Consider the following 72,089-nt stretch of genomic DNA (forward strand, 5'->3'; position numbering starts at 1 on the left):
TAAAATTTGGAAATAGTCATTTTTGGAAACAATATAAAAATCTGGAAAATTTGTTAAGTATGTTAAGTTGAGTTTTTGGTCAACTTTAAACAACCATAACTCCTAGCTAACGATGATTTAGGTGTGTTTCAAGATATCGTAGGAAATATCTTGAATTAAATTTTCCAAAGCCGCCAAGTTTGCACAATTCCAACTTTGTATGAGTGAGATATGCCCACTTGAAGTTGGGTTGTTCAAATAAGGAAAGTCTAAATCGGATTTGGAAGGGTATTTTGGTCTTTACTATACCCAATTTATTTAATTTGTTTTTGGTAATAACTTAGGGGTCTAAATTGAACATGGTTAATTTATGCTTTTGAAAATTAAGTTAGGGTTTTGAGATAAGAGAAAATAGGAGGAGAAAATAAGAGGAGCAAAGAAGAGGAGAAAAGAGGAGAATAAGCAAGTTTCGTCAAGATCATTCAAGTTTGATTGTGGATTTCGTCAAGGATTTGATCCTACAAGGTATGTTAGTCTTTCATAGTGTTGGGATCGTTCACCCACGCGCCAATCATGTTTATTTCGGCGAAATTCGTTCTAGAAAGTTGAAAGTTGATGAATCCTGAATGGTGTTCTTGAAATTGGCCTTCGCTCTTGAGTTAGGTTGAGATTGATGAGTTCCTTGAAGTTATAATGTTTCTTCCTTAAGTTTTATGAGTTAGATTCTTGTGTATACATACTGGGTATCTGAATATAAAGAGAATTTGAAAAAGAAAGCGAGTTTAGGCGAATTTGGGCTGGAAAATTGAAGAAGGAAAAAGTTGGGCAAATCCGGTGCCCCAGCCCACGTCGCGGACATGACCCCCTAGTTTCGCAAAATTCTTCCTCGCATCGCGGAGCGGTCATGGACCATTCTTCCTCAAAAATTATTCTCGCAACCAAAAATTTAAATACATCTCTGCATCACGGACTAGTTTCAAGACAGAGATTTCTTGATCTTTTCTCATGTTTAACTATCTAAAAACACTCCTAAACATCATGAGATCGTTCCTATCACAAATCTCAATCCTTGAATCCATAATTTAATTCAAGGAGAGTTAAGAGTCAAGTCAAGGAAAGTTAAGAGTGAAGTTAAGAGAAATTCATTGAGTCTTCCAAAAGTCTTTTACAAATGTTTTAACTTTATTTTAAGACTTGAGCTTTGAGTTGAGTAAAGAGTAAAGTTTGAAGTTCATTTCTTCAAAAGAGTATATCGGGACTATGTATTCCCAAAGAGTAAAATGTTTTCACATTTGAAGAAGAAAGGAAACCTTGATTTCCAAAAGAGCCTTTGAGCTAGTTTTCAGTTAAAGGGTAATTGTTTTCTCATTTGAGCAAGAAAGGGAACATCCATTCCAAGGGAGCTTTTAAGCTAAGTTTTGAGTAATTATCTCAAACAAAAAAAGAAGTTATGTTTTCTTTAAACATATGAGCTGAGTATTTTGGGAGTAGTATTGAGCACTAATATGGGGACGAGTTTGAGTTCTGATAACTCATATCTCCATAAACCATATAGCCTTCATGGGTTGAAATGATCGTACTTTTTAGATGATTTCTTAAGTGCTTTTTAGCATAGACTAGTGGATCCACTTAGTTAAGGGGTTCTATATAACGGCAAAGTATAGGATTGTTCTGGCAGCGTGAGCAAGACTATGTATCACCATTTAAACTCATAGTGGTGGTTGTCGATTAGAGAAACTCCCACATAAACTATATTAATTTATGATATGAGTAAAGTTGAGTTTGTTATTGCATTTTGTTCAACGAACCAAGTTGTTTTCTATTGTTTTAAATGCTTTCTATATATTGCATGTGTTTTATTACTTTATATTGAGTTAAGTTGTTCATGAGTTGAGTAAAGTCAAGGTAAGTGTTTCTTTCAGATTATTTTCAAGCTTATGTTATGTTTAGTATTCCCCTCTCATACTCGTACATTCAATGTACTGATACCATTTGTCCTGCATCATTTTATGATGCAGACACAGGTAACCAGAATCAGCATCCACCGTATCGTTGATCCAGTTGAGCACTCAAAGTCTGGTGGTGAGCCTCTTCGCTTTTCGAAGGACCCCTCTTATTGCTTTCAGTATTTTAGTTCATTAGGATACCGTGGGTCTTGTCCCGACATCCATCTCAGTTTGAGAGGCTTCATAGATAGACAATCAGTTAGTTCATTTGTCTTTACCTTGTTATTGGCTTATGTTCATATTTGAGTTTCCACTTTGGCTAAGTTAAATGTTTATTTATAAAAAATTATGTGTTTAGTTTGAGGCAGTTGAGTTATCTTGCATTTGAGTTCTTTTCTTAATGCTTAAAGTCTTCCACTGAATAAGTAAGCCATGACAAGGGATCGCTTGGGGCCAGCAATGGTTCTTGAGTGCCAGTCCCACCCAGGGTGTAGGCTCGGGGCGTGACACTTCTGATAAGATCTATTCCCTTTGGTCATCAACATTCNCAGATAACTCATATCTCCATAAACCATATAGCCTTCATGGGTTGAAATGATCATACTTTTTAGATGATTTCTTAAGTGCTTTTTAGCATAGACTAGTGGATCCACTTAGTTAAGGGGTTCTATATGACGGCAAAGTATAGGATTGTTCTGGCAGCCTGAGCAAGACTATATATCACCATTTAAACTCATAGTAGTGGTTGTCGATTAGAGAAACTCCCACATAAACTATATTGATTTATGATATGAGTAAAGTTGAGTTTGTTATTGCATTTTGTTCAACGAACCAAGTTGTTTTGTACTGTTTTAAAGGCTTTCTATATATTGCATGTGTTTTATTACTTTATATTGAGTTAAGTTGTTCATGAGTTGAGTAAAGTCAAGGTAAGTGTTTCTTTCAGATTATTTTCAAGCTTATGTTATGTTTAGTATTCCCCTCTCATACTCGTACATTCAATGGACTGATACAATTTGTCCTGCATCATTTTATGATGCAGACAAAGGTAACCAGAATCAGCATCCACCGCATCGTTGATCCAGTTGAGCACTCAAAGTCTGGTGGTGAGCCTCTTTGCTTTTTGAAGGACCCCTTTTATTGTTTTCAGTATTTTAGTTCATTAGGATATCGTGGGTCTTTTCCCGAAATCCATCTCAGTTTGAGAGGCTTCATAGATAGACAATCAGTTAGTTCATTTGTCTTTACCTTGTTATTGGCTTATGTTCATATTTGAGTTTCCACTTTGGCTAAGTTAAATGTTTATTTATAAAAAATTATGTGTTTAGTTTGAGGCAGTTGAGTTATCTTGCATTTGAGTTCTTTTCTTAATGCTTAAAGTCTTCCACTGAATAAGTAAGCCATGTCAAGGGATCGCTTGGGGCCAGCAATGGTTCTTGAGTGCCAGTCCCACCCAGGGTGTAGGCTCGGGGCGTGACACTTCTGATAAGATCTATTCCCTTTGGTCATCAACATTCAGAACACACAAACGACCTTGGTACCTTAGGACACCATCTCCCCATTGGGAGAAATCCTCAACGAACTTTTTAAGTACCGCTTCTTTCAATTCTATCAAAGTCGGATCAAGACATTGCTTTGCCTTAACATCGGCTACAAAATACGATACAGACCCATTATACACCATAACACCACCCTGGGTGGAATCCACTAGTCTAACTCCCAATCGGGCCAACCTATGAACATCTCGAACCAACTCTTTGCTCTCATCGTCAACATGTGCAACACTACCCATGGATAACCAACTAAGGGCATCCGCCACCATATTTGCTTTACTAGGGTGATAGAGAACACTCACATCATAATGTTTCAATAACTCAAGCCACTTCCTTTGGCGAAGATTTAGATCTTTTTGGGTAAATATATATTGCAAACTTTTGTGGTCGGTGAAAACATCCACATGCACACCATACAAATGATGCCTCCAAATCTTTAAGTCAAATACCACCGCTGTTAATTCAAGGTCGTTGGTAGGATAGTTCTTCTCATGAACCTTTAGTTGCCTTTAAGCATAGGCAATCACCTTACCATTTTGCATAAGAACATATCCGAATCCAACTCTAGAGGCGTCATAATATAATACAAAGCCATTCGTACCTTCCGGTAAGGCACCGGAGCGGAAATAAGTCTATCTTTCAACTCTTGGAAACTTTTCTCAGAAGCTTCAGACCATATAAACTTGGCATTCTTTTGAGTCAAAGTCGTCAATGGAGAAGTAATGTAGGAAAACCCCTCAACAAATCTTCTATAGTAACCGGCCAAATGCAAGAAGCTTCTATTGTGTAGCAACCCTTTTTAAAGAGACTTAACTTATACTTGCGACACTCAAAAGCGATTAATGAGGGCATACTGATTTTAATCTAGCAGAGGGATTAGATGCATAATGACCTCCAAAAAGTAATTTAAGCAAATAACCGACAAGCTTTTCATGTATATATAATATTCGTACAATCAAGGATGAAATAACAAGAATATTACAAGCTTTTGAGTACCGAAATCAGCCTGCTCATGCTTCACAGAAACATTCGAAAGTAATAGTAGATTTAGGATATTACAAGACTTGAGTTTACACACCCCAAAAAGAACAAAACATATAGCCATATTTATATTACAATTCATGGTGACATGATAAAATCAGCCCTTAAAATCCCATGTAAATATACAACACATAGAATATGTAAAAGTCCCAAGGTTTATACAAAATATAGATGTCTATATGCAAATGTTGTCTTCCTTAAGGCTCTGAAAACATCCATCTCTAATGGCTTGCTTCAGCATCATCTCGAACAACCCCTATGATAGAAACAACTATCACTACGCATATAGTTTAGTGGTGTAAGAACTATAGGTTTGGAGCCCTCAAATTCAGCAAGTTATCATTCTCAAGTAAAGAGCAGCATAATTGAACATAATAAATAAATCAAGTAAACAATATATAAAGAGTATCAAGTTTTATATTAAAAGATCCAAATGTCAAGAATGCTCATAGCACAGTTTTTGAAGAGATTCAACAACAAGGCTCGCCCAATATATACATCATGTCGTCACACCAAGCACAATCAAGTATCAAGAAGGGTCAAAACCCAATAATCAAGAGAACAAAGAACCATATTAAAAATGGCTTTCTAGTTCGTACTTAAAATGAACAACTTTCATTCTTAAGATGGACTAAAAATAAAGAGTCAAGAAGGACAAGGTCCCAACAAGAGTGTCAAGTGATCAAACAATCCATACAAGTGGGCGAGTTACACAAGCGTCTTTAATGTATTAAATAATACCAATACGACAATACTTGATATGTACTGAGCATGCGAGATAGAATAAAGCTGAACAACATACATAACTGAACAAAGCATATAACTGAGCAATGATATGAGATAAGCATGACACTATACTTAAAATACTGAACATGAAATGACTGAATGGAATGACGTGGTTTATAACATGCTGACACTGAAATCTGACTGTAACTGATAACATTGTCAATGCAATATATTCTGACTGTAAGGGATCTACTAATAATCGACATACCACCACATGAGCAAAATATGGAGTCCGATGTATACGCCTCATCGAGAGGACCCAATATACCTTAGCTTGCCAAAGGTATAAAGGCATGACTGGAGTGATCAATAAAATGTATTGCACACAAAGGGTACAAATAAACCTACTGGGCATGTAGTTCTGGGAATATTCGGGTACACAGAACCCTAGTCCACTCGGTATTACGCTACTCCCAATTGTTTTTGTAATTAACAATTTATGACTGATTTTCTATAATACTGGATAGATCAAAATACTGACATGCTAACTGAAAATGCAACATTAATGTACTAATAATGAAACATTCGAATCTAAGGCATGTATAACTGAAATAACTGGCCTAGCATATATAACTCATGATTTAAAAGAACTATATAGCTAGGGTTCTGAATTCATGAAGGAATCTACGAAAAATAATACTAAAATCATGATAATATGATTTCGATCATTCTAACAGCTAAAAACCCAATAATTTCTAAGATTCAAAAAACCCTAGGTCTAGATAATGGTAAGCGAATCAAAATTCTGACTAAAATCTAGGAACCTAATGGGTGAAAGTAACCCACTAGTGAAATCCCACATACTTGGTGACGAATTCCATGGAGAAATCTTTCCCTTTCAGGGCTGGAATTGATGAAAACTCGTTGCATTCTTGAACTAGGGCTGCTTATCTTTCCCTCTAATTTTCGCTTGATTTAGGTGAATAATTGATTAGGGTGAGTTGTAATTAGTTTAGTAGGCTAAAACTAACCAAAATCACGTAGTTTAGGGGTTAAACGACGTAGTTTAGGGGTCCAATGCATAAGAAAAATACCAAATGACCCCTGACTTAAGAGTCTGTTGGGGCTGACCACGGCTCCTCTAACGGGCCATCAAAGGAACCACGGACCGTGTGGCCGGTCGTGGACCTTGCTCCAGTAGTTGCTGATTTTGGGACTCCCTACTACAGTCCACTTCACGGACCATGTGAAGGATCACAGACCGTGAAGGTCCTCGTGGTCCTTCACCTGGGCTAAGGGCTACACTAGCTCGATGATGAGTCCTCAAATGCTTATTTTATCTCAATCTCTGATGAAAACCCTTAAATTTCAGGTATTTGAAGTTTGAAGGAAAGAATGGACAATACGTCGCAAAAAGGAACGAAAAGGCTGAAAAAATAGAAGAAATAAAGGCCTAAGGATCACCGAGTCCGCTTGGCGAGTCTCCGAAGTGTCTTACTTTGCCTTTTGTTCCAGTGTGGTGAGCCTTGAAGGAAATGATCAAGTGGGTGGAAAAAGGGAGCAGTCGGCGCATCGCTGAGAAGTTCCGTGAAGCAGTACCTTGTTGCCCAATGGCCCAGAGCACTACGATGCTGAAGGCTAGTGCAAGACGCGATGAATTACATGAAAGGGTGAATCACCGAGTTGATAGGCTATTCCGACTAACGACGCCGAATGATCCGCTGCAACACAAATCTATGAAAACTATAAATACTAGTTAGAGTTGTAGTTTTAAGAGTTGAACAATTATTATAATTTTCATATAGAATAGTACTTTTTCATATTTTTGCCCTAAGTTTGAAAGGATTTCAAGACTTGAAGTTCCAAAGGGTTTTATCTTCAAGATTTAGATTTGGATCTCTTGGATTCTTCAATTTTGGCATGTATCAAGACTTAAATTTTCATACCCAGTTGAATGCAAGCTCAATTTGGTATAAATTTCTATCTCTTATACATGCGTGGCTAAAAACCCCAATTCTTGGGGTGTGATTTAGCGAATATGGGTTAACATAATTGTTGGGTCTTGCTTGCTGATAGTCTATTCGTAGTTTATTTGTGATTTTATTTAGTGGTTGTGGACGAATTTAATGAATTTGTAGTTGCAAATACATGTTTATTTATGTGTTTTCGACTTGCTCGAGAGAGAGGTCGTAAAACTAAGACCACTAGATTGATGGCCAGTGTGAGTGGGTCGACATGAGGTTCAGCTTGAGAGAGTGAACCCTAGTCCCATGTCCACACACTCAGCTCAAGAGAGTGATTGGGTTAAGGCGTAGGCTGGTCTTTATGCGGCAAGTGGGTGTCCAAGAGAAATGCATTTGAAACGGGGTAAGTTTCTCGAGAGAGAGTTTATCCCCCTTAAAGCTTAGCCTAGTCACAATTATTCTATGAATCTTCTATCGAAAGCACATACCCAATAATCTAGCTTAACCTGTATTCCCGTCACATCACAAGGATCCCCTTTCATTACTTAGAAACCCTTGTTTATTTTGTTGTTTTTACTTACTAGTGACAAAACCCCATTGTTTATCTTACACTTTTGTGTCCCCCTTTAATTTACAATATTTTTAATCGTTAATGTCTTTAGCTACGACTAGTTAGAACTAAATTTTATTCGTCTATTAATTCTCAAAATCACTCTCTTGGGAACGATCCCAACCCTTGGCTGGGTTACTAAACTATTGTACGATCATAGAAACTTGCATCGGAAGTTGTGTCTTGATTACGCAAACGTCACTCGACTTCACGGAAGCCACCACGGCTCGTCATCAAGACCACAACCCGTGAGGGGCCCCGTGGTCTAATGTCTGTGCCCGATGGATTCTGTCTGACTTCCAAGAGTACCAGCACGGCGCGTGAGGTGGTCCACGGCCCGTGAAGGGCCATATGGTCCACCCGTCTGGAAGGTACTTGAGTCCACGGGCAGGTCAACGGACCGTGGACCCTATCACAGTCAGTCAACCCTACCGTGGTTCACTGATTCTGGTCATTTTCCACTGCATTTTTTAAGTCTGGGTTCCGAGGTGTTACAGTAAACTTACTCAAATTGATAAATAAATTCAACTAAATAATCTTTGCATTTCTTTGAGCTTCATGTTCACATTTATTATTTCTAATTAGTTGAACCATTGAAAATAGAACAAATATTCTGCCACTGAGGTTGAAAGATAGATGTCTTAATTAGTTTTATTTTAGTTAACATTTTATTTTATCGTTTGATTTTCCTGGGGGTTTTGAAGGAAAGAAGACCTCAAACTACTTTCTTTCTGCCACATTGCGTTGTCGTTTTGAAAATCCAGATTGAAGAAAATCAAGAATATATGCTACACGCCTGATACCTTAAAAGTTACGTCACCCACCTAGCTCAATTCTACTGCTACTACCCTCTCTACCTTCATTATTTAAACACTTCTACTGTAATTAACAAGCAACTCATTATTAATGTCTGTACGGGTATTTGTCAAGCATGGCATCACACAACAATAAAATAAAAACTGTGAAGAAGTAAATGATCGTCAACAACAGAGTCGACATGTGTTTTGTCAAACACGACACATAGCAGTAACTATGAAGTTTCAAATGGCTACCAACAACATAGTAGGCATATGTTAGCCAATTTCGAAGAACCAAATAACTGTGACATAGTATTTGGTTGCATTGCTATTTTGGCATATATAAATAGTATGCATGTATCCACGGGAGTCTGTGCACTCGTTAATGCGTGCATACCTACAACTCAAAAAAAATGCTTCTCCTAGGCAATACTTTTGACAATGTATGTGTGTATATTAACAGTATAACGACAAGATATTACTAATCAATAAATAAGTTTCCACAACTTCCAAATTTTCATTCAAACATATAATTTTATACAAAATACAAATAGATAAATATTGGGCCCGTGCACGCATGGGTACCCATCATCTAGTAACCAAATGAGTAGTTGATAATGTGCTACATGCCCTCTCTCTATTTATATTTTATCATTGAAAAATAGTTTCTCTCTTTTTCTTTATCCTTAAAATATTTCCTTTTCTTTACAATTCAAACATTTTTATCTCCTTCCTCTCCATTTAACTTTGGGATAAGGCACAAGCACTTGCCTAGACTAAGACCAAAATTTCAGAGATATATATTTACTAAACTAAGGTCCTATTACCTCCCCCCTCCCCGTGTTGGGTATTATTTTCCCTGAATTTCTTAGCATAAATAGGTTTTCCTTTTGGGAAAAGGTTTAGGAGTAACTAGTCATTTTCTTATAGAAAAAGGTTTATGACTCTGTAAATAGAGGTTTGTTCCTTCTAACTTAATCAACATTCACAATGTAGTCTTAGGGGCTTTGAGAGTTTAGGGGGAGAATTGGTGGGACACAAGATTGATACGTTATCACTTGTGTGAACCTCCCATGTATTCTAAGTGAATTGGTTGAGGTTATTTCTCTCTATATTTTGTACTCTCATATTTATATAGTGGATTGTTCAACTCCTTTGTGGACGTAGGTCGATTGACCAAATCACGTTAAATCTTTGTGTGTTTTGGTATATTTCTCGTTTGTCTTCTTACTCGTCGTCTTTCTTGGATTGCTTCTTTAGCTTCTGCATGACACCTAATTATTTCGGTCCTAACAAGTGGTACCAAATCCAGGTGAAATGGTTTGTTGATAGAACCAGGTTAAAAATGAGTGTTCATCTTGGCAGATGTAGTTCTAGCCGCAACTTTTTTTACACTAATGAAGTTTTTTGTTTGATAAATTGTTTCAGAGAGGGTCTCTGTGTCGAGACTTAGATTTGATGGAGGAGATTATGGAGAAGAGATGCAAGATGCTGAAGATTATGTGTAAAAGGTGAACAATTTTTTTTTGTCAGAACTTCAGGCCAAGGGGGAGATTTATTGGGTATTAATTGCCCTGAGTTTCTTACCATAAATAGGTTTTCCTTTTAGGAAAAGGTTTAGGAGTGGCTAGTCCCCTTTTTGTAGGAAAATGTTTAGGACTCTATAAACAGAAGCTTGTTCCTTCTAGCTTAATTAATCAGCATTCACAATGTAGTCATAGTGGCTTTGAGAGTTTTTGTTAGAGAAGAATTTGTAGGTCACAAATGATACGTTATTAGTTATGTGAACCTCCCATGTATTCTGAGTGAATTGGTTGAGTTATTTCTCTCTATATTTTGTATTCTCATATTTATAGTGGATTGCTCATCTTCTTTGTGGACGTAGGTCGATTGACCGAACCACGTTAAATCTGTGTCTTTTTTGGTATATTTCTCGTTTGTCTTCTTACTCGTGGTCTTTAAAGGTTTTCTTTGCCAGCCTCTACATTACATTTGCTTATTTTCGGTCATAACACCCCACTCGAACTCATTTTTAATAATTTTGGTACACCTTTTGGCTTACGTGGCACACTCTGTGACTCCACGTAGTTGAAGTTTGTGGGAAATGTTGAGTTTTTTTTGGGGGAGCGGGGGGTGGGGGGGGCGTAAATGGTAATAGGACCTTAGTTTATTAAGGTGTGTCTCTGCAATTTCAATCATAGTTTAGGAGGTACTTGTGCCTTATCTGTTTAATTTTTTAAAGTGTTTTTTTCGTTCTTTCACTACTCTTGGTGTGTAATAACCAAGAAAGAAGAAAGAAGGCATGTAACTTCTCAACGTAAAGATTTTTGGATCAAGAATTGAATTTGATATTTAGTAAATATATAAGTAAAAGTTCAACCTTTTTGGTGGTTGTTTTGGAGGAGTGGCTTAGTATAAATTGTGTTGAAGGAGGAAATGGCTTTTAATTGTGTAAGAGGAGGCTGGAGGTGGTGTCACTAGTTACAATGGTGAGGGTGGTGGTGGAGGGTGAGGTTGTGGTGAGGTGACGATACAGATAAAGAAAAAAAGGATAAGACAGAAGTACCATTCCAAACTAAATCTGATCTCAACAACATATCTAAACTTAACTAGACTCCTATTACCCCCTCCCCTCCTCCAAACTCGTTCATTATGTATTTTTGTGCTCTTGTTATACAACTAATGTTGACGTGGAGCCAAGACCCGATTTAATTAGTTTTGGTGATATACATGAGCAAATGCGCTGTCACATGTATAATACAAATATTTTTTTTTAAAAAAAAAACTTTTTATTTTCTTTGCATTGTATTAAAAATAAGTTAATATACACAATTTTTTTAAAGAAAGATTACCTTGTATTTAAATTTTTTCTCAAATACACAACTTTTAAAATTTTTATTTCCTTGTATTAAAGATTTTCTCTAACGTAACGTAATTATTTTTCTTCATATTTTATCTCCATTCATTCTATTGATTTTTTATTTGTCTATCCTTTTGATTTGATATTAAATTTAATTCCAAATGTCTTGTCTATAAAATAAGATAATTTCGAACAAATATAAAAAAAGTGAAGAAAATCAAATAAACATAATAAAATATTAAAACGTTAAAATGAAAGAACACTTTTTTTAAAAAAGAAATGCGCATAATTTTTTAAAAAAAAGTTAAAAGATAAGAAATTAATGGAAGAAAGAAAATAAAAAGTTTAGAGTGAGGGGGAAAGAAAATATGTTACAAAGAAGAAGAAATAAAAATAATTAAATATATAAAAATTTTGATGTTAATAATTATGTGTATTAACCAATTCTAAAATGTCCAATTAATAGAGGACATGTGTCCAATATTGATCAGATTTGTTTTTCCTTTTGCCTCTCACTTGCATTCAAGAGTGAGCACACTGTCTATGCCACATCAACACAAAAGGAGAAAAAAAATTCATATATATGTGTTTAGGGGGGCTAATGAGACCCTACTTAAGCTCATGTGTTGCTGAGATTTTGAATATAGTTAGAGGGACTACTTGCGCCTTATCCAAAATAAAAAATAAATACTTGATTAATCGAAAAGGATTAACAATTGTGGCTTTTCAGTCCCTTAAAAAGAGTGAAATTTACTCTACATGAGTACGTATTTTCAGTTTAGAGAAAAGACATAAAGTGACACCCGAATTTTCAAAAAGATTTTGGGTTTAGCAAGGTGTAAATGGGAAATAAGAAAAGAAAATGGAAAAGTGAGGGAACCAATTTTGGAGGGAAACTGAAAAGTCATTGCAAAGTGCAAATGATAAGTCATTTCTCCCATATTGGTAGAAGAAAGGAAATTGTTGTCCTTATATTAGAAAACACTTCCTTTAGTTCTTAAAGGATTAAGAAGGTGCCCCCTCGTGCCGTCGCCGTCGCTTGCTTGGCTTCGACTTCAGCTTCGGCTTTAGATTTGGATTTGGATTAGTTCTTAAAGTGTTAAGAAGAATGTGCCCCCTCACGCCATTGTCGTCACTCGCTCGGCTTTGGCTTCGGCTTCGGCTTCGGATTTGGATTTGGATTTGGATTTGACAAATGATGTGATTGATTGATAATATTTTTGGACAAAATTTATTTAATCAATCTTGTTAATTCAATTTGTTTCTCTTATATATTAATTTAGAATGTTAGTTAAATAACATAATTAATTTGGCGCAACGAAATTTATTTTAAATTCACGTGTATCGGTAAAAACGTTCTAAAGGGACATGTTCCTTTCGAAAAGTCGTTACTTTTCCAAAAAGACATAACGTTCTGGAAAAAACGGGTCTAAACAGATTTTTCTGAACAAACGCGTTCCTTGCTGAAAATGGCTACAAATAAGATATCTTTTTCGATTTTTCAAACACTGAAATTTTTTCCTCGCTACATGCATTTTCTTACATAAACAAAAATTGTTGATCGACTAAGTATGTGTGTGCTCTTGTTGTTGTTCTTATATTCACTGAAGTTATTGAAGTTTGAGGTACCGCTACTTCTCTAATAGGTTAATCTGTTTTATCTTGGGAGGAATTAATCAGCAACCTCTGGTACAGTGAGGGGTTTAAATTTCTTAAGGAAACACAGTGGTTTCTGTAGATTCGGATTAAAAGCATTATGACCATTACATGTTTTTTCTGTTTCTGTAATTTTGACTAGCCTAAATACAGGAGATAACAATCTTAAGAAATTTATTAGTTTTTGTATTTGAGGTTTCTGGAGATTAAAACCTCTATGGCTTTTTACTGTGTTTGACTTTTTAAAATTCATTCGATTAACAATTAAAAGAACATAAAAACTTTATCGTTAAATTAGATACAATCTGTGTAAGGATTTATTCTTTACTATTAGTATTTCACATACTAAAATTGTCTGCCATTTGTGATAGAAAAATGACCAATTCAATTCAAGTAAATGTTGGAACAGTAAGTGCTGCAACAATATCGGTTGCACACAATCGTTCTACTGCTGCCCTAGCACCGGCTGAGAATCTTGCAAAATTTTCTAGAGTCAACTTCAAGAGATGGCAACAAAAAATGTTCTTCTATCTGACTACGTTGAGTCTGCAGAGGTTCATTAATGAGAACGTTCCTATTATGTTGCATGAAACTCCGCCTAAAGAATGGTTCTTGGTAACAGAAGCATGGTCACATTCAAATTTTTTGTGGAAAAATTATATTCTGAGTGGCCTATAAGATGATCTGTACAATGTGTACAGTAATGTCAAAACTTCAAAAGAACTCTGGAATGCTTTAGAAAAGAAGTGCAAAACAGAGGATGCCAGAATGAAGAAGTTCATTGTGGCAAATTTTCTAGACTATAAGATGATAGACAGTAAGACTGTCGTCACCCAAGTTCAAGAATTGCAGGTCACTCAAGTGGCTACCATTATTGAGAAGTTACCTCCATTGTGGAAGTACTTCAAAAACTACTTGAAACATAAACGCAAGGAGATGACTATTGAAGATCTCATGGTAAGGCTGAGAATCGAAGAGGATAACAAGGCCACGGAAAAGAGGTCACGTGGTAATTCAACAATATCTGGAGTAAATATTGTTGAAAAAGATCCGACAAAATCAAAGAGAAGAAAGAAAGCATCTAGTCCAAAGAACAATCCTCCTAAGAAGAAATTCAATTGAAGCTGCGTCAATTGTGGCAAATGTGGTCATAGGGCTACTGAATGTCGGGGTCCCAAGAAGGACAAGAAGAAGGATCAAGCAAATGTGGTTGAATCCAAAAGAGAGATGGACGATCTTTGTGCAATGCTTTCAGAATGCAACTTGGTTGGAAATCCAAGAGAATGGTGGATAGATTCTGGTTCCTCATGCCATGTTTGTGCCAACAAAGAATTATTTTCATCATATACTCCAGCACCTACAGACGAGAAGTTGTTTATGGCAAACTTCGTTGTTGCAAAGGTGGAAGGAACTGGCAAAGTCTTCTTAAAGAGGANTGCCATTTGTGACAGAAAAATGACCAATTCAATTCAAGTAAAAGTTGGAACAGTAAGTGCTGCAACAACATCGGTTGCACACAATCGTTCTACTGCTTCCCTAGCACCGGCTGAGAATCTTGCAAAATTTTCTAGAGTCAACTTCAAGAGATGGCAACAAAAAATGTTCTTCTATCTGACTACGTTGAGTCTGCAGAGGTTCATTAATGAGAACGTTCCTGTTATGTTGCATGAAACTCCGCCTAAAGAATGGTTCTTGGTAACAGAAGCATGGTCACATTCAAATTTTTTATGGAAAAATTATATTCTGAGTGGCCTATAAGATGATTTGTACAATGTGTACAGTAATGTCAAAACTTCAAAAGAACTCTGGGATGCTTTAGAAAAGAAGTGCAAAACAGAGGATGCCGGAATGAAGAAGTTCATTGTGGAAAATTTTCTGGACTATAAGATGATAGACAGTAAGACTGTCGTCACCCAAGTTCAAGAATTGCAGGTCACTCAAGTGGCTACCATTATTGAGAAGTTACCTCCATTGTGGAAGTACTTCAAAAACTACTTGAAACATAAACGCAAGGAGATGACTATTGAAGATCTCATGGTAAGGCTGAGAATCGAAAAGGATAACAAGGCCACGGAAAAGAGGTCACGTGGTAATTCAACAATATTTGGAGTAAATATTGTTGAAAAAGATCCGACAAAATCAAAGAGAATAAAGAAAGCATCTAGTCCAAAGAGCAATCCTCCTAAGAAGAAATTCAATTGAAGCTGCTTCAATTGTGGCAAATGTGGTCATAGGGCTACTGAATGTCGGGGTCCCAAGAAGGACAAGAAGAAGGATCAAGCAAATGTGGTTGAATCCAAAAGAGAGATGGACGATCTTTGTGCAATGCTTTCAGAATGCAACTTGGTTGGAAATCCAAGAGAATGGTGGATAGATTCTGGTTCCTCATGCCATGTTTGTGCCAACAAAGAATTATTTTCATCATATACTCCAGCACCTACAGACGAGAAGTTGTTTATGGCAAACTTCGTTGTTGCAAAGGTGGAAGGAACTGGCAAAGTCTTCTTAAAGAGGATATCGGGCAAAGTGGTGACTTTTAACAGGGTCTCATATGTTTCGGAATTGCGAAAGAACTTAGTTTCTATACCAGTTCTGACTAAGAACGGATTCACATGTGTATTTGTTTCTGATAAAGTTGTAGTGAGTAAAAATGAAATTATGTAGGAAAAGGTTACCTAACTGAGAGCCTCTTTAAACTCAATGTAATTGCAGTTGATATGAATACAAATTCTGCTTCTTCTTACTTGCTTGAGTCTGCATGTTTATGGCATGAACGTTTGGGACACGTTAATAACAAAACCTTGCGAAAACTGATTAATTTAAATGTTTCACCTAAATTTGAGTGCAATAAATCAAAATGTGAAATTTATGTTGAATCTAAGTATGCTAAGCATCCTTATAAATTTGTTGACAGCAATTCATATCCGTTAGAATTGATTCACACTGACATTTGTAACATGAAGTCAACACCATCACATGGTGGGAAATAATATTTCATAACTTTTATTGACGATTGCACTAGATATTGTTATGTCTACTTGCTAAATGGTAAGGATGAAGCAATAGAAGCATTTAGGCAATATAAAACTGAAGTTGAAAATCAGTTGGATAGAAAGATCAAAATGATCGAAGTGATAGAGGTAGAGAATATGAATCTCCATTTGCAGAAATATGTTTTTAAAATGGAATATTCCATCAAACTACTGCTCCTTACTCTCCTCAATCTAATGGAATTGCGGAAAGGAAAAACCAAACTTTAAAGGAAATGATGAATTCCTTACTTATAAGTTCAGGTTTACCACCAAACTTGTGGGGGGAAGCTATCCTTACAACAAATTGAATACTCAATAGAGTGTCTCACACGAAGAAACATGTTATTTCATATGAGAAATGAAAAGGTAGAAAACTCAACTTGAAATATTTCAAAGTGTGGGGGTGTCTAGCCAAAGTCCAGGTTCCTATACTAAGAGGGTGAAAATAGGGCCTAAGACTGTGGATTGTGTATTCATTGGATACGCCACAAATAGTAAGGCATGTCGATTTTTGGTTCATAAGTCCGAATATCCGGATATTCATTATAATACGGTAATGGAATCAAATAATGCTAAATTTTTTGAACATATCTATCCATATAAAACTAGACTTGAGTAATCTAGTGGGGGGGTCTAAACAACCTCGAGAAGAACCAAAAGAGAATGAAACCAATGAAAAGAGTCCAAGGCACAATAAACATCAAACGACAGCTACTTCATTTTGATCTGATTTTGTAGCATTCCTTCTTGAAAGTGAGCCTCAAACATTCAAGCAAGCGATGTTGTCTAGAAACTCAACCTCTTGGAAGGAGGCTGTCAATAGTGAGATTAAATCAATCTTAAGCAATCAAACTTGGGAGTTGGTTAATCTTCCTCCAGGGAACAAACCCTTGGGTTCAAAATGGATCTTCTAAAAGAAGATGAATGATGATGGAACTATTGACAAATATAAAACAAGACTTGTTGTCAAAGACTTTAGATAGAAAGAAGGTCTTGATTATTTTGACACATACTCGCCAGTGACTAGGATTACATCAATTCGGATGTTAATTTCCCTAGCTGCAGTATACGGTCTTGAAATCCATAAAATGGATATGAAAACCACCTTCTTAAATAGAGAGGTGGAGGAAGAGATTTACATGGAATAGCCTGAGGGCTTGGTAGTTCCCGGTAAAGAAAAGAAAGTATGCAAACCTGTTAAGTCACTTTATGGACTAAAACAAGCACCGAAACAATTGCTTGCAAAGTTTGATCAAACCATGTTGTCAAATGGATTTAAGATCAATGAGTGTTTAAATATGTTTACATTAAAGACACTCAGAATCAGGAAGTCATTGTATGCCTACATGTGGATGACATGCTAATACTGAGCTAGGACATTGCTAATGTAAAAACTACTAAGTGTATGCTTGCTAGTAAGTTTGATACGAAAGATCTAGAAGTAGCCGATTTGATATTGGGAATAAAGATTCACAAAACTCCTAACGGTCTAGCATTGTCTCAATCTCATTATATTTAACAGGTAATTGAAAAGTTCAAGTATTTGAATTTCAAAAAGGCAAAGACCCCAATTGATGTGAACCTTAATCTTGCTATGATTAAAGGTGAAAGTCAGTCTCAATTGGATTATACCAGAGTATTGGAAAGTTTGATGTATGTCATGAATTGTACAAGACCAGACATAGCCTGTGCTATAATTAAACTGAGTCGATACACAAGTAATCCCAATCAAAATTATTGGTTGGCAATTAAGAGAGTTTTGGGGTACTTAGAAGACACTCAAAACTATGCTTTACATTACAACAAATATCCAACAATTCTTGAAGGATATAGTGATGCAAATTAGATTACTGGGACAATTGAAACGACATCCACGAGTGGATATGTTTTCACTATTGGTGGAGGAGCAATATCTTGGAAATCATCCAAATAAACACGTATAGCTCGCTCTACAATGGAGTCTGAATTCATCGCCTTAGACAAGGCAGGTGAAGAAGCTGAATGGCTCTGAAATTTCTTAGAAGATATTTCGTTTTGGCCCAAACCAATGGTCCTTATATGCATACACTCCGATAGTCAAGCTGCAATAGAAAGGGCTGGAAGTGTTATGTATAATGGGAAGTCTCGTCACATATGACGAAGACACAACTCTATTAGCCAACTACTATCTAGTGTAATTATCACAATTGACTATTTAAAGTCAAAAGATAATGTGTCGGATCCACTTACAAAAGGCCTAACTAGAGAAGGAGTTGAGAGATCATCGACGGGAATGGGACTATGGTCGAGAACAAGTCATCGTGGCGGTAAATCTACCTAGAAGACTGGAGATCCCAAGATTTAGGTTCAATGAGATAAAACAAAGTCATAGATGACGGTTCAACATAGTCAAAAAATATTTTTTTTCCATTCTCATTATGAGACATGTTTAGTAACCAGGATAAAGGCATAAGGACTTTTTAATGGTTTCTATGTGTGAAAGAGGGTATATCAAATAGTGTATCTATGAGATAACACATTTAAAAACCACCTATGTAAGTGTGAAGTGTAAGTCGCTTTAAGGAGAATCCGGTAAGGCCAGATCTCTAAGCACTTATTAATTGAGATGTGTGCATGGCTGAAACAAACAAAACAATGAGAACCAATAATAGTTCAAGTGTTGATTATGTGACTTATGTTGTCTAGGTATACACCAAAGCTCAACGGTTCAAGGATATCGAATCTACCGATTGATCGAGTATATCTGATATATGTTCACTACGGAAAGTTTAAAGGTTAACCTACTTATCCAAATGAGATTAACCCCTACTTACGAGACACACAAGTTTTTCATGCATATGTTTTAACTATAGACATTCCCCATTCATGTGGGAGATTGTTGGGTTTAACAAGGTGTGAATGGGAAATAAGAAGAGAAAATGGAAAAGTGGGGGATCCAATTTTGGAGGGAAAATGAAAAGTCATTGCAAAGTGCCAATGAAAAGTCATTTCTCCCATATTAGTAGAAGGAAGGAAATTGTTGTCCTTATATTAGGAAACACTTCCTTTAGTTCTTAAAAGGTTAAGAAGAAGGTGCCCCCTTGCACCGTCGTCGTCGCTCGTTCGGCTTCAGCTTCAGCTTTGGATTTGACAAATGATGTGATTGATTGATACTATTTTTGGACAAAATTTATTTAATCAATCTTGTTAATTCATTTCGTTTCTCTTATAAATTAATTCAGAATGTTAGTTAAATAAGAGAATTAATTTGGCGCAACGAAATTTATTTGAAATTCACGTGTAACGGTAAAAATGTTCTGAAGGGACCTATTCCTTCCTAAAAATTATCACTTTTCCCAAAAGACACAACGTTCTGGAAAAAATGGGTCTGAACAAATTTGTCTGAACAAACGCATTCCTTGCTGAAAATGGCTATAAATAAGAGGTCATTTTTCCATTTTTCAAACACTGAAAATTTTTTCTCTCTGCATACATTTTCTTACATAAACAAAAATTGTCGATTGACTTAGTCTATGTGTGCTATTGTTGTTGCTCTTGCGTTCGCTGAAGTTATTGAAGTTTGAGGTACCGCTACTTCTCTAACAGGTTAATATGTTTTATCTTTGAAGGAATTAATCTGCAACCTCGGGTACAGTGAGGGGATTAAATTTCTTAAGGGAAAATAGTGGTTTCTGTGGACTCGGATTAAAAGCATTTTGTCTATTTCATCTTTTTTCTGTTTCTGTAATTTTGACTAACCCGAATATATGAGATAACAAAATATACCTAAACTATGCAAGCGTAGTATTACCCCCCTAAACAATCCTGAATTGATATTATTACATCAATTTTTGTCCACCTGGCATGGAGAGTGTGTGCACTCTTTTAAAGAGCGTGAACAAACTAAAAAAAACGAATATAATTTTATATTTACAAGTATTTTTCTATAAAATATATTTTCTTGTTGTTCTTATTATTTTAACTTTTTCTCCTTATTATTATTTTTTCTTTTTCTTTCATCCTTCTTCTTCAAAAATTCATTGTCATCTTCATTGAAGCTTCTCACTTTCAATGTTACTTTTTACCACAACTTCACCACCCTTTTTTATTACAATTAGTTTAACTCTCTTCAATTTTAAAATCATATCTAAATATTTTATTACATTTCGAACAATTTGATAAACCCATTAGATTTCAAGATGATTAGTAGGTATTATTTAGTTTTTTTTAATCTAAATTTCAATTAAACTTATTTTTGATAAACATTTTGCTTTTGAGGATAAGTCCTATTACTTGTTTAAGTAGAGGAGAGTGAGTTTTAACTTATATGTCAATAGTTGTCTAATTAGGGCATGATACTTGTTTTGTTAGAAAAATGTACCTCTCCAAAAAATAAATGCATAAACTTCTATTACATTTATTGACATGTATATCTCATTTTTTGACATAAAGTAAATTGCTAAATGCTTAGTGTCGAAGTTTGGGAGTTAAATTAGAATAGCTTAATATAGTCCTATGTCATTGTGTGTGTAATTTTTACTATTTATGTGTTTACAAGTAAAATCTAGAAAAGTGGTAAGTCATGCCACATGTCCAAGGATAATTTTATTGAGAGATTTCTTGGGTCTTCTTTGTTGAATAAATGTCACTATTAGCCTAAATGAACCCTCCGAATGATAACTTATTATTTTATTGCAAAGATAAATCTAACTCACTTGCCCTAAAAATAATTAATAGACTTAATTGTATTATTTTCTAGGTAAATAGCATGACGCACACCATGGGGTTAGGGAAATTGTGGTATTGTTTTGATATTTTATTTGTTTATTTGCTAACCTGTTAGAATTTAATTTGCAAAGAAATTCCAGCATCGCAACATACATCATGACCAATATTGAATGAAAACTAGGGTAACTATGGTTTGTCCAGAACAATGAGTAGGCCATGATGAAAACTTTCGCTTGAAGAATAAATTCCAACTTGTAACAAACATGGTTGAGTGCCAAACTAGGAATATAAATTGCGCAATTCAATAGAAAGAGTTCCCAATGAAATTGACGATTCTGAAAATGAAGGCCGAAGGAATGACACAGAAAACTAGGATATGAGCATGGATGAAACAGTGAGGGTTTTTCCTGCCCAACAACTAGAGATGATGGAACTTCTAGAGTGTAGGGTCAAAGCATAACTCAACTCCATCATATTAATGTTTTGGATTTTAGAAGGTGTGAATGAAAAAATATGTGTTTTTATTTTTCAAAACGATACAAAGAGAAAAAATGCAATTTGAATAGCACATTTTCACATCGAAGTGTTGTGACTTTTTTGAATGGTTGTGACTTTTCCAAAGAGTTTTTATTTTCCAAAGAGTTGTGACTTTTTCGAAGGATTGTGACTTTTTGGAAGAGTTATAACTGTTATTATAAGGAACTAATAAATATATGTTTGTACTAACTTTTGTTGGCTATAAATAGTGAAGTTTCCTATTATGTTTCAACAATGAATTGTCACCACTCTTACATGTCGTGAGTGATAGTCACACTAACCTCTGGTGAGAGAACCAACTATCTACTATCACACCAATAATTAATTGACCTCAGCCCATCAATTTATATAAACAAATCAATTTTTAGTTTCTTAAAGCAACTTTCATAAAGAAATAATACAGTCATTACATGAATGTGGAAACAACGACCCCTAAAAACTGAAAGTAGTGGCCCCAAAACATTTGTTCTTCGTTTAGAATACGAGGATACACCCCAAAACCAAATTACTAAAAATAGTCTACGTCCGTAAAATGGACTAGAAAAGAGAGACGAATTCATGACAGCCTGGACAAGTGTGCCCACCCTTGGATTCAGATAGCGCTAGGATCATAGTTGAGGTCTCAAAGAAACCGTCTAAATATGCCATGTACTCAACAAAGAAAAAGCAAGTGCAATATCAGTACACAATCATTGTGTATTGGTGGGATCATTAGCTAGTTCCAGCTATATGAGATATGAGCAAACAACCACAATTTAATAAAACAAATAATATACAGTTACAGCACAACGTCGAATGACATCAGTAAATTGAATGTAAGGTAGAATGTATGGTATGTAATAAGACCAAATGAAACAATAACTACAGTGAAAAGCGGAAATATAACTCAACTAAGTAAAGCAGAAAAATGAGATGAAATTATTTAAGATTGACAAATAAAATGCAATAATATTAGCTACTGGACTAAACTGAAATATACATATATAATTACTCTTTACTTTACTAGGGAGTTTCTCTAACCGACAACCATCACAATGAGCCTCGTGATGATACAACGTCTCACCCACGCTGCTAGAACTATCATATACCTTACCGAAGTATAGAACAAAACTCATCTCATGGATCCATATAAAAGCTTTCTCAAGAGACAATGAGGATTTGTCTAAATGTCAGTGTGATCATCTCCCACGCTGGCTACGTAGTTTATGAGGTTAGGAGTTATCTGAACTCTCATCTAAATCGATACTCAATACTACTCCCAAAATATATGGTTAAATGCTCATGTAAACTACTCAATGGGATGAGATAATTACTCAAAAAGAGCATATGTAGGAGGTAACTGAACGGTATTGAAGTTGTTTGGAAACTCTTTATACTTTTCTATAAATGGTGTTCTCTTTTTGAATGTGAAAATAATACAGTTGGGACCATTTAAGTTCCCTTAAATTGTTCAAATAAATTAGGCTTTAAACTTTGTCTTAAACTCACTTTAGTTTCCAAAATCAATTTAGGGAAGATACGGGTTTGAAGACTATTTGTAAAAACTTCAACAAATAGAGGCTATGTGGAAATTCAAGAATAAACAACAACTCAAGAATTTCAATGCACAAATTATTACAATCTCATAATATAAGGATTTAAAATATTGGAAAAACAACATAACTTATATCAAGAATTCTTTGAAACTGAGGATAGAACCCTTGATTAAACTTTTACTAACTGAATTGAGATGTAGGGCATGAGCACAAACTTATCGTCCAACACTATGATTAGTCTTACATACCTTAAATGCTCTAAATTCTTAAGAATCTACAGAGAAAAAGACATAAAGAACTTTTTTTGAGTTGTCACAACACAGGGGTACCCCCTAGATGTAACAAGGCGTATAAGACCCCGGAAGGCCTCATACAAGCCACTTAGCATACCATAACATAAAGTAATAGAAAAGGTGTGAAAATTTAAAACTTTTCAACACAATCAAAGTCTTTTATAAAATCAGCGGAACTCTAACATCATTGTCTCGAACCATCTAACATAAAAGATAAAAATCTTGGGATGCAGCTCATACAATAGTCCAACATGAAAAGAAAGACATAAAAGAGATAAAGGGGTGATCCAATCCTTGAATACAATGAGGACTCACCAAAGCTTCACTTCCTTGATAAACTAAGAAACTAGCCACAAGTGTGTGAATCGAGAACGTCGGACCCTACATTTGATAAGAATGTAGGCAAGAGTATGCGTTAGTACAAGACTGTACTAAATATGATAGCTATCATAAACAACATAAATACCATGGTTAGTCAATACAAACCATAAGTATAATCAATGTGCATAAATCAACATAATAATAGGAGATGAGTACTTCTCAAGCAACCCTACATAGCCTTAGTCAAGACTTGGGTCATCCGCCTCTAGTCAACTTACCTCATGGAAGGCATATAAAGCAACAATCCAAGCTATTCATTCTTCACAACATAATCATATCATTCATACTTACTTTTAAAGACATGGGGATTTTCCCCTATTCCTAACTTACAAAGGTTAATGGGTATTCGCCTCTTGCCTTACTTACTTTTAGATCGCGGGTACTCGCCTCCACAATCTCATCATATGGCACAGGTACTCGCCTCCACATCATTTCATAAGGAGCATGGGTACTCGCCACCATTTCCATTGATCATAGTAAGAACGTGGGGACTCACCTCTTGTTCAATTCTAAGGAGTATGGGAATCACCGCATATCCTTACTTATGGAGATCAAGGGTAATCGCCTCTAGCTTAATCAATTACATAAGCTTTTAGTCTAGATTCATTTTAGGTCATCAATCCTTTCAACCTAGAATCATTCATGTGAGTAAACCTTTCACATTCATACATTCCTAATTAAGCAATTCATGTGGGAAATATCCCTTCCTCAACAATAACATCAACTACCATAAGCTTTACTCTCAAATCCCTAGATCTCATGATCATCATCTAAGTTTCATTCTAAAGAAATTCTAATCATAATTCCTCAACCCTATAACGACAAGCCTAAACCCACAAAGTTTCCCTACATGGCTTCAACCGAATTATATCAATTCTATGTTAGAATCATGGAATAGGCATGGGTACATGTAATTTAAATCTAACAACATGTAATTATACTAATTCTATCACAAACAATCACAATCCACACAATTGGACCAACAATCATCATAACCCGCAACATTTGAAGAAACCCATATCTAGAATTGAGGAATTCTTCATTAAATTGGGGAAATTCTAGGGGACTCCATGGATGAAAAGCCATCATACCTTGATTACAATCCCCTCAAAAGCTTAAAATTTGGGAGATTTGATCTTGACCTAGCTCCAATTTCTTCATTTTTCTTTCCAACTTCTAGAGAGAGAATTCTTTAGAGGAGTTTTGGGTTTTGTTTTGGGATTTGAGGGAATGACTTGAATGAGGGGTTTTCGGGTTAATAATACTTATATAGGTGGTCTAGACTTGGGAAAAATGACACCACATTAATTTAATTAAAATCGGAAAAGAGCCATAAGTCCCTAATTTAACTTTCCAGGCTTGACCCGTGAGACTCCGACTGACGGACCGTGGATGAACCTATGGTTCGTCCTGGCCAAGCATCGTTCATGGTCAGAGAGTTCTGAGCCATCCGTGAATCCCCCAACCACGAGACGTGGACCCATCCACGGGGCGTGGGTCATGGTGTGGTTCACTGTTTTTGTGTAGTTTTCTTGGTGCTTCCCCATTGACCCATGGTTGGTCTTTGTGGGGTGGAACCTTAAAGTTATAGTATGCTATCCTCTATTTTGAATCTGGGATGTTACATTATCTCCCCATTGGGTTTATTCGTCCTCGAATGACGCTCTAGATACCTCCAACACACTTTTTCAACATCGAGAAATGGAAAACCGGATGCACCGTGCCAACTCACTTGGTAAATCAAGCTCATATGCAACCTTACCAAAATGCCTAAAAAATTAATACGGGCCGACAAAATGGGGACTAAGTTTCCCTTTCTTACCAAACCTCATTACACCCTTCATGGGTGATATTTTCAAGTAAACCCAATCAAGCACATCAAATTCAAGGTCTCTTCTTCTAACATCCACATAAGAATTTTGTCGACTTTGGGCCGTTCTCAACTTAACCCTAATGGGCCGAACCTTTTTAATAGCCTCATGAACTAACTCAGGTCTTATAAAAGCAACCTCACCCACCTCAAACCATCTTATAGGAGAGCTACAACTCCTACCATAAAGAGCCTCAAATAGAGCTATACAAATACTCGAATGGTAGCTATTATTATAGGCAAATTTTATCAAGGCCAAATGGTCATCCTAATTTCCCTTGAAATCTTTCACGCAAGCCCTCAACATGTATTCCAATGTTTAGAGTGTTCGTTCCGCTTGCCCATCAGTTTTGGGGGTGAAAATTTGTGCTAAGTCTAACTTTCGTGCCAAGACCCTTTTGGAAGGACCTCCAAAATTGTGAAGTAAACTGAGTACCTCTATCGGAGATAATTGACAAGGGCACTCCATGCAACCTTACCATTTCTATCAAATATAGCTTAGCATAATCTTCCCCCTTATAGGAAACCTTGATGAGAATGAAATGGGCCGACTTCGTTATTCGGTCTACTATAACCCAAATCGAATCATATTGTTGTTGAGTTCGTGGAAACCCTACTATGATGTCCATATTCAAATCCTCCCACTTCCAAGTAGTAATGCTAATAGATTGGAATAAACCTCCCGGTTTATGATGCTCAACCTTCATTTGTTGGTAATTAGGACACTTAACCACAAATCATGCAATATCCCTCTTAATCCCATTCCACCGATAGATCTCCCACAAATCCCGATATATCTTGGTGGCTCCTGGGTGAATATAATACCAAGAAATATGGGCTTATTGTAATATCTCTATAATTGAAGGAACTAGAAAGAAGTTAAAATTTGGAAATAGTCATTTTTGGAAAGAATATAAAAATCTGGAAAATTTGTTAAGTATGTTAAGTTGAGTTTTGGTCTACTGCAAAGGACCACAACTCCTATATTAGGATGAGTTAGGTGTGTTTCCATATATCTTAGGAAATATCTTGGAATAATCTTTCCTACGCCACCGATTTTGCGCGATTTCGAGTTCGTATGAGTGAGATATGCCCACTTGAAGTTGGGCTTTTCAAATAAGGAAAGTCTAAACCGGATTTTGGAAGGGTATTTTGGTCTTTGCCATACCCAATTTATTTAATTCTTTTTGGTAATAACTTAGGGGTCTAAAATGAACTTGGTCAGTTTATACTTTTGAAAATTAAGTTAGGGGTTTGAGAGGAGAGAAAAGAAGAGGAGAAAAGAGGAGAAGAAGCAAGATTCGTCAAGATCGTTCAAGTTTGATTGTGGATTTCATCAAGGATTTGATCCTAAAAGGTATGTGAGTCTTTTATAGCATTGGGATCTTTCACCCACGTTCCAATCATGTTTATTATAGCGAAATTTGTTCTAGAAAGTTGAAAGTTGATGAATCTTGAATGGTGTTCTTGAAATTGGCCTTCGTTCTTGAGTTAGGTTGAGATAGAGGAGTTCCTTGAGCTTATAATGTTTCTTCCTTAAGTTTTTTGAGTTAGATTCTTGTGTATATATACTGGGTATCTGAATCTAAAGAGAATTTGAAAAAAAAAGCGAGTTTAGGCGAATTTGGGCTGGAAAAATGAAGAAGGAAAAAGTTGGGCAAATCTGGTGCCCCAGGCCGCGTCGCAGACCTGCCCCCTTAGTTTCGCAAAATTCTTCCTCACATCGCAGAGCGGTCATGGACCGTTCTACCTCAAAAATTATTTTCGCAACCAAAAATTTTAAATACAACTCCGCGTCACGGACTAATTTCCAGACAGTGATTTCTTGATTTTTTCTCATGTTTAACTATCTAAAAACACTCCTAAACATCATGAGATCATTCCTATCACAAATCTCAATCCTTGAATCCATAATTTAATTCAAGGAAAGTTAAGAGTCAAGTTAGGAGAAATTCATAGAGTCTTCCAAAAGTCTTTTACAAATGTTTTAACTTTGTTTTAAGACTTGAGCTTTAAGTTGAGTAAAGAGTAAAGATTGAAGTTCATTTCTTCAAAAGAGTATATCGGGACTATGTATTCCCAAAGAGTAAAATGTTTTCACATTTGAAGAGGAAAGGAAACCTTGATTTCCAAAAGAGCCTTTGAGCTAGTTTTCAGTTAAAGGGTAAATGTTTTCTCATTTGAGCAAGAAAGGGAACATCCATTCCAGGAGAGGTTTTAAGCTAAGTTTTGAATAATTATCTCAAACCAAAAAAAATGTTATGTTCTTTTTAAACATATGAGCTGAGTATTTTGGGAGTAGAATTGAGCACCGATATGGGGACAAGTTTGAGTTTAGATAACTCACGTCTCCATAAACCATGTAGTCATCATAGGTTGAAAGGATCATACTTTTTAGATTATTCCTTAAGTGCTTTTTAGCATAGAATAGTGGATCCACTTAGTTAAGACATTCTATATGACGGCAAAGTATTAGACTGTTCTGGCAGCGTGAGCAAGATGATGTATCACTGTTTGGACTCATAGTGGTGGTTGTCGGTTAGAGAAACTCCCACAGAAACTATATTACTTTATGATATGAGTAAAGTTTAGTTTGTTATTGCATTTTCTTTAACGAACCAAGTTGTTTTCTACTGTTTTAAAGGCTTTCTATATATTGCATGTGTTTTATTGCTTTATATTGAGTTAAGTTGTTCATGAGTTGAGTAAAGTCAAGGTAAGTGTTTCTTTCAGATTACTTTCAAGATTATGTTATGGTTAGTGTTCCCTCTCATACTCGTACATTCAATGTACTGATGCCATTTGGCCTGCATCATTTTATGATGCAGACACATGTAACCAGGATCAACATCCAGTGCATCGTTGATCCAGTTGAGCACTTAGAGTCTGGTGGAGAGCCTCTTTGCTTTTTGGAGGACCCCTCTTATTGATTTCAGTATTTTAGTTCATTAGGGTGTCGTGGGTCTTGTCCCGACATCCATCACAGTGTTAGAGGCTTCATAGATAGACAATCAGTTAGTTCATTTGTCTTTACCTTGTTATTGGCTATTGTTCATATTTGAGTTTCCACTTTGGCTAAGTTAAATGTTTATTTATAAAACATTANCGGAACCTGGGGGATGGAACACTAGCTGATGAAGGGGCTGGAGTCGAAGACTTCCGTTGAAAATGCGAGCGATTTCCACCACCCGATTTCTGTTGGGAATACTCGTAGTTACCTGTTCTTGCTTTCTTAGTCTCCTTAGCCTGTTCCCTAAGCTTATCACCCTCAACCTGCTGAGCATGAGTCATGAGCCTAGAGATGTTCATGTCTCCCAACAACATAGCATTCCTGCACTCTGTTTTCACTAAGTCTGACACTCCATACAGAAACTTATTTATCTGTGCCCTGGAATCAGCAACCATGTGAGGAGCATACCTGGAGAGTTGGTTAAACTTGAGCCCATACTCTTGGACAGTCATGTTACCCTGCCTTAAGTTCATAAATTCCTAGGCCCTTGCTTCTCTCAATTCTATGGGGAAAAACCTGTCTAGAAAGGTTTCGCTGAAACATTCCCAAGTAATAGGAGCAACATCTGTACCCCTGTTCTCCTTCCACTGAGTATACCAGATATGAGCTACATCCTTAAGTTGGTAAGATGCTAACTCAACCCGTTCATTCCCAGTGACCTGCATCACCTCAAAGATCTTCTTGATCTCATCCAAGAAATTCTGGGGATCTTCACCAGTCTGCGATCCTAAGAACTCTGGAGGATTCATCCTAACAAAGTCACGGACCCTTGCTGCTGCTGATCCACCATTTGCATTCACAGGAGCTTGAACCCGCTGATTGTTCTGGTTAGCGACACTCTGAGCCAACATCTGAATGACATTCCTGAATTCAGCATTTGACACTTCTTGATCTGGAACTGGAGGAGCTGCGTTTGCGTTCCTAGCATTCGTATTCCTGACATAAGCTCTACAAGGAGGCATGATCACTGAAACGTAGAACGTCGAGTTAGAATGGAATTAGATCATACCTTACGCACGATAAGAGAAACAAGAAAATGAAGATTTCCTAAGCACTTTGTAGCCTCCCTCTCATTAGATGTGGTGCGCACTACACACCCATGAAAAGGACTCTACCTAGTGCGGCTTTTCAGACATCCTAGGACACTTAAACCTAATGCTCTGATACCAAGTTTGTCACGCCCCGAGCTACCCCCGAGACGCGGACACGGGACCTAGGACCACAAGTGATCTTAAGCTAACCCTGCTGGCATAATCATAAGCATACTAAAGATAATAAACTGATGCGGAAGCTAATTCATAAATGAATCTGAAAAGATGGGGAATACCTATATACTATAACTGAGATATATGAAAACTAAGGAGTTTAATACAAAGAACTTATTAACTCAATACTAAGCTGAATCTAACTATGTCTGAAATAAGCCTCTAAACTGACTAGAAATGCTGGGACAGGCCCCAGCTAAGTCTAGCAAAACTGAAACTAAAGACTAAAACACTGAAAACAAACTCATGACTATTGTCCTCGAAGAATGAGGACTCACCAACTGATTCTGCTGAACTGAAGATCGGGAATCGATCTAAGCGTGATCTGGATGCTGAGAACCTGAACCTACATCACAAGAAGATGTAGCGCACGTATGCGTCAGTACTTGAAAGGTACTGAGCATGCAGGATAGAGTAAAGCTGAAATAACATATAACTGAACAAAGCAATAAAGCAATGAAATAATCTGAACATGATATAGGTACTGAAATACTGAATACTGAGCTAACTGATGCAATGACCAAATTTATAACATACTGAGAATGAATACTGACTGAGTTGTAAATGTGGTCAATGCAATAGAGTCTGACTGAACTGTGGGAGCTACTAATAACCGACATAAAACCACATGAGCTAAATGTGGAGTTCGATGTATACGCCCCATCGAGAGGACCCAATATACCCTGCCAGAGGTATAGAGGCATACTGGCGTGATCATTAAACTGATGTTGCCCACAGAGCGGACTTACACCTACGTGGCTCATAGTTCTAGGACTATTGGGTACGCTGAAACCCTAGTCCAACTCGGTATTATGCTACTCCCAATGAATTAGGTGGTTAACACATTATGACTGAGTTTCTGTAAATACTGGATAGCTCGAAACTGAACATGCAAACTGAGAATGCAACAATTCATCTGATAATGATGCATTCATAAACTGAGGCATGTAAAACTGAATACTGAAATACCTGACCTAGCATGTGTAATTCAAGAACTGAAGAAATACATAGCTAGGGTTCTGAAATTCATGCGATAAACTGAGCAATGACATGATAATCTGATTTGGAACATTTAAATAACTAATTCATGATGATCTGCTGTAATTCTAGAAACCCTAGGTCTGTTCATAATCATGGAATCAAGAATCTGACTGAATTCTAGGGACCTAATGGGCGAAAGGAACCCACTAGTGAAATCCCACATACTTGGTGACGAATTCCATGGAGAAATCTTTCGATTTCGGGGCTGGAACTGAAGAAACCTAGCTGTGTTCTTGAACTAGGGTTCTTGACCTTTTTCTCCTCTCTTGCTTCTAATTTTCTAAGTTTTGATTAATGAATTTGACTTAGGTAAGTTCTAGTTATGTTTCTAGGCTTAAACTAATTAAAACCTCATGATTTAGGGTTTAAACGACGTATCTTAGGGGTTAAACGAAATAGGAAAATACCAAAGGACCCCTGAATTAACTGCTGTCGGAGTGATCTACGGAATGGACCTATGGACCGTAGGTCAATCTACAGTCCGTAGATTGCGTCCGTAAGTCAAGCCTGCTCGACAGGCCTTCACTAAAACGAGCATAACTTTTTACTCGGAGGTCGGAATTTAGAAAACTCGGTGGCGTTGGAAAGATAATTCAATTATCTATCTAACCATAGGTCATGGGATACATAATTCATTTTGTGCTAAGATTTATGACCATCTGAAGTTGACCCATCAATATTTTTCAGTTAACTAGCTGCTAACCTTCGATCTACGGTCAGACCTACGGACCGTGGATCGAACGACGGTCCGTGCTGGTCAACCGTAGTTCGTGTCAGAGGCTGGGCTAGGAGGGTCTTGATCCACGGACACAGACCACGGACCGTGGTCTGATCTACGGACCGTGGGTCTGTCCGTGGGTCGAGACTTAGCCAATTTGTTTCTGAGCTGGCTTGGGAGGGGTTGCAGTGGTGAACCACGGACCCCCAGGACGGGCCGTGGTCTGACCTACGGTCCGTGGATGGTGACCGTAAGTTGCACCTGCAACTTCTCAAAATCTGCATTTTTGGTCCGTTTCGAATACGGGGTGTTACAACATTTGCTTTATCGGGGTGATAGAGAACACTCACATCATAATCTTTCTATAATTCAAGTCACTTCCTTTGGTGAACATTTACATCTTTTTGGGTAGACATATATTGCAAACTTTTGTGGTCAGTGAAAACATCCACGTGCACACCATACAAATAATGTCTCCAAATCTTTAAGTCAAATACCACCGCCGTTAATTCAAGATCATGGGTAGGATAGTTCTTCTCATGAACCTTTAGTTGACTTTAAGAATAGGCAATAACCTTACCATTTTGCATAAGAACACATCCTAATCCAACTCTAGAGGCGTCACAATGTACTACAAAGCCATTCATTCTATAGTAACCGGCCAAACCCTAGAAGCTTCTATTGTCTGTAGGTGATAGAGGTCTAGGTCTACTCTTGACAGCATCCATCTTAATAGGAGCTACCTCAATACCCTTACTTGAAACGATGTGGTCTAGGAAAGCCACAGACCTAAGCCAAAACAAACATTTGCTAAACTAGCAAAAAGTTGTCTTTCCTTAAGAATTTTCAACACAAACCTCACATGATCAATATTCTCTTTCTCACTTCTCAAATAGATCAAAATATCATCTATGAACAGAATTACGAACATATTTGGGTATTGTCTAAACACCCTATTCATCAAATCCATAAACGCACCGGGGCATTACTCAAACCAACGAACATAACCAAAAACTCATAATGACCATATTGGGTTCTAAAAGTTGTTTTCGGAATATATTTTTAATTTCACCCTCAATTGGTGATAACCCGATCGGAGATCAATTTTTGAGAAATAATTTGCCCCTTGAAGTTGATCAAATAAGTCATCTATTCTTGGGAGAGGATATTTGTTCTTGATGGTTACCTTGTTCAACTGCCGATAATCAATACACATACGGAGCGATCCATATTTCTTCCTCATAAACAACACCCGGAGCACCCCATGGAGAGCTTCTCGGTCGGATGAAACCCTTATCCAATAAGTCCTTTAATTGATCGTTTAACTCCTTAAGTTCTGCTGGATCCAATCTATAAGGAGGAATAGAGATAGGTTGGTTATCAGGGAGAATTTCAATCCCAAAATCTATATCTCTTTTGGGAGGAATACCAGGTAAATCATCAGGGAAGACTTCCAGAAACCCTTTTACAACTAGGACTGACAAAATAATAAGAGTTTCAGACTCCACATCCCTGACTATCACTGTATGGTAGACACAACCCTTCGAAATCATTTTCCTAGCTTTTAGGTGAGAAACAAATTGACCTCTAGGCATAGAATTTCCCTCCTTCCACTCAAGGATAGGCTCATTTGGAAACTAAAATTTGACTACTCTAGTCTTACAATCAATAGAGCCATAACAATACTGCAACCAATCCCTACCCAAGATAACATCAAAATCTATCATGTCAAGCTCTATCAAATTAACAAGAGTAACTCTATAGGATAAGGAAACGAGGCATCTCCTATAAACTCTCTTTGCCACCACCAAATCACCAATATGGGTAGAGACAGAAAAAGGGTTCCAACAACACATCGGGAAGCATATCAAATCTCATAGCTACATAAGGGGTCACAAAGGACAAAATAGCACTGAGATCAAGTAAAGCATACACATCTATATGAAATACTTTTACAATACGATTCACCACATCCGGGGAACTCTCTTGATCACCTCAAGTTTGGAAAGCATAGAAACAGTTTTTCTTAGGAGCACTTGCACCTGAACCACTTGGACTGGATGAAGGATAGGGTTGAGCCCTATGATGAAAATCTCCATCATTTTTACCAAATTAAGAACAATTCCTTATTTTGTGATCCGTTTTCCCACAACCAAAGCAAGCATTGGACCCCGCTAAACACTTTCCTTCATGATTTATCCCACATNTAACATACGATTCACCACATCCGGGGAACTCTTTTGATCACCTCAAGTTTGGAAAGCATAGAAACAGATTTTCTTAGGAGCACTTGCACCCGAACCACTTGGACTGGATGAAGGATAGGGTTGAGCCCTATGATGAAAATCTCCATCATTTTTACCAAATTAAGAACAATTCCTTATTTTGTGATCCGTTTTCCCACAACCAAAGCAAGCATTGGACCCCGCTAAACACTTCCCTTCATGATTTATCCCACATTTAGCACAAGTAGGAATTGAAGACCTGTGACCATCTCCTTGAAGTTTTGGGTTAAAGACCCTCTCATTATTAGGCCTTGAAGGAGCATTAGTAGAACCTTTCCCGAAGAACTTTTGCCGAAACCTTGAACGACCCCGTCAATCAGACCTAGAATATGAATAATTAGCATTATCCACTCTTTCTCTCTTTGCCTCTCTAGATCTTTCCTTGAGCTTTTCTTTCTGAATTTATTGGACATGCACCATAAGGTGAGAAATGTCCATGTCATGGATAAGCATAGCAGTGCGGCACTCTTTGACTACCACGTCGGAAACTTTCGACACAAACTTACTCATCTTGGCCCTACAATCTACCACAATGAAAGGAGCATACTTGGATAGTTGAGTGAAGGCGTATTCCTTTATACTCATATTTCCTTGCCTAAGGTTGATGAACTCAAGTACCTTGGCCTCTCTCATATCTAGTGGGGAGAATTTGTCAAGAAAAGTACTTTAGAACCTTTCCCATTCTATGGGACCTACTTCCACTGGCCTTGCCTCTATCCACTAATTGAACCAAATCTGAGCAACCCCTTTGAGGGGGTAAGCGGCTAGTTCCACCTTCTCTACCGGAGTCACAACCATCATAGCAAGTACCTTGTAGACCTCGTTGATAAACTCTTGATGGTCTTCCTCAACTTTTGCAATCAGAGCTTGAAGATGAGCTTGGGGAGGAACTTGAGGAGGAACCTCTTGATCAACATTGTCTCCCTCCATCCTTTTTGTAACCCTCTTATTAGTCAAATCCTGGAAACCATCGGGCACGATTTAGGAGAAATAATTATAGATTTAAACTCCATGGCACAACTTAGAGAAGTGAATAAGTAAAGTTTCCTAAACATCTAAGAGCCTCTCATTCATAAATGTGGCGTGTTTCACACTTATGAATAAGACTTTACTTGACATGGTTTGAGACATCCTAGAACCATTTTAAACCTTGTGCTCTGATTACCAAGTTTGTCACGGCCCAGGAGTACCCCTAGATTTAATAAGGGGTATAAGACCCTGAGAGGCCTCATACAAGCCACTTAACATACCATAACATAAATTAATAGAAAAAGGTGCGGAAATTTATAACTTTTCAAAACAATCAAAGTCTTTTATAAAATGAGAGGAAGTGAAACATCATTGTCTTAAACCATCTAACATAAAAGATAAAAATCTTGGGACACAGCCCATACAATAGTCCAACATGAAAAGAAAGACATAAAAGAGATAAAGGGGTGACCCAATCCTCGAATACAATGAGGACTCACCAAAGCTTCACTTCCTTGATAAACTAAGAACCTAGCCACAAGTGTGTGAATCGGGAATGTCGGACCCTACATTTGATAAGAATGTAGTCAAGAGTATGAGTTAGTACAAGAATGTACTAAATATGATAGCTAGCATAAACATCATGGTTAGTCAATACAAACCATAAGCATAATCAATGTACATAAATTAACATAATAATAAGGAAGGAGTACTTGTCAAGCAACCTTACATAGCCTTAGTCAAGACTTGGGTCATCCGCCTCTTGTTAACTTACCTCATGGAAGGCATATCAAGCACACAACAATCCAAGCTATACATTCTTCGTAACATAATCATATCGTCCATACTTACTTTTAAAAACATGAGAATTCACCTCTTTTACTAACTTAAAAAGGCTAATGGGTATTCGTCTCTTACCTTACTTACTTTTAGATCGTAGGTACTCGCCTCCACAATATCATCATATGACACGGGTACTCTCCTCTACATCATTTCAAAAGGAGCATGAGTACTCGCCTCCATGTCCATTGATCATAATAAGAACGTGGGGACTCACCTCTTGTTCAATTCTAAGGAGTATTAGAATCACCTCATATCCTTACTTATGGAGGTCAAGGGTAATTGCCTCTAGCCTCATCAATTACATAAGCTTTTAGTCTAGATTCATTTTAGGTGAGCAATCCTTTCAACCTAGAATCATTCATGTGAGTAAACCTTTCACATTCATACATTCATAATTAAGCAATTCATGTGGGAAGTATAACTTCCTCAACAATAACATCAACTACCAACAATTCATATCATAATCTTTACTCTCAAAGCCCTGTAATTCAGGATCATCATCTAAGCTTCAGTCTAAATAAATTCTAATCATAATTCCTCAATCCTATAAGGAAAAGCCTAAACACACAAAGTTTTCCTTCATGACATCAACACAATTATATCAATTTTAGGTTAGAATCATGGAATAGGCATGGGTACATGTAATTAAACTCTAAAAACATGTAATTCTACTAATTCTATCATAAACAATCATAATACACTCAATTGGATCAACAATCATCATAACCCACAACATTTGAAGAAACCCTAACTAGAATTGGGGAATTCTTCATTAAATTGGGGAAATTCTAGGGGACTCCATGGATAGAAGAATCCATGGATGAAAAGCCATCATCCCTTGATTACTATGCCCTCAAAAGCTTGAAGATTGGGAGAGTTGATCTTAACCTAACTCCAATTTCTTCCTTCTTCTTCCAACTTCTAGAGAGAGAATTGTTTAGATGAGTTTTGGGTTTTCTTATGGGATTTGAGGAAATGACTTGAATGAGGGGTTTTTGGGGTTAAAAATACTTATATAGGTGGTCTAGACTTAGTCAAAACAACAACACATTGATTTAATTAAAATCGGAAAAGACCCATAGGTTCTTAATTCAACTATCCAGGCCTGACCCATGACACTCTCACTGACAGACCATGGATGGAACTACGGTCCTTCTTTGTCGAGATTCATTTGTGATTAGAGAGTTCTGCTCCATCCATGACTCCCCCAACCAAGAGCCATGGATCCATCCAGGAGGCGTGGGTCCTGGCGTGGTTCACTATATTTGTGCAGTTTCTTTGGTGATTCCCCATTGACCCATGGTTGGTCCTTGTGGGCTGGCACCTTGAAGTTCTACATGCTATCCTCTATTTTGAATCCGAGATGTTACATTAGCCTTAGAGGCGTATTTTCTTGAAAGCATGTGGATTACATGAGTAAAAAGATGTTAATTGGTGTTAAGATGAAGAATTATGAAATTCCATGGTCAAATTTTACTTTAGATAATGAATGAACCTTGGAGGAAGTTAGTTTCTTAAAACCTTCTCTTTCTAGAGTAAATTTATGAACTAGGGTGAACTACGTCTTTGGGGGGTTATTAGAAGACTTCAGATGCATGCACCCATACGTAAAACATCTCAGGCACGCAACCAGCCACACAAGAAGGCAATATATGTTGTCTCGATGCACTAGCATGGGGAAATTTCCTTAGTCAGATGGTAAGATAGTGTCCACTAAAGTTGGCATAATTTTTAATCAAAACTCATATTAATGAAAACTTGGTGGCATTGGAAAGAAGACTCATAGACCTTTAATTTGATAGATTATTTATGATCCACGAAGTTCTTATATGCATAAATATATGGTCATTTGAAGTTGACCCTTGCATGAACTAATGCGAAAAACTTAGCCGGTAGAAAAGTTCTAAACTTGACTTAGTGTTAGAGGTCTCTTATAACCCGAAATCACTTATGATACCCTGGCTGCACTTGCTAAAGGACATTAAAACACATGAGAAAGTAATACATTACCCATTTCAAGCTAATATACTTAAGATGAACGATTCAAATTCAAAAAGTACAGTTGAAAGGATCTACACCATGACTTGTTTAACCAGGATCTATGCTCATCAATCTATAAAGGATACATCATCTTTTTAATGATGTCAAAAGGAGATAAATAAGGGGTGTGAAATTTATAACCCATTGACTAACTTGTTTAATATTAGTTGTGGTATGCTTAGCTTCTACAGGTAAAAATGGATGTAACATTGTTTGTCATCAGGGTCATCTTAACCACTAGGCCACTAAACTCGTTGCTTGGGGTCCCATATTTTTTGGGGCACCCAATTTTTTTAAAAAATACTATACATATTACTTAGGATTATATTTATTTTAAAATTGAAAAAAACATGTAAGAAGTATAAAAAAAAAAGACAAAATAACCGTTAGTTTTCTCCACTTTTCTAAGGGAATGAAACATTTTTTGAAAACAATTTCTTTAAGTGGGAAATTTTGTTTCCATATTTATCTCCTAAAAATTTGACCTTAAAATATTATTTACCTTATACTCATCTTGTTTGTTCTCTATTTTATTATTTTTATCCTTAATATTGAACTCTCTCCTAAAAAAAAGATTTATTGTTACTTACAAGTTAAAAAAAGAACAAAATTTGCTTTTGAGTGTCTTCTTCAAAATCTTAAGAAGTGCAACAAGCAATCATTATATTGAAGGAATGCAATAGTATTTCAATATTGTTTAATTAACTTATCAAATTCGTGAGCCAGGTTATATTATTCCAACTTTATTTTATAATTTTTCCTAAACTTTTGTTATTGTTGATATTCTTAGTTAGTAAGTATATATATTCTCGTTTTAGTTAATATTAAGAGAAATAATATAAGTAGACGATAACGATTTAATGGAAACACTCAATCAAATAAAAAGACTTGATTCTTTTCTTAATGCATATATTGCTTATAGAATAATGCTAACAATTCTTGTAACTATTGCCTCGGCCGAAAGAAGTTTTTCGAAACTAAAATTGATAAAATCTTATCTAAGATCAAAATTGTGAGATTGAATGCATTAGTTGTATTATCAATTGAAAATGAATTACTAAAACAAATTATTAGAAAACAGTAATCAATGCCTTCACATCTAAAAAGGCTAGAAAAATAGATTTCAAATAAATATATACATGATTATTATTATTTTGAAAAAAAAATAAAAAAAATATTAGGGCCCTTCTTTAAGGTTTGGCTTTAGGCACCCAATTTTGTTGATTTGGCCCTGTTTGTCATCATCAAAAAGAGGGAATTTGTTGGGTTTATGAAGTTTTGATGAATTACAAAGATTGAAGAAACAAGTCAGTAAGTATGGTTCAAAGGTGCATTATCACAAGAAGTTGAATTCTACACATGTATCCAAAATAAGTTTGGACATAAATGCAAGAATAAAGAAATGGATGAAGGATGATTCCAACAAAATCAAGAAAACAAGTAAAAAGTGAGAAAAAGAGTTACAGTTCAACAGCAACACTGACAAAAAAAGATGTATGATGAAAGGAGGAGTCTGACTCAAAGTATAACTCGGACACAGAAGAGACTGTGAGATATAAGAACTTGATTCTTCTGAAAAGTCTGATACAAGTAAAAGTGGTATTTAGTGTATTTTGGAGTGTCAAGTATCAGAATATAATTCTGTCAATTCCATCAGTCCCAAAATGTAGATTATGGTCCATGAGAGTCGTCAATTTCAAATTTGAAGTGTTATTGAGGATTTAAGATCCTAAGTTGGAAATTGTTGAGAAATTAGCCTTTGGAATAACTTTGGTCAACATTCAGGGTTCGGATGCTTGGATCAAAATTTTGAAAATTTTATTGAATTCGGTGGATGATTTTAGGCATCGGAGAGGTCTTTGTTCATTTTTGAGACGTTTCGAGTTTATTTTGGTCTTTTTAGACATATGTTAGTTTCACGTGGTTTCACGAATGTTGGATTAAAGGAGACCTCATATTCATTTTTTTGACAGTTTCATTGAGTTTGAAACATCGAGTAATCGATTGCTTATATAATTTGTGTGTATGAGGTTCGAAACAAATCCTGAGGATCCTTTGATGCTTTCAGAGTTGGATGATTTTCTGGTGCCTAGAATCTGATGTGTTTCATGTCTTAGAAGGAATGGCCTCTTTCGCAATCTTCATGAAAGCGAAGGTTTGATCACGAAAGCGAAGGGCAAGGTGGCGTGACCATAACAATCGCAAAGGGTTGGTCGTTTTTGCGACATTCGTGAAAGCGAAGACCCTGACTTTCAAGGGGTTCAATTTTACAAACCCAGGGGCATTTTTTGTGATATCAGAGGGGGGGTCTTGACCTGCTATTTTTGGGTCTTAAGTCCTATTTTTTTATTTTTGAGCTTGGTAAACTCTTGAAGGTGATTTTGAAGAGATTTCTTGTGCTAGATCTTTTGGGTAAAACATTTTTATCCTAAAACTTCATTTCTTTTTTATTATTTATGGATTTTAATATCAAAATTTGGGATTCTGATTGGTAAATGACGAGATTTCAAGAACTCGAGTCCTAAACTAAAATGGAGATTGCGAACTGATTTTAAGTCCTTTTCTGAAATGGTTTTCACCAGTGTATTCCAAATGCCATGGGTAATGATTTCAAGTAAAGAATTTCATATTCAAACTTCATTTTCGGAATCAGGTTTTGAATTGATTGACCTGCTTTCCAAGGTATATGATGTGGGTATTATTATTTTTGAAAAATTATTGTGAATACTTGTTTGTTATAAATTGTGTGGCTTTAGACATTGACCGAGAGGGAAAGACTCAAGTCTTGGAGTGACTAATGATCTCCCAAACCTTGTATTCTAGCAGAATTCATGCATTTTTCCTTTATTTTGTGTTGGGAGTAATGGGGATGACGTAAAGAGTTCATTGTTCCCCTTGATTGAACTTAATGAATAAAAAAGGGATTAAATAAAAGGCTATGTGTTGATCATACTATTTTGTGAATTGCCTTATTGTGACCCCTATTTGATTGATTAATGAAATGCTTTGATGGCATGAATGTGAACTTGAATTGTTTGAACTATTGTCTCTTTCTAATGGTGTGAATTTGGCACGACCCAACCCACTGGGCCATGTGGGCTCATAGATACTACCACCTAAGTAGGAGAACCCTCTCATCCCAATAGCTACAATATGCGTAAACTAAATAAAACGGAAGTAAAATGTGCTAACGAAATTTTATAAATAAGAACTATTAAAACAAAATCAGTTTTAAGGCTTCTAAGTAATTAACACCTCTAAGGATCTAGTCTAAGAAGGTACAAGAGCTACTAAGAGTACAACTAGACATGATAATAAAAGACACAGCTCCCACCATGCGGAAGGAAGATAGAAACTACAGGAGAATTTCTTCGTCTTTACCTAATAAAACATCACCAACCTGCATCCAGACTATGTCAAAAGACATAGCAAGAGTAGTATCAGTACAAAACACGCATATTGGTAGGAATCATCGGTCAACCCGACGCCCACCGCATAAAATAAGAAATCAACTAGCAGAAAGATACAATAAACCACTCGCTTCTCCACCCTTACCCTTTCTTGAATACCTTAGAATTACACTAGCGCCCTTACTATAACTACTAGCCACCTTCTCGATCAACCTACTACTAGGTTCTTGATCATAGCCTAACTATTCTAACACATTGCGAAGTCCACCAAATACACTATAAGAATTCCCACTAACCGCTCACGTCATACCCTTACTTCCTCTTCATATCACCCACCAAGGCCACATAGCACATTACGTCAAGCTTTCTAACCACTAACACAAATCCCTTTCTNCCTAATACACTATAAGCATTCCCACTAACCGCTCACGTCATACCCTTACTTCCTCTTCATATCACCCACCAAGGCCACATAGCACATTACGTCAAGCTTTCTAACCACTAACACAAATCCCTTTCTCCAAGGTGAAATCTGTCTAAGCATTTTCATCATGTACGCTACCCCACTTCCTTGCCATTACAACACACAACCCTCTTTTCTCGGATATTAACCATTCTTGAAACATTGACTTTCCTCCTTCCGTATCTCCTCCCGGTTGGGTATGCTCTTTGCGATTCACTTTTCATCAAGGTACATATCAAGTTTGCTCACACAGAAGAATAGTCAACATAAGCCCTCATAACCATACAACAAATCCGGCAAAAACAACACAATTATCATTATGAACAAGGTACAGTTTCACAAACCTCAAGGCATACAATTACATCAAATCATTGGTCCTCTCATGGGACCTAAACTCAAACAATTAGCATATCATAATATGGTACCCCATCCAAGAATTTTGTCGAAACGTGGCAACCTATCCCATAATTATGCCGAATTGTGGCAACTGATCCAAGTTAGTTATGTCGGAACGTGGCAACCGATCTAAGTTAGTTATGCCGGAACGTGGCAACCGATCCAGTCAACACACCACATTCACAATCACAAGTATATTCTCAAGTTCATACAAATTAGTCATGATTCATGGCATTCATCATTCATCTATCTCATTTACAACAAGTGTGATCAATAATGCAACATTCATAGTATATGCATCATAATGAAGCAAGAACAAACATACATCACACAATTATAGAATCATAACCATTACCTAACCCTAGATCATCATCTAAGGCTTCTTTCAAGGATTTAACCACAATTCTTTCGGTGCACGAATGCCTAAACATGAATCGTACCATTGATTTACACTTATTACGCAGTGAACACAGATTTTAACTACTTAATTCATAAAACCTAGCCTACCTGGGCGCCAAGCAGCAGCACGGAATTTTGGTCTTTGATTCTTGTTTCCGGGACGGTGATCTTGATCAGAAATTCGCAATCCATCGGTATCTTCACGCTAGGAATCTCTCTCTTCCTTCTTCCCAGGCTTGCAACAACTTTTTAAGGGTGTCTAGGGTGTTTTTACAACTAAATTAGGTATTTTAGGAAGAAGGAGAAAAAAGGATTCCACGTTATTTGCATTTTGTCTCGCCTATCCTGCTCTGGCACCAATTTATCCCGCTCTAGCGTTGCCACCCTAGAGGCATCTGGCCCATCCTGGCGGGACAATGGCCTAGAATTTTCTCGGATTTTTATTCTCCTAAATAATGACGGTTCGGGTCGCTACAGAATTTACTTATGTGCATGGATTGTTGTACGCTGTGATGAGGCGTGTGATATAAAGTCGATGGAATATGATTTCGGCCAGTCACATGATATAGAGACGATGGTAAATAGCTTCGGCTAGTGATATGATATAATATAAATCAATGAAAAATGGTTCTGGCTAGTGATACAAAACTGAAGAGAAATTGTTTTGGCTAGTGGTACAAAACCAATGAGAAATGGTTCCAACTAGTGATACAATGCTAATGGGAAATGGTTCCAGCTAATGATATGATATAAAGACGATCAAAAATGGTTTCAGCTAGTGATAGGTTATAAAGCTGATGGAAAATGGTTCTGATTAATGATATTGTTTCGAAGGGAAATTATTCTTGCAAGAGTTTGATTATTATGATTTGATGCTTATGTTTGACATATTTGTTAACGGTGATTGATGCACTAGTTACTTGTGATCGATCTACTTGATATTGAGATTAATGTACTTGATACGTGTTGATTGTTGAATTGTGACTATTGAACTGTGATTATTGAGCCTTGTGAGCTGTGTATTGTAGAACCTTTAGGTTGGGCTGATTTCTATGCATATTTTAGTTTGAGGAGGTTCGGTTGGGATGAAAGGAGTACTCAATTTCTAAATTGTTTTTATTAGATTTCTTGTTGGGTACCGTATTGTTGCTACTCACTCCTTGCTTATACATTTGTTCAGGTTCCGAGCCCAATATAGCATGATTGTTCTTTCTCTCCCATTTCCAAGGCTTGTCAAGGACCTTTTGAGAGGTAGTTGCTTGTCATCCCGGTGGACCCTCCATTTCTTCTTTTAATGCTTTGTTCTAATTGAGAAATAAACACTTGAGACTTGTACTTATTTCTTAATTCTGCACTTTATGTATTAGTGGTTTGTACATGTAACAACCAGGTTTTGGGGTGTTAATAGAATGAATAAGTTTTATGCTTTTATCTTCTTCTTGCTTTATCTTCTACATTTCTTTCGATTCTTTTGGGTTGAGGCTAATTTGTCTTAGTAAGGATACACAATTGTTATCACGTCCATTTTTTAGATTGTGACAAAATCACTCAGTATAAATCTATACACCTACGAAGAATTATAAGGATCTTAATATATAAATTTTTGAGGTGTTTAGCAAATATTGATGGCTTGGAGCAATAATGTAATTGTTAGAAAAAAATAATAGGAAATAAAAATTGAAGAAGAAGAAGACTTTGAGTCGTGTAATAACTTTCTTGAAAGAGATATTGCACGTATACACATTGAGAAAAATACAAACAAATCCCTTCAGAATACAACAAAGCCCTATGTTTATACATGCAAATTTTTCTTAGGCTATTTCTAGAGAATATTTATATTTATAGAAGTTAAGAGTTGACTTTTCATAAGATTCATGTTCTTTCATGATCAAATAACTTTTCATATGAGTCATGTTCTTTCATGAACAAATGACTTTTCACAACAATCATGTTTTTTTCATGAAAAAATAACAGTGCATCGTCCCATCATAATGCAATAATATGTCATTATTTAATATTTAATAAATAGTAATCATATTCCATATTATATATTCTATACAAGTTCGAGTGTCTACTTGCGCAGAGTCAAAGTTGGAGGACATAAATATAAAATAAAGTTAATTAAAAGGGCATATTTATTTATTATGTCAATTGGTCAAACATCTTTATCATTATATTTTGGTAAGTGAGTAGAAAACAACTCAAAGTTTACTCATTTCTCCTTCCAATCTAGAGAAAACTTGTAGTAAATATAGCTACTACTAATCACATTTTTCAGACCATTCTAAAATTGCCTCACTAAGTTAATCAAGTAGTTGTATTCTTGAGTCTTCCCATTGATTTCTTCAAGTACTAAGCAAGACGTGTTGTCATTCTATGTAAGTAATTTATATGATAATTGATTCTTCCTTTCTTTTCTACCTATCTTGTTCCTATTTTGCAAGATTTTTGTAAATTCATTAAATTAATTACCCCATATATACCTTGTATGTCTGCATTCTAAACATCAGCATTTAATGATCTCCAAGTCTAATGCTTTTTATTCTGTGGAGAGTTAACAAGGTTGTTTTTTGTTGGTTTATAGATCTTATAATTAAGTTATCAATGTAACTTTTGTGATATATGAATATTTTTGGGGAACATCTTATAAAATAATAAATAGTTCAACATGAGTTTAAGATGCGAAAATAAAAAGTTTCTTTGAGATCTTTGAAACTCTTTTTCATCTTTAATTAGATCGTTGAAATTATTTTTCATCTTTAATTAGATCTTTGAGATTATTTTTCATCTTTAGTCAAAGATATTTGAAATTTCTTTATGGACACGATGAAATATAAATTGAAATATATGGGCTTTCAAATTTTTAGGTTTCATGAAAATAAGAATATTTTGATAAAAAGTGTTTTCTGTTTTTAAAATATCATTTGGTGTGAATTTAGAATAGATTTTTCTACCATCCTTTTCTTGAAAATTTGTCATTTACGATTTATTTTATTACCCTTTTCTCTCTCCTTTTTGTTATCCATAGGCCTCAACTGAATTTGTCTCTTGTGGACTAACAATAATAACAACTATGTGTTAGCACTAGATAAATTTGAATTGACTACATGAATATTCACTAATTTTGCTATTTGGTATAAGCTCAACATACATAATTAACTAATACGATATAATTTTTTTCTATATTTTACGTCGCATTAAATGATTTAGATATGACCTAAGACACTGCTAAAAATCATAAGACCTAACCTAAATTTGTTATAATGACAGATGTGGATAGGTGAATTGATTTTGATTTGTATTTTTTAAACAATTTTTGAAGTCTTCATTGGTAAAAAAATATATAGTAATGGAAATGGAATTATTCTATAGATTCGTAATTACTAACTACTACCACCTTTCACGATAACTAGACGCTCCATTTATGTTACTACATGAGTTTAACTCTTTCTGAATATATATTTCTTCAATAAAATATTTTTTCACTTCCTTGTGCAATATATTGGGAACCAAATAATTCTCTTGTTCTAGTATCTTGATATGTTGTTTATTTTCATTTGCAATTATTTGGAACCAAATAATTTTTGAATTCTGGTATTATATGATCACATATGCATGATATTGAGTTGAACTGATACAATCTTAAATTTGTTTAGAAATAAAAGATGGAAGGTCATAGTGACATGAATGAGAGAAGAAAAACTTTGGTTAATGTTGTGATAGGAGAATCTGGAGAGGAAGAAATAGAGAGAAGTTCTATCGATGACAACATAACTGGTGGTGCATCTGTAGATGAACGTGGTGAATCATCATCGAAGAGGAAGAAACCTATTAGGCATAATGCNAACTTTGGTTAATGTTGTGATAGGAGAATCATGAGAGGAAGAAATAGAGAGAAGTTCTATCGGTGACAACATAACTGGTGGTGCATCTGTAGATGAACGTGGTGAATCATCATCGAAGAGGAAGAAACCTATTAGGCATAATGCCGATTAGATTCAAGATCTTGAAACGTAAGTATAATTCTAATTTATTTTGTACTTGTTTATTTTCTTATGTTAATTTTGATTTTTTGATCATTGTTTATACCATTGGGAATATGTTTTTCAAAAAGAATTCACTTCCTAACAAAAAATTACGACTAGAACTTGCAACAAAATTATCCATGGACATCAACAAGATGCAAAATTGGTTCCTGAATAAAAGAACCCAAATGAAGGTGATGCATATCACATTTTGTTCCCTTAATTGATGTTTTTCTTATGTGAAATTTGTAGAATTGATTATAAAAATGAATTGTGTTATTCTATCAGTCGCAATTGAAATTGTACGAAAATAAGACTCTGAAGCAAGAAAATGAAAAGCTTCGCATAGAGCATATTGTAATGAAGGATGCCGTAGAAAATTCAATTCGTGACAATTGTAAAGAAAACATTGATGAGAATCAAAGAAAGATTGAGCATGACCAATTGGAAGATGAAGTTAAAAGGCTTACCGCCCAAGTATACAAATTAAGTTTATTTAATAAAGATGTAGTGCACGATAAGATGGTGTTATTGAATCTTGCTATGGATGCCTTGAATGAGCTTTTTAGGTTGTATGAGAATGATAAACCTCTTTGGGTAAGCAGTTTGGATGGATGTTGAGAAATGTTAAATATTAAGGAATATGCTCGATTTCTTAACCCATTAATTGGCACAAAACCTGAGCATTTCACAACGGAAGCCACAAGGGCATCGGGTACAGTAGCTGACACCAGTTTGGCATTGGTGAATACACTAATGGATAAGGTACGTTGGTTCTTCATTTTAAATTCAATTTTTTCCTCTGTCTCATTTTTAAGAACTATCATCTCCTTACCACCTACCCCTTATTTTACATGAATAATTAGTTCTTTATATTTTTATTCTTTTTAATTAGTTGTACTCTTTCTTTTACTATATTTGACATGTCTTTTTATTAGTTTTTTTTAGTGGTGCTTCAATTAGTTGTTGCATATTATTTTAATCAATCAAATTTAACTTCAAGTGATGAAGACAAGTATGTGTTGACATGTTATATTTTTATTTTTTGTTATGTACTGTATTGTATATATGTAGATGCAGTGGGTAGAGATGTGTCCAAGCATGGTTGGAAAATCATATACTACTAATGTGATTTCCACTGGCATAGGTGGAAATAAGAGTGGTTCTCTGTTATTGGTATTTCTATTTACTTATTATTTTTATGTAAATTACATATCTTATTTATTTTATTATTTCATGCACTAACAACTTGAAAGTAGTGACTTGCAGATTAAAGCCGAATTGCAAATCATTTCTGACCTAGTTTCTGTTCGCGAAATACAATTTCTTCGCTTCTGTAAGAAACATGTTGAAGGTGTCTGGGCTATCGTCGATGTGTCTGTTGACACAATTCAAGAAGGTTCACAAGAGAGCGAAATTAAAATTTGTCGGAAGCTCCCATCTGGTTGTATTTTACAAGATATGCCAAATGGTTATTGCCAGATAATTCAAAATAAATTGTCTTTTTATTTTGCATTTCATAGGCCTTTATATTTTTTGAAATTCAATGAGCTAGATCTCTCATATTTATTAATTTTATTCTTGTTGATTTATTTTTATTGATTTTTTTTATAATACAATCTATGTATTCATTGTAGTGCTTTGTTCTCTATTTGAATTTTTCTTTATTTATTCGGAATGAGAAAGATCAACTTTCTTCTAGCTTTGAGTAATGCAACTATTTAGTAATTGTTTGAAACATGCTATATTCTTTCTTGATAAAGAATTTCTTTTTATTATTCTTCACCTTCTAACCATGCAATAAAATTCTAATTGTCTAATTTTTGTATGCTCACTTTCAAATTAATATATTTAGATACATTAATTTTTCTGCAGTTTTTTGTTTCCTTTTATCCTCGCATCATACCAAATGCAAGACCTAAATATTTTGCACACTCCCTCCTTCCATAATTATTGGCAAGACCACTAGAAATCTTTTTTATACATTCCTTGCGATTGACTCTTTTATTTATTGGTTGAATTTTCTAAGTTTTCTCCAATAATGGCCATTTTATTTTAATTAATAATTAAGTTAATATTTCATGCAAGCTCATATTTTTCTCTCTAGTGATTTTGTAATATTGATGAAATATTTTTAGGTTACTTGATTGAGCACATGGAATATAACGAAAATCTTGTCCACAATTGGTATTGCCCTTTGATAAAAACTGGTCTGAGATTTGGTGCTCAAAGGTGGATGGCTACTTTGCAAAGACAATATCAGTTCTTGAAAGTGATGAAGTCGATTATTGATCCCATAAGTAATCATGCATAGAGGTTCAATTATTGTGCCATTTCTATTTTTATACTTTTGAATATTAAAAGGAATTTATTCTTATGTAGCTTTACTTGTGGAAGTTGATTTAATTGGTGAGAGAGGTATAAGGATGTTGGCTCAACGCATGACGCATATTTTTTGTGCGGGGGTTTGTGCAACCGCTCACTATTGGGAAATAATTCAACTAGCAAATGAAGAAAATTCCAAATTAATGATGAGGACTAATATTAGTGACCTTGGTGAATCGACTGGTGTGGTGTTAAGTGCAACAAAGACAATCTGGTTACCAGTGAAACACCAGTGTTTGTTCAAATTCCTCACTAATGAACAAATAAGGAGCCAGTGGGATGTCTTGTCCAATACTTGTCCCATGAAACAAATGATTAATATTTCTAAGGGTCAAACTGTCGACAGTAACATTTCTCTAATTTTTACACATGTGAGTGATTAATTGTTGTGTTTTTTTGGATACATGATTGAATTAGTATTTTTAATTAATTGTTAATTTATAAATAATATTTTCTTTTAATTCGAACATGTAGGGGGATGACTCTGGTGCTAATCGAGTGCTCTTGCAAGGTACTTACATGGATGCAACTGGATCTCTTTTGGTTTATGCTACAATTGATTGACAAGAAATTAATACCGTGATGAGAGGGTGGGACTCTTCTTGTGTGACTCTCTTATCAAATGGAATAACAATAGTCCCGGATTGTTTTCAAGATTTCTCTACAACTAATAATTATAATGTTATTTCTGGGGAGATGAATAATGGGTTCGGTGGTGGATCGTTAATGACTATCAACTTTCAAATGGTGGGGAACATCATTCCAGCTACAGTTCTTTCTTTGGAGTTGGTCAAAGAAGCAAATGCACTCATCTCACACACAATTCATAAGATCAAGAGTACTCTTAAATGCAAGTGATATTTCAAGACTATCTACCATCCATTGATTTGTTATGTGTTTTGAGTCTCTACTGTCTTTCTTGATTTGGATCATAATATTATTAGATTGTACTATTTTGAGTTTATCTAAATAAAATCATATTGATATTTGATTCTCTATTGCTTGTTTGATTTTGTTTTACATTAATGTTCTTGATCTCAAGCCAACTTTATAATAATCTGAGCGAAAATTAACAATTTTTTTTTTTAAATTAACAAAATTTTGAATCTCACATTTGTTATTAAATACTATCATTTCGCATTTAACAAACACATTCACCTAATAAATATAATGTAGCTTATCGGGAAGAAAAATGATTGTATCATATATAAAACTTTGAAGTGACAAATTCGATTATTGGCTAAGTATTGAGAAGTTATGTTTAACTATTTGAGATTTATAGAAATTTTGAAGTGGAAGCATCCTGAGGAATATGTTTGATAAATTCATTATCATCATAGATTACTAGTAATAATAAAATGTAAATATTGGCTATATTTTCAACATAAATAAATAATTATTATGTTTTACTTTCAAATAAATAAAAGGAAAAATGCATGATTACACCCCAACCTGAAATATACAAAATATTCCAAGCGCACACACTTTATATTTGTGGGAGTTTTATAACCCCTTGAACTTTTTAAAAGTTGAATAAATATTATCCTAACTACTGACTTGGAACAAATTCTACTATATTAGAAGAGTGAGTTCAAAATGAGTATCAACATGTTTACTTCCTGTCATTCAATTCATGTTTGAGGGCAATTGTAACTATTCAACTCTCATTTATGCTTGCAAATTTACGTGTCACTAGGAGTAGTAATTGCAGTCTTTCCAATTTCTTACCTTGGGACACATATTCATATGACTTCAACATCTCTTCTATTTTCCATTCTTTAGCGCAAGTGGGAGGAATTGCAATGTTCTTTTTTTTTTTCCATTCTCTCTCACTTGCATCTTCCATTCATCTCTATTGTAATTTTCAAGTACTCTTTTTGCTATTTTTTTTTGTGTTTCTCTCCTATAATTTTTTTTAAGATATTCTTCCTTCGTTTGAGTGAGTTTCTATTTAGTCATCTAATGTATTTGGTTATGTGTCTTAATAATTTTTTATTCTTCTCTCATTGACAGTTATCTTACCTGTTTTGGATCTTCATCTTGCAATTTAATAAATTAAGATAATTTATCACTTTAGTTTCTAATGTATTCTTGCTATAAGTCATTTTTCAAGATATTTTTTCAAAGCAAATTATCATCTACGTATTATTTGTGTGTCAAGTTAATAATCGACAACTAAAAATATACTAAGGAGTCATCATTTTTATTTGGTTTTTTTTCTCTTTCTTTATAGTTAAAGCTTAAACTGGATAGTCAGCTTCATAATTTGAACTTTGACTTGTGCGTCAATTGGGGACTCTGAGTTATAGAGTTGTCAGTTGGGAGAACATACAGTGTTTCCTTTTGTATTTCTTTTGATAAGGTAAAATAAAATGCTTCCACAAATATTCCTCAAATTTTGAAGTCTAAAATTGTTATGGAATTTGATATTGTAAGTGTCACACCCCGAAGCTACCCCCAGGAAGCGGACACGGGACCTAGGATCACGAGTGACCCCAAGCTAACCATGTTGGCATATCATAAGCATACTAAAGTAAACTGAAGTAAAAAAAATACTGTGCAGAAGCTAAGTCATCATTTAAGCTAAAATGATGGGGAATACCTATATACTATCTGAATATATATATATAAATACTGAGAGTTTAACAAATGTTGAAAGGTCAAACTCAAGTGCTAAAGATGAAACTAACTATGTCTGAAAATAGCCTCTAACTGACTAGAAGTGTTGAGACATGCCCCAGCTAAATCTAGCAAAAACTGAAACTAAGACACAAAGCAAAGTAAACATGTATGTCGTCCTCGGAGAATGAGGACTCACCACTGATGTTGTTGAGCTGAAGATCGGCAACCGATCTATACATGATCTAGAAGTTGAGAACCTGAACCTATATCACGAGAAGATGTAACGCATAGCATGTGTCAGTACTTGAAAGGAACTGAGCATGCAGGATAGAATAAACTGAACAAAGCATATAACTCAGCAATGATATGAGATAAGCATGATACTATACTGAAAATACTGAACATGAAATGACTGAATGCAATGACGTGGTTTATAACATACTGACACTGAAATCTGACTGTAACTGATAACATGGTCAATGAAATAGATTATGACTGTAAGGGAGCTACTAATAACCGACATAACACCATATGAGTTAAATGTGGAGACCGATGTATACGCCCCATCGAGAGGACCCAATATACCTTAGCTTGCCAAAGGTATAGAGGCATGACTGGCGTGATCACTAAAATGTAATGCCCACAGAGGGTACTAATAAACCTACTGGGCACGTAGTTCTGGGAATATTTGGGTACGCTGAACCCTAGTCCACTCGGTAATAAGCTACTCCCAATTGATTTTGTAATTAACAATTTATGACTGATTTTCTGTAATACTGGATAGCTCAAAATACTAACATGCTAACTGAAAATGCAACATTAATGTACTAATAATAAAACATTCGAATCTAAGGCATGTATAACTGAAATAACTGGCCTAGCATGTGTAATTCATGATCTAAAAGAACTATATACCTAGGGTTCTGATTTTAAGAAGGAATCTACGAAAAATAATACTAAAATCATGATAATCTGATTTGGATCATTTTAACAACTAAAACCCAATAATTTCTAACATTAAAAAAACCCTAGGTCTAGATAATAGTAAGCGAATCAAGATTCTGACTGAAATCTAAGGACCAAATGGGTAAAAGAAACCCACTAGTGAAATCCCACATACTTGGTAATGAATTTCATGGAGAAATCTTTCGCTTTTAGGGCTGGAACTGAGGAAAACTCGTTGCGTTCTTGAACTAGGACTGCTCATCTTTCCCTATGATTTTTACTCTAATTTTCGCTTGATTTAGGTGAATGATCGATTAGGGTAAGTTCTAATTAGTTTACTAGGCTAAAACTGACCAATACCACATAGTTTAGGGGTTAAAAGACGTAGTTTAGGGTCCAACGCATAAGGAAAATACCAAACGATCCCTGACTTAAAAGTCTATCGGGGCTGACCACGGATTGTGAGGCCGGCCATGGACCTTGCTCCAGTAGTTGCTTATTTCGGGACTCCCTACTACAGTCCAATTCATGGACCGTGTGAAGGATCACAGACCGTGAAGGTCCTCGTGGTCCTTCACCTGGGATGATGAGTCCACAAATTGGACTCATTTAGGGATATGTTTTAATAGAAATTTTGTCCTCAAATGCTTATTTTATCTCAATATCTGATGAAAACCCTTAAGTTTCAGGTATTTGAAGTTTGAGGGAAAGAATTGACATTACGTCGCAAAAAGGAACGAAAAGGCTGAGAAAACTGAAGAAATGAAGGCTTGAGGATCGCCGAGTCCACTTGGCGAGTCACCGAAGGGTCTTACTTCCCATTTTGTTCTAGTGTGCTGAGCCTTGAAGAAAATGATCAAGTTGGTGGAAAAAGGGAGCAGTTGACACATCGCTAAGAAGTTCCGTGAAGCAGTACCATGTCGCCCAATAATCCAGAGCACGATAATGCTAAAGGCTGGTGCAACACGGCGATGAATTACACCAAAGGGCGAATCACCGAGTTGATCGGCTATTCCGACTAACGACGCCAAATGATCCGCTGCAGCACAAATCTATGAAAACTATAAATACTAGTTAGAGTTGTAGTTTTAAGAGTCGAACAATTATTATAATTTTCATATAGAGTAGTACTTTTAGATATTTTTGCTCTAAGTTTGAGTGGATTTCAAGACTTGAAGTTCCAAAGGGTTTCATCTTCAAGATTTGGATTTGGGTCTTTTGGATTCTTCAATTTTGGCTTGTATCAAGACTTAAATCTTCATACCCAGTTGAATGCAATCTCAATTTGGTATAAATTTCTATCTCTTATACATGTGTGGCTAAAAACCCCAATTCTTGGGGTGTGATTTAGAGAATATGGGTTAAGATAATTGTTGGGTCTTGCTTGCTGATTGTCTATTCGTAGTTTAAATGTGATTTCTTTTACTGGTTGTGGATGAATTTAATGAATTTGTAGGTGCAAATACAAGTTTATTTATGTATTTTCGGCTTGCTCGAGAGAGAGGTCGTAAAACTAAGACCACTAGATTGATGGCCAGTGTGAGTGGGTCGACATGAGGTTCAGCTCGAGAGAGTGAACCCTAGTACCATGCCCACACACTCAACTCGAGAGAGTAAGTGGGTTGAGGCGTAGACTGGTCTTCATGCGTCAAGTGGGTGTCCGAGAGGAATGCATTTGAAACGGGGTAGGTTTCTTGAGAGAGAGCTTATCCCCCTTAAAGTTTAGCCTAGTGACAATTATTCTATGAATCTTCTATCGAAAGCACGTATCCAATAATCTAGCCTAACCTGTATTCCCGTCACATCCCAAGGATCCCCTCTCATTACTTAGAAACCCTTGTTTATTTTGTTGTTTTTACTTACTAGTGACAAAACCCCATTGTTTATTTGACATTCTTGTGTCCCCCTTTAATTTACAATGTTTTTAATCGTTAATGTCTTTAGCTACGACTAGTTAGAACTAAATTTTATTTTTCTATTAATTCTCAAAACCACTCTCTTGGGAACGATTCCAACCCTTGGTTGGGTTACTAAACTAGTGTACGATCTTAGACACTTGCATCGGAAGTTGTGTCTTAATTACGCAAATATCACTCGACTTAACGGAAGCCACCACGGCTCGTCGTTAAGACTACGGCCCGTGAGGGTCCCCGTGGTCTGATGTATGTGCCCGATGGATTCTGTCTGACTTTCAAGAGTACCAGTGCAGCGCGTGACGTGGTCCACGACCCGTGAAGGGCTCTGTGATTGTAATACTCCGTATCCGAAAATAGACCAGATTGCAGATTTCTGGTGTTGCAAGTGGCATTCACAGGCGCCATCCACGGACCATGGGAGGACCCACAGTCTGTCCTGCAGGTCCGTGGTTCGTGTCAGCAAACTCCTCCAGAACTCAGCCAGAAATTCGGCCAAGTGTTGACCCACGGCCGGACCTACGGTCCGTAGGTCAGGTCACGGACAGTGGTTCGTGTCTGTGGAATGATACCCCTAAAGCCCAGCTTCAGTCCCGATTGACGGTTGACCAGCATGGACAGTCATTCGATGCACGGTCTATAGGTCTGTTCGTAGGTCTGACCGTAGGTGAGGATAGCAGCCAGTTAGATGAAAATTGTGATTAGGTCAACTTCAAATAGTCATAACTCTTAGCAGAAAAAGAATTGTGTGTCCCATGACATATGATATGATAGATAATTGAACCCTATTTCCAACGCCACCAAGTTTGCTAAAATTCGACCTCCCAGTAAAAAGTTATGCTCATGTTAGTGAAGCCCTGTTGGGCAGATTTGACCGACGATCTCAACCTACGGACCGTAGATGGAATGACAACCCGTCAATTCCGTCCGTCAGTCACTCCTACAGCAGTTAATTCAGGGATCTTTTGGTCTTTTCCTATTTCATTTAACCCCTAAGATATGTCGTTTAGACCCTAAATCATGAGGTTTTAGTCAGTTTAAGCCTAGAAACATAACTAAAACTTACCTAAGTCAAATCATTAATCAAAACATAGAAAATTAGAAGCAAGAGAGGAGAAAAAAGTCAAGAACCCTAGTTTAATAACGCAACAAGTTTTCTTCAGTTCCATCCCAGAAATCAAAGGATTTCTCTGTGGACTTCGTCACCAGGTATGTGGGATTTCACTATTGGGTTCCTTTTGCCCATTAGGTCCCTAGAATTCAGTTAGATTCTTGATTCCGTGATTATAAACAAACCTAGGGTTTCTAGAATTTCAACAAATCATTATGAATTAGTTATTTAAATGTTCAAAATCAAATTATCATGTTATTACTCAGTCTATTGTATGATATTCAGAATCCTAGCTATGTATTTCTTTAGTTCTTAAATTACACATGCTAGGTCAAATATCTTAGTTATTCAGTTATACATGCCTTAGTTATTAATGCATCATTATCAGATTAATTGTTGCATTCTCAATTTGCATGTTTAGTTTTGAGCTATCAGTATTTACAAAAATTCAGTCATAACGAGTTAACCACTTAATTTATTGGGACTAGCATAATACCGAGTTGGACTAGGGTTCAGCGTACCCATATAGTCCCAGAACTACGAGCCACGTAGGTGTAAGTCCCCTCTATGGCAACATCAGTTTAGTGATCACGCCAGCATGCCTCTATACCTCTGGCAGGGTATATTGGGTCCTCTCGATGGGGGGTATACATTGGAATCCACATTTAGTTCATGTGGTTTTATGTCGTTTATTAGTAGCTCCCACAGTTCAGTCAGACTGTATTGCATTGACCATATTTCAGTACAGTCAGTATTCAGTCTCAGCATGTTATAAATTTGGTCATTAAATCAGTTAGCTCGGCATTCAGTATTTTCAGTTTCTATATCATGTTCAGATCATTTCATTGCTTTATTGCTTTGTTCAGTTATATGTTATTTCAGCTTTACTCTATCATGCATGCTCAGTACCTTTCATGTACTGACGCATATGTGCGCTACATCTTCTCGTGATGTAGGTTCAGGTTCTAAGAATCCAGATTACGCTTAGATCGATTATCGATCTTCAGTTCAGCAGCATCAGTGGTGAGTCCTCATTCTTCGAGGACTAGTGGCATGTTTATCTTTATCTCTTTTAGTCTTTAGTTTCAGTTATGCTAGACCTAGTTGGGGCATGTCCCAACATTTCTAGTCAGTTTGGAGGCTTATTTCAGACATAGTTAGATTCAGCTTAGTATTGAGTTAATATCTTCTTTGTATTAAACTCATCAGTTATAGTATATGGGTATTCCCCATCTTTTCATTTTAATTATGATTATAGCTTCCGCACAGTTTCTATTATTCACATTATATTTAGTATGCTCATGATCATGCCAGCAGGGTTAGCTTGGGATCACTTGTGGTCTTAGGTCTCGTTTCTGCGTCTTGGGGGTAGCTCGGGGCGTGAAAGTGGTCCACCCTGGCTAGAAGGTACTTGAGTCCACGGGCAGGTTAATGGACCGTGGACCCTATCACAGTCCGTGAACCCTACTGTGGTTCATTGATTCTGGTGATTTTCTACTACATTTTTTAAGTCTGGGTTCCGAAGTGTTACAACAAGCTTACTCAAATTGATAAATAAATTCAACTAAATAATCTTTGCATTTCTTTGAGCTTCATGTTCACATTTATTATTTCTAATTAGTTGAACCATTGCAAATAGAACAAAGATTCTGCCATTGAGGTTGAAAGATAGTTGTCTTCATTAGTTTTATTTTACTTAACATTTTATTTTATCATTTGATTTTCCCGGGGGTTTTGAAGCAAAGAAGACCTCAAACTGCTTTCTTTCTGCCACATTGTGTTGTCGTTTTTAAAATTTAGATTGAAAAATATCAAGAATATATTCTACACGCCTGATACCTTAAAAGTTACGTCACCCACCTAGCTCAATTCTACTGCTACTACCCTCTCTACCTTCATTATTTAAACACTTCTACTATAATTAACAAGTAACTCATTATTAATGTCTGTATGGGTATTTGTCAAGCAAGGTGTCACACGACAATACAATAAAAGCTGTGAACAAGTAAATGATTGTCAACAACAGAGTTGACATGTATTTTGTCAAACACGACACTGTAACAGTAACTATGAAGTTTCAAATGGCTACCAACGACATAGTAGGCAAATGTTAGCCAATTTTGAAAAACCAAATAACTGTGACATAGTATTTGGTTGCGTTGCTATTTTGGCATATATAAATAGTATGCATGTATCCACGGGCGTCTGTGCACTCATTAATGTGTGCATACCTACAACTCAAACAAAATTCTTCTCCTAGGCAATACTTTTCACAATGTATGTGTGTATATTAACAGTTTAACGACATGCTATTACTAATCAATAAATAATTTTCCACAACATCCAAATTTTCATTCAAACATATAATTTTATACAAAATACAATTAGATAAATATTGGGCCCGTGCGCGCACAGGTACTTATCATCTAGTAACCAAATGAGTAGTTGATAATGTGCTACATGCCCTCTCTCTATATATATTTTATCATTAAAAAATAATCCTTAAAATATTTCTTTTTCATTACAATTCAAACATTTTTATCTCCTTCTTCTCCATTTAACTTTGGGATAAGGCACAAGCACTCGCCTAGACTAAGACCGAAATTTCAGAGACATACATTTACTAAACTAAGGTCCTATTACCTACCCCTCCCCATGTTGGGTATTATTTACCCTGAATTTTTTACCATAAATAGGTTTTCCTTTTGGGAAAAGGTTTAGGAGTGACTAGTGCTTTTCTTATAGAAAAAGGTTTATGAATCTGTAAATAGAGGCTTCTTCCTTCTAACTTAATCAACATTCTCAATGTAGTCTTAGGGGCTTTGAGAGTTTAGGGGGAGAATTTGTGGGACACAAGCTTGATACGTTATCACTTGTGTGAACCTCCCATGTATTCCAAGTGACACTACAAGAAAACTGCTCAATAGCGAAGGGAAAACTGGTCGCTATAAGTGAGAATCTGGTCCCAAAAATAGCAATAGCGACCAGTTACACTTGTCCTTATAGGCTTAGTCGCTAAGGACCATTAGAGACGAGTTTATCGGGCTGGTCACTGATTCTCTTTCGCGACTAGTACAATACTGGTCCTTAAAATACTTTTAGGGACCATATATCTGGTACTTATTCTCACTTATTGGAATTGAAATCCTGGTCGTTATCATTTTGCGACTAGTTTCTAACTGGTCCATATATCACTTAGAGACAACTTTGAAGCTGGTCCATAATTATTTTGCGACCAGTATGTAGCTCGTCTATAAATCAATTTAGGAAAACTGTCAAGCTGGTCCCTAAATCATTTTAGGACCATTTTGAAGGTGGTCCATAAATCATTTCACAACCATTACAGATTTCCTACTCAAAAGGATTTTAAGGACTGAAAATCTAGTCCTTCAATCGCATTGAATATGCAACTAGAAAATACGATAATTAATATAAAGTTGTCGCTTTCATATATAATGTAATTACAAAATATGGTGAGTATAATTATACTCACCTTAGAAGTCATCGCACTATACAACAGTTAAGTAAGCTAGTAACAATATTGTGATCATGAATCCTTAGCAAAAAAATCATATACGATCCTTAAACTATAATCCAAAGTTGCATTCACCTTCCCAGCAAAAAATGGTCAATCTACATGTTTAACATCGACTTTTTGCAAATTTCAGCATCCAAAATCTGTAACAGAATTAGAACTTTCATTTAGACAGGAAGAGGTGATTAAATCAAATAACAATTTCTAAATAAACTGAAGGAGTTTTACTCTAAGGCATAAAATCTGTGCATGTGATTTTGTTAACTAAATCAATGGTTGTAGCAGCTGTAACAATTGCTGCAACACTAATTACTGCAATATTGTGGTGACCAAATATTACAGAAAAGAAGCCGAAGGAGGAAGGCATCCATAGCCATCCCTACAAATTGTTGTTTGGGAATCTTAAAGCAACGATGAAACTAATTAAAGAATCAAAGAAACAACCTTGAAACTAATGGTTGTAGCAGCTGTAACTCTTCCTTCGCATTCTTTTAACTGTGCATTTTAGAGAAAAGGCTCAAAATTGTCCACTGTTTTTGGACTTAGGCTTAAAATAATTCTATTTCTTTTCCAGGAGCACTAATAATCCTTGTTCTTTTTTAAAGTGGTGCATTTTCAGTCATAACTCCTCTTCTCACTTAACTCACACCACCTGTAGGAAAGCATATACATGTATATCTTAGCATAATACTCAAGACATTCTGTAGGACATTTTGTTTGCTTAATGTAGAACAGAGGACATTCTGCTTGTTTAAAGATAGGACTAAAAGTGTAACACTTGATCTAAGGATAGGGACTATTAGTACTTCATGTGACAGAAATAGAATCATTTTGAGCCTAGTTCAAAGATGACTAAAGATTATGGACTATTTTGAGCTTTTTCTCGTGTATTTTAACATATTTAGTTTACTTTACCGAAAGTAAGATCAGATTGTAGCACTAAGTACATCATACTAACTAATGTCATCACATGAGGCACTTGATGACTACACATGTTAGAAACATATTGTCATAAAATAGCTTGAGTTTTCGGTCAGCTTAATGTTGCTATGATGATTGTCCAGTAAAACATCATGAAATACTAATAATGTGATCAATAAACGGCAATTGCAAATCAAAATTTACAATGAACAATACTTAGGCAAAAAGTTAAAGTTAAGAGAGGAAGAAGAGCTTACATCTTCGAAATGAGTTTCTTATCCTCACTTGAAAATCCTTAAATAGTCAAAAATCCCTTTTTCTCTGTAAAATTTTATCAGGAGTTAGTGTGCTGAAAAAATAGAGCTACATTGTTACATGTTCTAAACAACAGGGGAAGTCTAAACGTATTCACGAAAAGAGGAACAACTACATGTATTGTATATGATTACATCTTCATTCTCACAGATACAACTAGGAAAATTTAGATATTCAACTTTAACAAACTTAGGACTCACACTCACTCGAAGCCAGTCTTAACAACTCAAGAGAAAGATTAAGATGTGAGATCGAAATCATAGCCAACAACAATTTGATCAAGCAATGTCATGCTTCTAGTGCAATATGTCTGCCACTTTAATTTAACAGAGAACTCTTACAACTCAGATAATCATTGTGCTACATTTATAGAATATCTATCATTCTCAAAATTGAATGCAAATATATTTTAAGATAAAACAACCAACAACTGATAGCTTTGCTCCGCAGAACCAACACAATAAATTGATGTTTCAAGTAAGTTTTTACTCACATGGTATCATCAAGTATCCGAATAGTCATTCTCGTGAATTGGAGGCTGGAAATTAGGGCGTTGCACTAAAAAAAATTCTTTCAATTGATTCAGTTCTTTCATCTCATTTTGAAAGTTAGACATGCAATCCTTCAAAGACTGATTTTCTTTTTGAGCTGAACGTAGCTCAGCCAACAATTCATCTTTTGAGGAAGTCCCACCTTTCAAATTTCTTGCTTTTACACCACCTCCAAAGCCAAATACATGACTACGACTCTGAGGTTCAAAGCATTTCTCAACAATTTCTATGCCAGTAAGTGATGGTTCAAACTCCACCAATTCTTGAATTTGAGCCTACAAAGTGTATAGAGGAGATTTTTTTCAGATCCCATAATAACTAAATGTTAAGAACATCTTCAAATAACTAAATGTTAAGAACATGTTCAATTAACCAAACGCACATGCTTCTCGATTGTTTCAGAATCAACATACTTTTAAAGTTCTTGTGATAACTTAACTTTAATCCAATAAAGAATACACTAAATTGATCAAAAGTAAGTTGAAATAGAATTCACTCAAACTAAATTTTACTAACTTCAACCAATAGAGTGTTGAGAGAAAACAATTTCTCTCATAGTAATTAATAATACTACTACTTCTCAACAACACTCTTAAAGTGCATTTTGCTCAAGGATTCTGGACTCAACTATTCAACTCATAAAAACTGTATAGATCACAAAATAACTTGATATTCACAATAGTGGCTAAAAGCAAAGATTGACATGTAATTTCGAGTCAATGTTGTTCAAGAAATTGCAAAATCTTGAAAAAGAGAAAGTAGAACTAAACTAGAATGTAATTTAATAAACAAACAAAGTGAATATTTCAGATTCTTTAACAAAGCTCATTAACAATTTTGTTTCTTTCTCGTCTAATCCTCAAGCTACTCATTGACAAAAAAAAGCAGATGCTTTAACAAAGCTCATGAACAATTTTGTTAATTTTTCGTCTAATCCTCAAGCTACTCATAGACCAAAAAAATCAGATGCTTTAACAAAGCTCATTAACAATTTTGTTTCTTTCTCGTCTAATCTTTTTATTGCCAGAAATACACTAGTAATAAAATAAAAAGAACCATTCAAAATCAAAGCACACAAACTGGGTACTGAAATTATAGACACTAATGGTAAAAATATTCAACTAATCCATCACCTGATAGAATTTTTTTTTTGCAATGTCAACCTTACCAAAATTTCTTGACAGCCCTAGCGATTTTTGCATATTGCTGGAGAGAGAAAGAAAAATCTTCTACCTTTATTAATGGACTTTGGGGTTTTAGGTTATTCCTATAGAGAGAGAAACTTTTTTAGAGCCTTTTAGTATTTCACTTTAGTTCCCGCTGAAATTTTTTATTTAGGCACCAGTTAATTTATTTTTAGAAAATAATATAGTCAAATAGGGACTAGTAAATACTATCATCCTTATAAGTACATTTTAGGGACCATATTTATAACTTGTCTCTATATTTTGGTCTTTAATGAGCCTTTTTGTTGTAGTGTGAATTGGTTGAGGTTATTTCTCTCTATATTTGTACTCTCATATTTATATATTGGATAGTTCATCGACGTAGGTCGATTGACCGAATCATGTTAAATCTTTGTGCGTTTTGGTATATTTCTTATTTTTCTTCTTACTCATGGTCTTTGTTGGATTGCTTTGCTAGTTTTTGCATGACACCTAATTATTTCGGTCCTAACAAGTGGTACCAAATCCAGGTTCAATGGTTTGTTGATAGAACCAGGTTAAAAATGAGTGTTCATCTTGGCGAATGTAGTTCTAGCCGCAACTTTTTTGAATAGTAATGAAGTTTTTTGTTAGAGAAATTATTTCAGAGAGGTTCTCTGTGTCGAGACTTAGATTTGATGGAAGAGATTATGGAGAAGAGATGCAAGATGCTGAAGATTATGTGAAGAAGGTGAACAAATTTATTTTGTCAGTACTTCAGGCAAATGGGGAGATTTATTGGGTATTAATTGCCCTTAGTTTCTTACAATAAATAGGTTTTCCTTTTAGGAAAAGGTTTAGGAGTGGCTAGTCCTTTTTTGGTAGGAAAAGGTTTAGGACTCTATAAACAGAGGCATGTTCCTTCTAACTTAATCAACATCCACAATGTAGTCATAGTGGCTTTGAGAGTTTTGGTTAGGAAAGAATATGTGGGTCACAAGTGATACGTTATTAGTTGTGTGAACCTCCCATGTATTCTGAGTGAATTGGTTGAGGTTATTTCTCTCTATATTTTGTATTCTCATATTTATAGTGGATTGCTCATCTTCTTTGTGGACGTAGGTTGATTGATCGAACCACGTTAAATCTGTGTCTTTTTTGGTATATTTCTCGTTTGTCTTCTTACTTGTGGTCCTTAGAGATTTGCTTTGCTAGCTTCTGCATTACATCTGCTTATTTTCGGTAATAAGACCCCTACCCGAACTCATTTTTAATAATTTTGGTACACCTTTTGGTTTACGTGGCACACTCTGTGACTCCAGTAGTTGAAGTGTGTAGGAAATGTTGAGTTTTTTTTTTTTTTGGAGGGGAGGGGGGGGAAATGGCAATAGGACCTTAGTTTATTAAGGTGTACTGAGATTTCGATCATAGTTTAGGAGGTACTTGTGCCTTATCCCTTTAATTTTTTAAAGTTTTTTTTTTGTTCTCTCACTACTCTTGGTGTGTAATAACTAAGAAAGAAGAAAGAAGGCATGTAACTTCTCAACTTAAAGATTTTTGGATCAAGAATTCATTTTGATATTTAGTAATTATATAAGTAAAAGTTCAACCTTTTTGGTGGTTGTTTTGGAGGAGTGGCATAGTATAAATTGTGTTGAAGGGGGAAATGGCTTTTGATTGTGTAAGAGGAGGCTGGAGGTGGTGTCTCTAGTTACAATGGTGAGGGTGGTGATGGAGGGTAAGGTTGTGGTGACGAAACAGACAAAGAAAAAAAGGATAAGACACAAGTACCATTCCAAACTAAATCCGATCTCAACAACACATCTAAACTTAACTAGAGTCCTATTACTCCATCCCCTCCTCCAAACTCGTTCATTATGTATTTTTGTGCTGTTGTTATACAACTAATGTTGACATGGAGCCAAGACCCGATTTAATTAGTTTTGGTGATATACATGCGCAAATGCGCTGTCACATGTATAATACAAATAATTTTTAAAAAAAATCTTCGTATTTTCTTTCCATTGTATTAAAAATAATTTAATATACACAATTTTTTTAAAAAAAGATTACCTTGTATTTAAAAATTTTCTTAAATACACATAACTTTTTTAATTTTTATTTCCTTGTATTTAAGATTTTCTCAAACGTAACGTAATTATTTTTCTTCATATTTTACCTCCATTCATTCTATTGATTTTTTATTTATCTATCCTTTTGATTTGATATTAAATTTAATTCCAAATGTCTTGTATATAAAATAAGATAATTTCGAACAAATATAAAAAAAAGTGATGAAAATCAAATAAACATAAAAAAAATATTAAAACGTTAAAGTTAAAGAACACTATTTTTTTAAAAATAAAATAAAAACGAACGCGCATAATTTATTTTTAAAAATAAAGGTGAAAAGATAAGAAATTAATGGAAGAAAGAAAATAAAAAGTTTGAAGTGAGGAGGGAAGCAAATATGTTACAAAGAAGAAGAAATAGAAATAATTAAATATATACAAATTTTGATGTTAATAATTATGTGTATTAACCAATTTTAAAATGTTCAATTAATAGAGGACATGCGTCCAATATTGATCAGATTTGTTTTTCCTTTTGCCTCTCACTTGCATTGGAGAGTGAGCACACTGTCTATGCCACATCAACACAAAAGGAGAAACAAAATACATATATATGTGTTTAGGGGGGGGGGGGGAATGAGACCCTACTTAAGATTAGGTGTCGCTGAGATTTCGAATATAGTTAGAGGGACTACTTGCGCCTTATCCAAAATAAAAAATATATACTTGATTAATCGAAAAGAATTAACAGTTGTGGCATCTCACTCCCTTAAAGAGAGTGAAATTTACTCTACATGAGTACATAATTTCAGTTTAGAGAAAAGACATAAAGTGACACCCGAAGTTGTCCCGAATTTTCAAAAAGATGTTGGGTTTAGCAAGGTGTGAATGGGAAATAAGAAGAGAAAATGGAAAAGTGGGGGAACCAATTTTGAAGGGAAAATGAAAAGTCATTGCAAAGTGCAAATGAAAAGTCATTGCAAAGTGCAAATGAAAAGTCATTTCTCCCATATTGGTAGAAGAAATGAAATTTTTGTGCTTATATTACGAAACACTTCATTTAGTTCTTAAAGGGTTAAGAAGAAGGTGCCCCCTCGCGCCGTCGTCGTCGCTTTCTCGGCTTCAGCTTCGGCTTCAGATTTGGATTTGGATTAGTTCTTAAAGGGTTAAGAAAAAGGTGCCCCCTCGCGTCGCTGTCGTCGCTCGCTCGGCTTTGGCTTCGAATTTGGATCTGTATTTGGATTTGACAAATGATGTGATTGATTGATAATATTTTTGGACAAAATTTATTTAATCAATCTTGTTAATATATTTCGTTTCTCTTATAAATTAATTCATAATTTTAGTTAAATAACATAATTAATTTGGTGTAACGGAATTTATTTGAAATTCACGTGTAAGGTAAAAACATTCTGAAGGGACCTATTCCTTCCGAAAAGTCGTTACTTTTTCCAAAAGACACAACGTTCTGGAAAAAACGGATCTAAACAGACACGTTCCTTGCTAAAAATGGCTATAAATAAGAGATCTTTTTCAGTTTTTCAAACACTGAAAATTTTTCCTCTCTGCATACATTTTCTTACATAAACAAAAATTGTTGATCGATTAAGTTTGTGTGTGCTCTTATTGTTGTTCTTGCATTCGCTGAAGTTATTGAAGTTTGAGGCACCGCTACTTCTCTAACTGGTTAATCTATTTTATCTGGGGAGGAATTAATCTGCAACCTTGGGTACAATGAGGGGATTAAATTTCTTAAGGAAACACAGTGGTTTCTTTGGAATCGGATTAAAAGTATTATGTCTATTTCCTCTTTTTTCTGTTTCTGTAATTTTGACTAACCTAAATACAGGAGATAACAATCTTAAGAAATTTATTAGTTAATGTATTTAAGGTTTCTGGAGATTAAAACCTTAATGGTTTTCTACTCTATTTGAATTTTTAGAATTCATTCGATTAACGATTAAAAGAACATAAAAATTTTATCGCTAAATCAGAAATAGTCTGTGTAAGGATTTATTCTTTACTGTTAGTATTTCACATACTAAAATTTTCTGCCATTTGTGACAAAAAAATGACTAATTCAAGTCAAGTAAATGTTGCAACAATATCGGTTGCACACAATCGTTCAACTGCTGCCCTAGCTCGGCTGAAAAACCTGCAAAATTTTCTGGAGTCGACTTCAAGAGATGGCAGTAGAAGATGTTTTTCTATCTGACTACGTTGAATCTGCAATGTTTCATTAATGAGAACATTCTTGTTATGTCGGATGAAACTCCGCTTGAAGAATGATTCTTGGTAATAGAAGCATGGACCCATTTAGATTTTTTGGGTAAAAATTATATTATGAGTAGCCTGCAACATGATCTGTACAATGTATACAGTAATGTCAAAACTTCAAAAGAACTCTGGGATGCTTTAGAAAAGAAGTACAAAAAAGAGGATGCCGGAATGAAGAAGTTCATTGTGGCAAAGTTTCTTGACTATAAGATGATAAGAAGTAAGACCGTCATCACCCAAGTTCAAGAATTGCACGTCATAATCCATGATCTCCTTGCTGAAGGTATAAATTTAGTTAATACCTATGTTGGAAATATTAAGTCTATTCTTAATACTCACATAATCTCTAATGTAGGATTGGTTGTGAATGATGTTTTTCAAGTGGCTGTCATTACTGAGAAGTTACCTCCATTGTGGAAGGACTTCAAAAACTACTTGAAACATAAACGCAAGGAGATGACTGTTGAAGATCTCATGGTAAGGCTGAGAATCAAAGAGGATAACAAGACCACGGAAAAGATGTCATGTGGTAATTCAGCAATATCTGGAGTATATTGTTGAAGAAAAACCCACAAAATCAAAGAAAAGAAAGAAAGCATCTGGTCCAAAGAGCAATCCTCCTAAGAAGAAATTCAATGGAAGTTGCTTCAATTGTGGCAAACGTGGTCATAGGGCTATTGAATGTCGGGGTCCCAAGAAGGACAAGAAGAAGGATCAAGCAAATTTGGCTGAATCCAAAGGAAAGATGGACGATCTTTGTTCAATGCTTTCAGAATGATACTTGGTTGGAAACCCAAGAGAATGGTGGATAGATTCTGGTGCCTCATGCCATGTTTATGGCAAGAAGGAATTGTTTTCATCATATACTCCAACACCTACAAATGAGAAGTTGTTTATGGCAAACTCCGTTGTTGCAAAGGTGGAAGGAACTGGCAAAGTCTTCTTAAAGATGACATCGGACAAGGTGGTGACTTTGAACATGGTCTCGTATGTTCCAGAAATACGAAAGAACGTAGTTTCTATACCAGTTCTGACTAAGAACGGATTCAAATGTGTATTTGTTTCTGATAAAATTGTACTGAATAAGAATGAAATGTATGTAGCAAAAGGTTACCTCACTGAGGGCCTCTTTACACTCAATGTAATTGCAGTTGATATGAATAAAAATTCTGCTTCTTATTACTTGCATTAGTCTAGATGTTTATGACATGAACATTTGGGACACGTTAATAACAAAACCTTGCGAAAACTGATTAACTTAAATGTTTACCTAAATTTAAGTGCAATAATTCAAAATGTCAAGTTTGCGTTTAATCTAAGTACGCTAAGCATCCTTACAAATTTGTTGAAAGGAATCCATATCCCTTAGAACTGATTCACACTAATATTTGTGACATGAAGGCAACACCATCACGTGGTGGGAAAGAGTGTTTCATAACTTTTATTGACGATTGCACTAGATATTGTTATATCTACTTGATAAATGATAAGGATGAAGCAATAGAAGCATTTAGGCAATATAAAACTGAAGTTGAAAATCAATTGAATAGAAAGATCAGAAGTGATAGAGGTGGAGAATATGAATCTCCATTTGCAGAAATATGTTTGGAAAATGGAATATTCCATCAGACTAATGCTCCTTACTCTCCTCAATCTAATGGAATTGCGGAAAGGAAAAACCAAACTTTAAAATAAATGATGAATGCCTTACTTATAAGTTCAGGTTTACCACAAAACTTTTGGGGGGAAGCTATCCTTACAGCAAATCGAATACTCAATAGAGTGTCTCACACGAAGACACATGTTATTCCATATGAGAAATAGAAAGGTAGAAAATCCAACTTGAAATATTTCAAAGTGTGGAGCTGTCTAGCCAAAGTCCAGGTTCCTATACTAAGAGGGTGAAAATAGGGCCTAAGACTGTGGATTGTGTATTCATTGGATATGCCACAAATAGTAGGGCATGTCGATTTTTGGTTCATAAGTCTGAACATCCGGATATTCATGATAATACGGTAATGGAATCAAATAATGCTAAATTTTTTAAACATATCTATCCGTATAAAACTAGACTTGAGTCTTTTTGTGGGGGGTCTAAACAACCTCGAGAAGAACCAAAAGAGAATGAAACCAATAAAGATAGTCCAAGGCATAGTAAACGTCAAAGGACAGCTACTTCATTTGGATATGATTTTGTAACATTCCTTCTTAAAAGTGAGCCTCAAACATTTAAGGAAGGCGATGTTGTCTAGCGACTCAACCTCTTGGAAGTAGGCTATCAATAGTGAGATTGAATCAATCTTAAGCAATCATACCTAGGAGTTGGTTGATCTACCTCCAGGGAACAAACCCTTGGGTTCAAAATGGATCTTCAAAAAGAAGATGAAAGATGATGGAACTATTGACAAATATAAAGAAAGACTTGTTGTCAGAGGCTTTACATAGAAATAAGGTCTTGATTATTTTGACACATACTCGCCAATGACTAGGATTACATCAATTCAGATGTTAATTACCCTAGCTGCAGTATACGGTCTTAAAATCCATCAAATGGATGTGAAAACCACCTTCTTAAATGGAGAGCTAGAAGAAGAGATTTACATAGAATAGCCTGAGGGCTTCATAGTTCCCGGTAAAGAAAAGAAAGTATGCTAATTTGTTAAGTCACTTGATGGACTAAAACAAGCATCGAAACAAAGGCATGCAAAGTTTGATCAAACCATGTTGTCAACTGGATTTAAGATCAATGAGTGTCATAAATGTGTTTACGTTAAAGACAATCTGAATCAAGAAGTTATTACATGCCTACATGTGAATGACATGCTAATAATGAGCAAGGAGATTACCAATGTAAAAGCTACTAAGTGTATGCTTGCTAGTAAGTTTGATATGAAAGATCTAGAAGTAACCGATTTGATATTGGGAATAAAGATTCACAAAACTCCTAACGGTCNATCAAATGGATGTGAAAACCACCTTCTTAAATGGAGAGCTGGAAGAAGAGATTTACATAGAATAGCCTGAGGGCTTCGTAGTTCCCGGTAAAGAAAAGAAAGTATGCTAATTTGTTAAGTCACTTGATGGACTAAAACAAGCATCGAAACAATGGCATGTAAAGTTTGATCAAACCATGTTGTCAACTGGATTTAAGATCAATGAGTGTCATAAATGTGTTTACGTTAAAGACAATCTGAATCAAGAAGTCATTATATGCCTACATGTGGATGACATGCTAATAATGAGCAAGGAGATTACCAATGTAAAAGCTACTAAGTGTATGCTTGCTAGTAAGTTTGATATGAAAGATCTAGAAGTAACCGATTTGATATTGGGAATAAAGATTCACAAAACTCCTAACGGTCTAGCATTGTCTCAATCTCATTATAATCAATAGGTACTTGAAAAGTTCAAGTATTTGAATTTCAAAAAGGCAAAGACCCCAATTGATGTGAACCTTAATCTTGCTCAGAATAAAGGTGAAAGTCAGTCTCAATTGGATTATGCCAGAGTATTGGAAAGTTTGATGTATGTCATGAATTGTACAGGACTAGACATAGCATGTGCTATAAGTTAACTGAGTCGATACACAAGTAATCCGAATCAAAATCATTAGTTGGCAATGAAGAGAGTTTTGGGGTACTTAGAAGACACTCAAAACTATGTTTTGCATTACAACAAATATCAAACAGTTCTTGAAGGATATAGTGATGCAAATTGGATTACTGGGTCAACTGAAATGAAATGAACAAGTGGATATGTTTTCACTATTGGTAGAGGAGCAATATCTTGGAAATCATCCAAACAAACATGTATAGCTCGTTCTACAATGGAGTCTGAATTCATCACCTTAGACAAGGCAGGTGAAGAAGCTGAATGGATCCAGAATTTATTAGAAGATATTCCGTTTTGGCCCAAACCAATGGCCCATATATGTATACACTGCGATAGTCAGGCTGCAATAGGAAGGGCTGGAAGTGTTATGTATAAGGGGAAGTCTCGTCACATACGACGAAGACACAACTCTGATAGCCAACTAATCTCTAGTGGAATTATAACAATTGACTATGTAAAGTCAAAGGATAATGTGTCGGATCCACTTACAAAAGTCCTAACTAGAGAGGGAGTTGACAGATCATCGACAGGAATGGGACTATGGCAGAGAACAAGTCATCGTGGTGGTAACTCTACCTAGAAGTCTGGAGATCCCAAGATCTAGGTTTAATGAGATAAATCAAAGTCATAGATGACGATTCAACATTGTCAAAAATTATTTTATGTCCATTCTCATGATGAGACAATGTTCAGTAACCAAGATAAAGACATAAGGACTTTTTATTGGTTTCTATGTTTGATACAGGGTATATCAAATAGTGTATCTACGGGATAACACATTTAGAAACCACCTATGTAAGTGTGAAGTGTAAGCCACTTTAAGGAGAATCCGGTAAGGCCAATTCTCTAAGCACTTATTAATCGAGATGTGTTCATGGCTGAAACGAACAAAACAATGAGAACCAAATATAGTTCAAGGATTGATTGTGTGACTTATGTTGTCTAGGTATACACCAAATCTCAATGGTTCAAAGATATCAAATCTACCGATTGACCGAGTATATCTGATATATGTTCACTACGGAGAGTTTAAAGGGAAACCTACTTATCCAGATGCGATAAACCCTTACTTACGAGACACACAAGTTTTTCATGCATATGTTTTAATTATAGCCATTCTCCATTCATGTGGGGGATTTTTGGATTTAACAAGGTGTGAATGGGAAATAAGAAGAGAGAATGGAAAAGAGGGGGAACCAATTTTGGAGGGAAAATGAAAAGTCATTGCAAAGTGCAAATGAAAAGTCATTTCTCCCATATTAGTAGAAGAAAGGAAATTGTTGTCCTTATATTAGGAAACACTTCCTTTAGTTCTTAAAGGGTTAAGAAGAAGGTGCCCCCTCGCGCCATTGTCATCGCTCGCTCGGCTTCCGCTTCGGCTTTGGATTTGGCAAATGATGTGATTGATTGATAATATTTTTGGACAAAATTTATTTAATCAATCTTGTTAATTCATTTCATTTCTCTTATAAATTAATTCAGAATGTCAGTTAAATAATAGAATTAATTTGGCGCAATGATATTTATTTGAAATTCACGTATAACGGTAAAAATGTTCTGAAGGGACCTGTTCCTTTCGAAAAGTCGTTACTTTTCCAAAAGACACAATGTTCTAGAAAAAATGGGTCTGAACAGACGTGTTCCTTGCTTAAAATGGCTATAAATAAGAGGTCTTTTTCCATTTTTCAAACGCTAAAATTTTTTCCTCTCTGCATACATTTTCTTACATAAACAAAAATTGTCGATCGACTGAGTCTATGTGTGCTCTTGTTGTTGTTCTTGCGTTTGCTGAAGTTATTGAAGTTTGAGGTACCACTACTTCTATAACAGGTTAATCTATTTTATCTTGGAAGGAATTAATCTGCAACCTCGGGTACTATGAGGGGATTCAATTTCTTAAGGAAACATAGTGGTTTATGTGGACTCGAATTAAAAACATTTTGTCTATTTCATGTTTTTTCTTTTTCTGTAATTTTGACTAACCTGAATACAGGAGATACAAAAAGATACCTAAAATATGCAAGCATAGTATTACCCCCTAAACAATCCTTAACTGATATTATTATATCATTTTTTGTCAACCTGGCATGGATAGTGTATGCACTCTTTTAAAGAGCATGAACAAACTAAAAAAATGAATATAATTTTATATTTACAAGTATTTTTCTATAAAATATATTTTCTTGTTTTTCTTATTATTTTAACTTTTTCTCCTTATTAATTTTTTTCTTTTTCTTTTTTCCTTCTTCAAAAATTCATTGTTATCTTCATTGAAGCTTCTCACTTTCAATGTCACTTTTTACCACAATTCCACCTCCCTTTTTTACTACAATT

The 72,089-nt window shown here is 35.5% G+C and overlaps 1 long non-coding RNA gene and 1 pseudogene across 1 annotated transcript; one reads left to right on the forward strand and one right to left on the reverse strand.

Annotated features, from left to right (window-relative positions):
- The first annotated feature begins 46,873 nt into the window (after nt 1–46,873).
- LOC125873661 (homeobox-leucine zipper protein ANTHOCYANINLESS 2-like) lies at nt 46,874–49,594 on the forward strand (annotated as a pseudogene).
- Nucleotides 49,595–58,759: 9,165 nt separating this feature from the next.
- Nucleotides 58,760–60,824, reverse strand: LOC125874369 (uncharacterized). The gene is made up of 3 exons (XR_007447263.1): nt 60,592–60,824; nt 60,041–60,104; nt 58,760–59,005 (listed from the first exon to the last, which is right to left on the reverse strand). It is a non-coding gene; the product is annotated as an uncharacterized LOC125874369 (long non-coding RNA).
- Nucleotides 60,825–72,089: the final 11,265 nt, after the last annotated feature.

The sequence above is a fragment of the Solanum stenotomum genome, chromosome 8, assembly GCF_019186545.1.
Source record: "Solanum stenotomum isolate F172 chromosome 8, ASM1918654v1, whole genome shotgun sequence".
Lineage (NCBI taxonomy): Eukaryota > Viridiplantae > Streptophyta > Magnoliopsida > Solanales > Solanaceae > Solanum > Solanum stenotomum.